At 36.1% G+C, this 57,724-nt stretch overlaps 1 protein-coding gene across 1 annotated transcript; it reads right to left on the bottom strand.

The window, feature by feature from the left end:
- Window positions 1-279: 279 nt before the first annotated feature.
- On the bottom strand, window positions 280-36,994 carry LOC145662802 (uncharacterized). Its single transcript, XM_081728691.1, has 5 exons — window positions 36,932-36,994; window positions 19,455-19,608; window positions 4,238-9,629; window positions 2,868-2,944; window positions 280-758 (listed from the first exon to the last, which is right to left on the bottom strand). Exons 2-5 carry the CDS (start codon window positions 19,589-19,591, stop codon window positions 665-667), a joined length of 5,700 nt encoding a protein of 1,899 aa, XP_081584817.1. The 5' UTR covers window positions 19,592-19,608; window positions 36,932-36,994; the 3' UTR covers window positions 280-664.
- Window positions 36,995-57,724: the final 20,730 nt, after the last annotated feature.

Below are 57,724 nucleotides of genomic sequence, written 5' to 3' on the forward strand. Positions count from 1 at the left end.
TAAGTTATAAAGAATTATGCATAGCGTGAAATCTTCCAGAAGTAAATTTTAGTGCTAAAAATTCATTTTAGAAAAATCACTTGAAAAAATTCTAATAGCATAAAGTAGTATTTTTTGTCGTATAGTTAATCTTCACAGTGGCATAGATATTTATTCAATATGTTTAAAAGATAAAGAAACTGGTACTTGCTTAATTACTTTAGTAATGAAGACTTTGTATATATATATATATATATATATATATATATATATATATATATATATATATATATATATATATATATATATATATATATATATATATATTGTATTCATTTGGCTTTAAATTATAACTGTCGTTTTTCTTCAATTTTTTATTTTGCTAATCAAGATACAGGGAAGTTTTTCATAGTTGAAAGACTTGTTGATCTATAAAAATATTTTCTTTCCTTTATCATAACAATGCTTTACAGATTTGTGTCCCTATACCATATTGTTGTTGAAATTACACAACAAAATAAGAACCATATTATACAATTGTTACTGTGATATGTAGTTCCTAACACAAAGATACAGTTCACTACGTATATTACAGCCAGAAGGAACAGTGCAACTATGTAAGCTTTATGATTTCTTAAGCATATCGCTTGGTTTACCAGTAGTTTACGTAAGTAATATTATTTCTTTAGTACACAGCTTGTTTCCTGTTGGACGAATACAGAAGAAACGTCACCATACCGCCGACACAAGTACTTGTCAGGAATTTGCTCATGGGTACCCTATTAAGAAAAAATAGTAATAATAATAATAATATATAACAGAAGTTATTAATTTGAACATTGATACTCAAAACTCTTGTGGTGATGACTTATCATTTTAGAAACATGTATTTATTGTTTTGTTTGGAATTACACATTGTAAACATTCTTGTTTTTTCTCAAATCTTGATTGAGCTTTCTACAGATTTCTGAGCAATCTTTTTAATCTTTCTGAACCAGTTTTTTTTTTTAAATTCAATCTACACGTTAAAGCTTATCTCTTTTGAAAGATAGGTGAATAATAATAAATGTTTGTGTGTGATTGTACAAATAAATTAACACCTGTAGGTATCAATGGTAACAAATGAGTTCCGTTTCACATTGTAAAACTACGGTATACTTCCAAACTATACAAATTCAACTGAAACAGGAAGTGCTATCAAATTTAAACCACTTCCGGTTTCCATAGAATGGTATGAGTGGTGATGGTATGTTCTCTTAAGACGTTGCATCAATTGCAAAATACGGCTTGTCCCTATCAATTACTGTTCTTTTCTATGGTGACCAATGTTGAAACCTTAAAAGGTTCATTTCTGCAGCTTCTGGTTTCAGTAGATGGTTAGCGAAGGAGATGGAATCTATTCTTGAGACGCTGAGTCAATTTAAAAAAAAAAATTCTTGAGATCTTTTGTCATTATTTGCCGTATTAAAATTAGTAGTGAGACCGGAAATACTAACAAATTTCAACCAGTTCTGGTTTCGGTAGTGTGTTGCTGGTGTTGATAATACATTCACTTGAGACGCTGGAACTTACAAAAAGCGCTTGTCCCTATCTTGTTACCATTTTTGTTCTATAGCAATAAACGAAACTGGAAATAGTTGATTTCTGCCACTTCTCGTTTGAATAAGTCAATGGAGAAAAAGGAACCGCTGAAATGATTGAAAAAAAAGTTTTTGCTTTCTTGATATCAGAATTGGAACCGGAAGTACTAGTAAATTCCAACCACTTCCGGTTTCGGTAGAGTGTTGCTGGTGATTATGATACATTTACTTGAGACGCTGAATCGATTGCAAAAGCCGCCTGTCGCTATATGTTACCGCTTTTTTCTATGACGATAAACGTTGAGACCGGAAAATGTTATTTCTACTACTTCCGGTTTGAATAATTAGCGGGGGAGATGGAACCTATTATTGGGAAGCTGAATCGATTGCAGAAAACTGCTTTTCGATATGTCTTACAGTTTATCCTCTGATACCTCTGGACAGACAGACTGACGGATATACCCATTTTATAACTCCCGAAAGATAGTTATATATAACATAGTTTGGAATTTAATAATTATGAAGTGTTTCTATACTGGATATTCGTATTTCCAGCGTTAAATGAAAATATTGTATTCTCGCATGTCTTTTTTAATTGTATGTGTGGGAACATACGCAGAAACAGTACGCTTCTCTGTCCATGATAGCGATCAGATTTTATCTATTTTCAAGTTAAGTAAAATAAAGGCTTTGATCGAACCAATTGGACTGTATATAGTCCACTTACACAAGTAAATCATATGGAATTGGTGATACTGTCAAGATCATTGGGTTTAGTTTGTGTTTCGTTTTTCAACGTCAGTTTCTTTTTTGTTTGTATAGTTTCGACACCTGGTGCACAAACTGGCAACATAGCATAGGTTACCTGAATTTTAAGGTTGAGTTCCATTGTGAGTTCAAATATGTAGAAGTGTTCGTTGTGCTTACATAATAGATTTTTCCTGTTCTTGGAGGAGTTGTTTCATTCTCCATATCTAAATTCATTTATGTTATTAATAGCGTGATTTAAGTAAGTAGTGTCATCAAGAAAATATGATGAAATGCTTTTAGACTATAAAACAATAATGTATTCTTTATATTGCAATTGAATTAATTAATATGTACGATTTACATTGTTTATTTTAAAAAAAATGCCTTCTATGTCTCTTATGACAATCATAGATGATCATAAAACAACGTATACCCTCTGAAAATTTTAGGACTACAGCACTGGTTAGTAGATTGGTAATTCTAAATTCTTGTGCATTTTTAGATGTTAAAACTGTTTACGTTACATAGTGGCATATACAGCTATATCCTAATACTCACCTGTGAGTTTGAATTTCAGGTAAATTAATGTTGTCGTATTTCAACGTGGACTCAGGTACAATAGCGCGTTGTGAATCCTGAAAGAAGAAAGAAAAACTTTATTTTGTGATCGTGCATACTTGAGTAAAATTGAGCAAATAAATTAAAATTAAGAGGTCTGAAATCTTCATGTTATGTTTCCCCACTGATCCTAATTTACTCTCTTTTTAGTTTATTCCGGGAGCAGTATACATTATATTAAAGTATTAAATAGTATCCAGTATTAGAGATAAATGCATCTAATTGGTGAAGGATGCATTGTCTGTTGTGAAAAAGTAAATGCTAGAATGAAAGAGAAAAATATGCTTGAATTATGAAAAGAATATTTTGTATATTTTAGTTATTGTTCGTCTAACAAAATTGTTTGGAGCTGTAATAAGACTATTGACTGAGAGTAGAAATATTTGTGTGACTGTCCTTGCTCCCATATACTATACAGATTGTTCGCAAATCGCATATAGGGAAAAGAGCATATTGTTTCTTGTTTAGTTTTATATACAATTCAACTAATTTTAAACCATATAAAATAGGAGATAAATGGTTAATATCTTTAATATATGCACTGGTGTCTTTATTTTTTAAAAAAGGACTGTGTATATTTAAGTTGGTAATTCCTAAATACAATATACATTTTTCCCTTTATGAGAGTTGCAAACATTTTTAACATCTGAAAAAGTTCTTAAACAAGCCATTGTGCATAATGGATGATGATTTACAGTCAGACTCAGGACTTGAAAAATAATGGCAACTAACTTTCGTGACGTTAGTGTTGTTAGTTTTTACCTGGCAGTAGTTCCGATTTTTATGTTCTTGATTGGACTAAGAACAAATTATAATAAGTTCTTTATAAAATTCAAAGCTTCCAACTTATCCGAACCTTTACGTCATTAGATGATTTTGATCCGTCCACTAAAGTGGACACTGGTATTTTAATGCTTAAACTTATACCGCCTTATGCAGAGTCGTTTTGACGAATGATTAGCGTCATACTAAAGGCCTGACTACTGCACGAAACATATGTTAGTCGAACTCTTTAGTACGATACTAATCACGCGTCAGAATGACTCTGCATAAGGCCCATATTGTCTTCAATTGCTGTTTGATTAACAAGCTGAAGACTAAGGTAAGTTTGTACCTTTTACACCAAGAACTATATAATTTAAGGCCAAAACAAGTAGACCTATATATAATATCAAATTTGATTTGTGTTATTGTTATTCTTGGTTTTCAGAACTAGTGCCTAGATCAGAAGAAACATTTTCGAGCCCTGAGCGTACTATTAACATTAGTTCTGTATTTCTTATTACCAATAGCAATTGAACAGTTCTTACCTTAGTGAGAATCTTCTCAGAAAATTTTACATTGCTGCCGTCTGCATTTAGGTTTGTGTTGAATGTCAAATATAAGAATATCATGTTGAAAAATGTCATGAGTGCTTCTCTACCAATTTCAATGTAAGATTTGATTGGAATATTTCTAAATATTTCTGATTTTATTGCTGCTAATTTTAATAATATACTGCTATCAGTTAATTCATTTTCTGGATATTTGACATTATCAAGTAAGAGACTATTGTCGTTTGTGTTTCGTAAAAGATCTTCATTCAATTCAATAACGATTTCATTGTCAGTGGTATTTGCACTTGTACTAGATTTTGAAAAAACATTGTTGATACTTGTTGCCAGCATCGAATCAAAATTATTATTATTTTCTGCAAATAGAGAATTAAGATGATTGCTATTGTAACTAGTTAATTTCGAAGACATACGGTAATTTCGAGCAATAGAACTATCAATTTGTGATCTGTAATTCTTCGAGCTGTGAGTTCTTTGGGCAACAGTTACTCTGAATTCATTGTTAAGTCTACTAAGGAATGAATGTGATCGTTCTTTCCTGTCAGTGATAATACTGGCTTTAGTTGTTCTAAATGCTTTTCTTTCGATGACAGTTCTATCAGTGAATCTCTTTGAGTTGACTGGGTGAATTTCCTGTTTATTTTGCCTGTGTGAAAATACTTTAGTGCTATCTCGATTATTTGTTAATCGTCGATTTTGATCGTGTTGTAAGGGTTGGACTGCATTCGATAAATAGGAAAATCGTCGTACAGAATGCACCCGTCCAAGTGATAATTGTCTGCTGTCGCTTCTACTAGGTATATGCCTTTCACTTATTCGCAAATCAGAAATTCGATAATTCGAAAGTCTTCTTTCGGTGCTAGATCTCTCTTCAGTACTTCGTCTTTCGAGATTAATTCGTTCAGAAAAGAATCGCCTAGAATTGCTTCTTACAAGACTATGCTTTTGTCGTGATTGAACTTCATTTAGTTGGCTCATCAAATGTCTTTCGGTATTAGATCTGTCATTTCCAGTTTGTCTTTCAAAGTGTGTCCTTTCAGAAGATAATTGCCTATTATAACTTCTTTCAAAATTACGCCTTTCACTTGATCGCATACTAGGAATTCGGCGACTAGAGAATTGTTTTCCGGTGTTAGATCTGTCAATGGTGCTTCGCCTTTCGAGAGACATTCGATCAAAGTACAATTGCTTAATATTATTTTTATCAACAGTACGTCTTTTATTTGATTGAGCTTCAGCTACATAGCGGGTTGAAAATCGTCTTTCGATACTAACTTTGTCATTTGCATTTCGTCTTTCAGAACGCACCCATTCCGGGGATAGTCGCCTAATATCGCTTCTTTCAAGACTATGCCTTTCACTTGATCGAATTTCTGGAACTCGGCGATTTGAAAGTCGTCTCTCAGTGTTTGCACTTCGAATTCGAGAAACTCTTTGTGGAGAGGATGATCCCATAATATTCCTTCCATATGATTGTACTTGAGCTAGTCGTCTTTCGGTGCCAGATGCATCATTTGCACTTCGTCTTTCGAGATATGTTCGTTCAGAAGATAATTGCCTAATATCGCTTCTATCAAGACTGCGTTTCTCTCTTGACCGCACTTCAGCGCCATTCGTGACCGACGTTCGTCGTTCTACACTGAATCTGTCACTCAAATTTCGTCTTGCAAAATGAATTCTTTCAGGAGATAATCGCCTGTTACCACTTCTTTCAGAACTACGCCTCTCAAGTGATCTAAATTCCATAATTCGTCGACTCGAAAATCGTCGTTCGGTGCTGGATATGTCATTTGCACTTTGTCTTTCGAGATGTAGTTGTACCGGAGAAAATCGCCTAGTAGCACTTCTATCAAGACTAAGTGTTTCTCTTGATCGAGAATGACCAACTTGGTTAATCGAAAGTCGTCCTTCAGTGTTAGACTTGTGATTTGCACTTCGTCTTTCAGAGTGCATTTGTTGAGGAGAGAACTGCCTGCTATTACTTCTTTCAAAACTATGCCCTTCATGTGATCGAGTTTCTGCAACTCGGCTATTCAAATGACGTCTTTCGGTGTTGAATCCATCACTTACACTTCGTCTTTCTGAATGCAGCCGTTGAGGGGATACTTGCCTAAGGCTTTTACTTGATCTAAGTTCAGCTACTCGTCGGTTCAAAAGTTGTCTTTCGGTGCTAGATCTATAATTTGCAATTTGCCTTTCGAGATATGCTCGTTCAGAATATAATCGCCTAGTATTGCTTCTATCAATACTACGTTTTTCTCTTGACCTAACTTCGGTAACTTGGCTGACAGGTACTCGTTGTTCTAGGCTGAATTTCTCTCTTAAACCTCGTCTCTCAGACTGCACTTGTTCAGAAGATAGTCGTCTAATATTTCTTCCTTCAAGACTACGTGTTTCACTTGATCGAGCTTCTGCTACTAGGCGACTCTTACGTCGTGTTTCAGTGTTGAATCTGCCATTTACACTTTGACTTTCGAGACGACGTCGTTCTGGAGACCTTCGCTTAGTTTCGCGTCTTTCAGCACTACGCCTTTCCCTTGATCGAAGCTCAGTGAATTGATTAATCGAAAATTGTCTTTCGGTGCTAGTTCTGTCATTTGTATTTTGGAAGTTCACCCTTTCGAGAGATAATCGTCTAATATCGCTTCGTTCAAGACTGCGCCTTTCACGTGATCGAACTTCAGCTACTCGCCTGCTTGAAAGTCGTCTAGAATGCTCTCGTTGAAGAGATGATCGCTTGGTATTACTTTCAAGATTATTTTCTCCACTTGATCGAATTTCTGCAATTCGACTGTTCAAAATTCGTCTTTCAGCACTCACACTCCGCCTTTGAGAATCCACCCGTTCGGAGGATAATCGCCTATTTTCATTCCTTTCAAGACTGCGTCTTTCTTTTGATCGAATTTCGGTAACCTGGCTGTTCGAAAGTCGTCTGTCGATGCTATATCTTTCATTTGCACTTCGCCTTGTAGAATGCATTCGTTGAGGAGATAATTGCCTGGTATTACTTCTCCCAAGACTACGATTTTCGCTTAATTGTATGTCAGCGACTCGGCGAGTCAAAAGTCGTGTTTCGATGTTCGATCTATCGTTAACGCTTCGTTTTCTAAGATTTGATCGTTCAGAAGATAATCGTCCAGTAGAGCTTCTTTCAAGACGGTGCATTTCACTTGATCGAACTTCAGTAATTCGATGATTCGAAAGTCGTCTTTCGGTGCTAGGTCCATCACTAGTGCTTCGTCTTTCGAGATTCGATCGTTCATAAGATGTTCGCTTAGTGAGATGAGAATCAGTTATTCTTGCATACGTTCGTCGACCTGTATCAGATAATTGTCTTGCAGGGCTAGAATCGAGACTAGTGGAAAGTCTTTCTTCAGAAGACAGTCTTCTTATTGCAGACCGTCTTTCTGAATCTCGGATTCCAGATGTTTTAACAGACATTCTACGGATCATATTATTTCTGCGTTGATTGTTGTGTCTATTATCAACTCCCATTTCCAATCTGATATTTTTCCTGTTTAGAGTCCTAGGCGTATTTCTTAAATCGAGTTGTTCCTTTGGTTTGAAATGTAGCTTGACATGAGTTTCTGCATTTTGTGTTCTGTCTCGTTGATTAGAAGCCTTTACATTACGCCGTTGCTTTGAAGCCACATTTGCTGTTGATTCAGATTTTAAAAGGCGACGTTCAGTATTGATTCTATCGTTGAAGCGTATTTCGTAGGTTTTATCTATTGATGTTACCTTCTTTCTTTCCTTATTAATACGTTCTCTTGAAGGAGATCGACTTAACTGAAAATTTTCAGTGCGTGTTAAATCTATGCGACGAAGTGTTGAAATTCTTAATTCAGAATTGTCTGAGAGGGATGATCTTTTACTTCGAGATGTTTTTTCAGAATTAATTCTTGGTTTATTTCTTATAGATCGTGTTTGATCTTGCTGCAGTCTTCCATCAGATGTTTGTCGTATAAGTCGTCGTTCTAAGGATAAGGTTTGTGATCTTCGAGTATTAACCCGAAAATTTAACCGTCCATCACTGTTACTTTTCTGAAGTAAGTTCAATCTTCGTTGTTCGCTACGAAAGTTGTTTCTCGCGGGACTACCAAATCGTTCTTGAGCCGATATCCTTTCAACCAATCGCCTTTCATCTTCTTTCAATTGTTTACTTTCTACAGTTGATTTTATGTTGTGATTAGTCTTATAATTTCGAATATTCAACGTTTCTGAAGAATGGTGGCTAGTTCTAGCGATTCCAATGGAAGCACTTCGTTTTGTTCTTCGCTGTTCGTTGTTCAATCGCTCGCTTAATATTCTGCCCTCCTGTGGACCACGTACTCTGTCAATATTTCCTTGGTCAAGCCTCCTGCCCTTGTTTATTCGGTCAGAATTTTGTTGTTTCTCTCTCCTATATGTCGTAGCTCTATGTTGATTAACATCTATTTGCTTTCGAGATAATTTTCTGTTAGAATTCAATTGTTCAGTGGTGCTAGCGGATCTATATTCTTTATTGTTTAATTTCCTTATAAATTGTCTCATCTCTGTAGTAGTACGTCGCTCATCTGCCATTTGTCTATTTGAAGATCTTTCGAAATTCAATCGCTGTTGTGTATTGACGGTATCAGGTTTCAATATTTCGCGTTCCGCATCAATACGCCTTTCATTGTTCACTCTTTTCTGAGATACTTGCCTTTCCCAAGTTAATTTTCTTGATAATTGCCTTTGTTCGAAAGCAGATTTTCTAGACATGTCAACATGTTTATTTGAGACTTGTCTTTCTAGTGATGATTTTCTGTTTATTTCACGACGTTCAGGAATGTCTTGCCTTCTTGATTCTGTGTGTAAAGAATATACAGTTCTCCTTGTAAGTTCTCTAATATTTGATCGCCTTTCGCTGTTCTGCCTACGGTATGAAGCCAGACGGGTTTGCACTATTCTTCGTTGAACTATTTGACTCCTTACTTTATGCGAGTCAGAAGGCAACCGTCTGTCAAGGTCTTGTCTTTCTGTATCGTATTTTTCAGCAGTTGTGACTCTGAAAGACAATTTCTTCTCTAAATCAATTTTTCTTGCCTGCATTTTCTCTGAAGAGAATCGAGTTTTTAGTTTTAGCCTTCTATTATTAGACAAAAGTTTGGTGGGGATAAATGTTTCGCTATTTGTGTTAACGTTGAAAGATTTGTCATATTCATTTTGTTCATTAGTGTTATCATGTTTTGATTTTAATGGTTTCTGCAATTCGAAAGGTGGTTTTAATTTTGATGTTGTGTTGCCATGCAGTAACGTTCCTTCAGCTACGCTCTCATGAGGGCAGTAACCTGGCGCTTTCGTTGTTGTCCAAAATTGTCCAGTAGGATGGAGGTTATCCTGAAATCTACAGAAATAATAGTAATTAGAAATTTGCAAGCTGAAATTAAATCATATTTGTAAAATGAAAACATTACAATGTACCATCTGAACATGGGCTTGCATACAACGTGGCAGGACTTGCTATTCGCAGCATAGGTTTGCCTTGTTTGCCCCGCCAGTAGATCAAATTGTCTACTGTTGATCGTGAATAGAGTTACTAAATTTGTTTAGAAGAAAAGGGAGAAGAGAAAGAATTTCTTTGCACAAAATCGGAGTTTTAGAAATGTTCAATTTGCCATATAAGAATGAACAAGACGCGACCAAGGTCAGTCAAATATTGGTAGTGGAGACACACAGGTTCCTTTCCATTTCATTTTTCCATTTCTAATGTTCTTAAATTCTCCACATTATATCTTTGCCAAGGACTTCGTCTATGAGGAGCGTACATGAAGAGTTAACCTGCTGCTTAAAACGATAATAAATAAAAGTTTCGGAAACATGCGGATTTTTTAAAAATAACTGTTTCTATTTTTAAAAATAAGCAGTCTGGCAATTATGAACAAGAAATGCAGATAACAAATGAAGTACTACACGTTAAACATATTGCATGATTATGAAGCCAAATTCTCTTTAACTTTTCCGTATGCCGCATTCTCTTAACCGCTTCGCACTTATATTAGTACTTGTTTATACCGTAGAATTGAGCGATTTCGAAAAAAGAAAGAAAGAAAGAAAGAAAAACGCCAACTCATCCATATAAGGCTACTTGGATTATATACGACCGACTTTCAGTGTACATATTCCATGAAAAGCAATGCGCCACCCCCATGTTTGCTCTATCAGACCATCAGCATTATATATTATCGCCTGATATCGCAATTTTTATTTCTGCTAAGTATGTTAGAACACAGTCAGGAATTTTACCCCATTCCTCCCCACAGGTTTCCCATAGACCAGTAAGGGTGATAAAAGCAGAAATCCAGTTTGCTGGCATCAGAGCTTTGGATAGGAATGTCATGAAAGAGAATAGCATGGGTTCCCGTTTTCTGCTCCATACCATGATAAAACGAGAAGGACAACTTGATGGTATAGCTGAACACTTTGTTCACGTGGATCTGCACGTAGTTCTTGTTGCCTCCATACAAAGAGGGATATCTTTCCAATAGATTGGTGTTATGGTGGATTCCTAGAAGTAAGCAGAATTCATGTTCACCTTCACGTTTCTGCCCATCTTACGTTCCTCCAACTTCAACTGCGACAACAATCATGATCTTCTGCGGAAAATTTTCTCTGCACTGCCTGTAAAATTGAATAGTCCCTTGCGAGAGGTGTCATGGTACGTACTTGCCTGAACGTTACCATTACACGTGAGATAAATGTAGGTCTTATCCAATGTGACAATTCTTTCTTATTTTGACTTCGCCAAGCGTCTTTCGTACAGTTTGCGGCAGTTTGTCTTATATTCAGCAATGTGGTGTCAATGGAGGAAATACTGCTAGCAGTATAGTTTTCGGACAACATAAATGTAGTGAAGAGTAGGTTACCCAGTGTGTCTGCAACTCCAGGATGACCCCAACAAACGCCTATTGCACAATTAAGTGCTTTCGACTGTGGCCATATACTGAGCCAACGAGGTGGAATGGTAGTTGCGTTCAATTATCGCTCGCGTGTTATGTTCTGTCAATGGCACATCGGTGGTGTATACGATGGAAACCAGAGTTTCCCCGACATATCCTCCTCAATACCTCCGTGACGTACTGAACTGTTCCTCGAAATAATGATCATTCGGGAAGCGCTAATTGGCAGAACATCAACGGCCAATGCATGATTCTCTGAACACTAAACACAATAAAAACCGATTGTTCAGGATTGATCTAGTATTCTGCGTTTCTTTCTTATGATTACTCCTGCCACGTGTTAATTCACCAAGAATGTTTTCGGTGCTATCGAGAGTAACTGCAGGGGCAAGGTGAATGGAGGGTGGTGGTATTTCTATATTAAACACAGTGACGGGCCTGTGCGTGTTTGTAAACTTGCTGGTAAATGGGAAAATCTAACGTTTTCTCATTCGGCATAATAAGACCCACACTTGAATTTCTGGTATTTGATAAGAAAAAGGGAAATAAGGTACATATCCCGCTCGTTTCTGACCTTCGTTCAAGGGAATATTATTAGTTCAGTGTGCATTCGTGGTGCTCTCAATTCTGTCCTCCGACATTATCTGGACATTTTCTGGGACCCCATCCTCCAACAGAATATTTCACCGCCATATCGCGAGTTGAGGGTGCGTCCCCAGCGTGTTCTATCCGATATATGCCTTCTACTCTACCTTGCTATGTCTCCGAATCCAAACTTTATCGTGCACGTATGAGGTATGCTGACACTGTGCCTGAGCATTAGCTGGCTCCAACTACCATCTCTCAGACAGATATGTCCACATCTGTCCTGCTACGCCGGTTGGGATAGTTACATTTTGTATTAAATCAAATAATGTATGTTTTGCAACAGGTTCAAGATGAGCCATGTTGAAAGTAGTACCACCTCCCATCGCTTTCGTATGAATCAACTTCGATCAAGATCCATAAATTTTACAGTTTGCGCCAACGTAGTGGAGTCAAGTCCTCATAAATTTTATAAGATCTTTTAGCTACTGAAATCATCACTTCACATTCATCAGTTCAACTTGTTTCCATACTTTTCTTTCCCCAGTTTTTCATAGGTTCTATAACCCCAGTGGCGGATCGAGCCGGGGGGCTAGACCCCCAGTTTTTTGAATGATGAAAATAATTAAAGCTTATAGTAGTTTATAGTAAACTGAAGTTTATAGTAAACTCATTATATACCCATCATAGTCTGACAAGCCGAAAATGATAGTTGCAGTGAAAGATGTGACCTATGCCAATTGAAAGAGCTGTAACAGAGACGTACATTCACCCCCCCCAAAAAAAAAATAGCTGCCCATAGCAATAGGTTCAAGAAATATAAGGGGTGGAAGTTGGGTAAACAGCAAGGTTGGACAAAGGGGGAAAAGTGCAAATTCCGCAAAAAAAAAAAAGGGGGGGCACGGCAAAATACAATGCTGACAAGTGATGTATAGAAAGAGACTTGCCACAACAGGGAACAAATGAAGGCCACCAGTGGGGTTTACAGTGTTGCCAACTGCAATGAAAAGTACATGTTTTGCAAAGAGCACTATATGAAGTGAGTGCAATATTCAGTGTCAATCTGTCATGTAGAACGTAAGATATGACGTGTATAATCAGTGGTACAATCTAACAAAAGAGAATAGAAATAAACAGAAGTACGAAAAATACGGAAAAGACGGAGTTGGCCATCTATATGATATATCCAGTGTCCCATCTAACTCTGCGACTGAAATAGTTTCAAAGCGAAAAAAATGTGACACATCCAGTTGTGCAGGAATGTACCCATGTTAGCGGGCGACAAACTCCTGTGAGACGCAAGTGCCCCCAAGTCCCCCATCAGAGGGTCCCAGGGGCCAACTTCAAAATTTCAAATAGCACCATCGGTCGAGTTATATTTCTTTCGATAAATCATGGAATATGCAACAACGCATATCAGAAATATTTACTATATGGGATTTCAAAATGGGCGCCAAAAATATCTGCACGGTGACAAGAACAACGTGCACTTTCGGCTGCCATTTTGAAACCCGTGCTTCATATAGCAAATGTTTCTTATAGGCGGTGTTGTATCTATCCAGAGAAATATCATCCGCCCCTTCTTCCCATTTGAAATGTTGCGGTTGACCCCTCGAGCCTTATGATGGGGGCCCTAGGAGACTTGCTTCTTACAAAATTTTCTTGGCCCTCGACATGAGTACATTCGTGTGCAATTGGATTTGCAACATCTCTTTTCGCTTTGCAGCAATTTGAGATCACAATGTTCGATGCCATGTTAAGACACAACATATATTTGTGGCGGCCATTTTGAAAAACATGCTTCATATAGCAAATATTTCCTATAGGTGTTGTTGCACATTCCATGATTTATCGAGAGAGGTACAACTCGGTCCCTGTTGCCATTTGAAAGTTTGAAGTTGGCTCCTGGGGCCCTATGATGGGGATCCTGGGGGCAGTTGCTTCTCACAGACTTTTATCACCCCCTGACATTGGTACATTCCTGCACAACTGGATCCGTCACATTCTTGTTCGTTTCTCAAATCTTTCAGGTCACAAAGTTTGTGGGACACCCTGTATATTCCCACATACGACCCAACCATGACATAATGTTCACTACTTCTATTATCGGTTGTTGGCTCAACCCAACCATTTCATGTTCCCCAACTTGACATTGCCTCAATCACTCTAGCATTGATGCATTCCGAGTGATTCCTGTTGCCGGAATTTTCCTTTTGTGAAGCGAGTGGCCTAACTATATTAGAATTGTCAGGATTTTCATGGCCAGTGCTGCCAACTTTGGAACTCGTTTTTCTTTTTGACTCTAAATACGTCGGTTTCCTGCATAGTCGGTACTTCTTGTTTTGTTCATTCTAATATGAACAGCTCGTGATCAAATGTGGCGCATTATGGCCAACTCTGTCTTTTTTGTATTTTTCGTACTTCTGTTTTTTTATATTTTGTTTTGTTAGATTGTACCACTGATTATACACCCCAGATCTTATGTTCTACATGACAGGTTGACACTGAATATTGCACCCACTTCATATGGTGTTCTTTGCAAAACATGTACTTTTCGTTGCAGTTGGCAACACTGTAAACCCCACTGGTGGCCTTCATTTGTTCCCTATTGTGGCAAGTCTCTTTCTATACATCACTTGTCACCATTGTATTTTGCCGTGCCCCACTTTTTTGCGGAATTTGCACTTTTCTCCCTTGTTCAACCTTGCTGTTTCCCCAACTTCCACCCCTTATATTTCTTGAACCTATTGCTATGGTCAGCTAATTTTTTGTGAATGAACGTCTCTGTTACAGCTCTTTCAATTGGCATAGGCCACATCTTTCACTGCAACTATCATTTTCGGAAGGTTCCCTTGTGAGCTCTGGCTGGCCCCCAGTTTTTACCTTCTAGATCTGCTACTGTGTAACCCATACTTTTTACACGGGATGTACTTGAACCTGAACCCACAAAGTGGGGGTGATGTATATATTCCCTGAAAGCTTGGGTCAAGGTAGGATCAAAGCCGATTACCAAAATTGGGGAGGTCTCAAGCATTTCCCTTGAGGGCAGCACGTTACTCATTTCCATTAACACCTTTAAGCGTGTCTTAAAGTCCGTTGCAACCCCGAAAAATCTGAAACGGTGAGACAGATATGAAAACAGAAAAACATGTCTTTCATCATTTCAAAAGTATAACGTATCAAAGTAAAATAAATTGCCCAGGTTCCCCCGCAGGGTTCAAGACGGGGTCCAACTCAAAATGTTTAAATGGAAAGGGGGATCAACTTGCACATCGTATGAAAGTTGGTGTTAAATAAAAGAAGATAAATCAAGTCGCGACTCTCTACGATAAGCCTGTGCAAAATAGCGGTGGGTCAAAATATCAACACAATCTTCATTGCAAAGTCTATGGCCACTCGTATGTATCTGAAACGGTGGAATAGGTGTAGAAACAGAAACACGGATATGTCATTATTTCAAAAGTATAATGATTTAAAGTTAAGAAAAAGTATCAGGGTCCCTGATGGGGTCAAAATGTTGAAATAGGAAGGGGTTGAAATTGAGTATCGTATGAAAGCTTATGTTAAGTGAAAGAAGAGGAAACAAGTCTCGACTCTTGCTGAAGAAGTCTATTGCCACTCCTGTTAATCTGAAACGGTAAGACGGTAAAAAAAAAAAAGAAAGAAAAAGAAAAAGAAAAGAAATGAAAAGAAAAAAAGAAAGAAAGAAAAGAAAAGAAGAGAAAACAAGGATGTATCAAAGGGAAAAAGAAATATCCCAGTTTCAACTGCAGGATCCCAGACGGGGTCCAACTCAAAAGTTTCAAGTGCCAAGGGGGTAAATAAGCACATCATGTGAAAGCTCGTGTTAAATGATACAGAATTGAACATTGGACAAGTCTCGACTGTCGATAAGCATTGCAAATTGGCAGGAATCATTTCCTTTCATACATTCTACCTGTAGTTTTTGTTTTGTTTTGTTTTGTTTTATATTTTGCACCTGTCTCACCGCTTCAGATTAATAGGAGTGGCAATAGACTTTTTCATCAAGAGTCGAGACTTGTTTTCTCTTCTTTCACTTAACATGAGCTTCTATACGATACTCAATTTGAACCCTTTCCTATTTCAACATTTTGAGTTGGGCCCATCTGGGACCCTGGAACAATTTATTTTACTTTGATACGTTATACTTTTGAAATGATGAAAGACATGTTTTTCTGTTTTCATATTTGTCCCACCGTTGCAGATTTTTCGGGGTTGCAATGGACTTTAAGATACGCTTAAAGGTGTTAATGAAAATGAGTAACGTGCTGCCCTCAAGCGGAATGCTTGAGACCTCCCCAATTTTGGTAACCGGTTTTCATCTTATCTTGACCCAAGCTTTCAGGAAATATATACGTCAGCCCCACTTACATATGTTTTTACGCCACCATCTTGAAACTCTGTCAGAAGTCTTATGACGACTCTCTTGTCATTTGATTACAAATTCCGAATATTTCTTTTCTATCTTTTCCTCTTGTAATCTTTTAAGAAACGCAATAAGTATACGCTATTTTTTTATTCTTTACTTCTATTCTTACTATGCGGGCCGCTTGGGTGCCAAATGGCCTACGCCCAACATTGAAATTTTCTAAGAGAGAAATTTGAACACCTCATGAAAAATTCATATTTCTGTTATGTTGACACAAAAAACCGTACCGTAGCTATGCAGCTTATAGTCCAATAATTTGTTGTGTAGAAAAATCTATAAAGATACACATGTGTAGAAGTTAATGGTGATATTACTGTAGTACATTTTCCCACCATATTAGTTCATTACTTGTTACTAATCGAGAAGTTTCCATCACAAAGGTCATTAGGTAACTTAGGTAAGCTATTTGTCTTGACATAGTAATTATATGCTTTAATAATATCTATTAATTATAGTCTTTCTCTACCTCCCTTGTTTTAGCTTACTTCCGTCATAACAAAGCACTCAAAAGACAATTTCATATAAATAGATGCATAGTATAATACTATTACTGCTTAACAGCAGATATAACATTATTTTGTCCTTCGTGTTTACTAAAAGTACTTCTTCCATATAAGTACTTTCAGTCTTCATCCATTTTCTTTCCTACACAAAATTTTGGGTAGACGTGTCCCACTGTCCCTTCCCCGCTAGAGACGACCAGGACACCACGCAGTGATGCCAGCCTGAAACTTACAAATCCCATATTGAGAGGTAGAAATTTCCATTTCACTCTTGAATTTCCCACATTACACTGTAAAAATTGAAGAAGTTATAAAGTATGAACAATGAAGCTCTACTCTATGACACTAATTTTCTTCAATATATGAGTTATTTTTCCATAAACTTCGATCTTCTACATTTAGGAATAAGAATTTTCCTTACTTGAAAGAAAGAATTGAAAATGTTGACGAAAACAAGTTAATTTTTGTTGTCAGAATTTAGTGTTGCGATCATGTCTCTGAGCCATCATCCTCTACTCAACGTAATTATAACATAACTTTATTCTCCAATGAAGAATCTCCAGTTATTTCATGTGGAACGTTTCCGAAGTTGGTTATTTCTTGTTTGCTTTCTTTACTTTCTTCCGTTAATTATTTTCTTTTTTTCTTTCCTAAATACTAGAGCACAATTTACGTTCCTTGGTGATTTTATTATTATTATTATTATTATTATTATTATTATTATTATTATTATTATTATTATTATTATTATTATTATTATTATTATTATTATTATTATTATTATACCATATCACTATACAAAATCACTTTCGTATCAGCGTACATTTTTTCGGCAACAAAATTTGGCAATTAAGACTGGTTTCAAGTTTGTTGAAGACTCAGTTTACTGATCGACCACAGAGAATTTTGCTGGCGTTGGCAAAGTATGAAAAATCTCACATGCTGCCAATTTCGAGGAAAATTCCCATTATCTCTTTTTGAGAAATTAACGTCAAAATCCCACAAAATGGGATTTTCCCACAAATTGGTATCACTGACACGACGCTATATCGCTGAGTAAAAGACCAGGAACAAAAGGCTGTACGAGCGCCATCTGACTGACGACCATTCGAAATTCCATTGTGAGAATGGAAAAAGCATAGATCTAAGTGATTGTAAAAGACTTCAGGTCACTATCTATGTTCATGAAAAAGACCGATACATCTTTGTGCGAAAGGTTTTATGGTTCTTACTATATTTTGCTTCAGAGGAATTTTCGAGATTCGTAAGATCGAAAAAATGTCGAATTCAACCCCAGTTTAAACACAACAAAGGTTATTTCTTTCGGTGATATTGCCATTAAAAATGCAGATGTTAGTCCTGTAGATTGCTGTGAATTTGGATTTCTCAAACGACGCCTTTCATCACAACGATTTCGTACGGTTTGTAAATGGCATTTGGAAAGCCGCTGCAACCAGACCTGCTACAGCTGCAATGGAATCTACTGCTGCGGGAACTGCGATCTCCATACCAGTGGTCATCACACTGACGATGATGTATGGTATGTGTCCCCGGATGGAAACGGATCAGCCTCTGTATTACTACTACTTACGAAAGTTATTGAAGCCTTCCCCCTTCACCTAGACAATCCACTTTACACTGTTGAGTCTCACTACTCGTATCACTCGTATTACTCGTATTATGGTTGTAAAAGCATATGACCATTGTGTCACTGACTTATTTCCAACAGCAAATTGTTAATAATAAAAGCTCGTACATACGTACACGTATTATTATTACCTTATGCAAAAATTCACCACAAAAAAAAAACTCATTAGTTCCAAGACCTTCTTACAGGCAGAATACTTGTAATAATAATAATAATAATAATAATAATAATAATAATAATAATAATAATAATAATAATAATAATAATAATAATAATAATAATAATAAACAATAATAATAATAATAAGCATAAAGTAAGTAATTAAGTACATATTTAGTCAATTATTTTAAATTAAATTATTCTAATGATATTAGTATGCTAAACATAAGGACTGGAAACTCATGAGTTGTGTAAGCGCCAGTATTTCATGTGTAGTACCTTTCTCCGTGTTACCCTGTCCCCGTAGTTACAGGTCAGTAGGTCCGTATCCCTACCCTGATCAACCACTTGCATTATGCCAGTGCTTCCAGACGTCCCAGTTTAGCAAAGACAGTCGTGGTTTTACATGTCTCCCAAAATTGTTCGAAACTTTAATCCCGGTTTCCCTCCAAAACATTAATTAATGTCATTCGTGCATATACTGTCACTAATTTTTGCTAACTATTGACCTTTGATATTTCATCAAGAAGCCAGTGCATAACAATGAATATTGTAAATTTTCATAAAGTGTCCCGTTTTAGGCTCTAAATCTGGGAGCCCTATATCTAATAGTAGTGTAATATATTTGAAGAGTCTTGACCAAAACGAAGTTTTCGTCATATAGTGTTTGCTAAAAGTGTTACAAAATGACACTGGTGATAGTTGTTATCTTTTAACTGATACATAATTACACTCGTTTGAAAGTATGCGTCCGTTATACATTTTCCTTTCTTAAATTCCTTTGAGCAGATTCAGTATTTAAAACCAATTCTGTGACTTCAGAAAAGTAACATCATAGTAGTTTTTGATCTTGTTTGAACTGCCTATGCCTTTCTTGCATTTCAGTGTTAGCCAAACAATTAATTCTTAAGAATTAGAAAACATTTACCTTGCATGATTTGTTAGAGATTGACCATTGCATGAGTAGTCCAACGGAGTATCAGCTGTTATTGGAGTCGTAATCAGTAGAAACCTCAGAAGAATTAGACCTATTGCTGGGATGTTCTTGAAGCGAGACCGCCCCATAGTTGCACTTATTATTCCTGAAACAATATTTATCACAAATAAATGAGTAATAAGGATATAGGATCCAGGATGTTAATTCACTATATGAACAAACTGTAAGAGGTGATTCCTCACATCAAAACGGAAGAAAAAAATCATATAGATCTGTGGGAGAAAGTGTACAGTTTCAGCGAGCTATGAGCTATGGTTGTCCAAAAGCGTGGAATAGGATAATTTCAACACACACTGTTTCAAATTTGAGAAACAGTGGAATGGTGGTCTACATGAGACTAAATGAAGTCATACATACGCAACCCAAAAATACATATTTCATTAATGTGCAATGGGTGTGCAAACGATTCTCTACAGGGTGTAATTCCCACATATTCCCAACAAAATTTTCAGATGTGCACAGATTTCAATGTGATCACTGTAAGTAAAAGATAAACCTCGACAACAGTGGACACGGAATACTTATGGAAGAAGTAGGAAGTATTAGTAACCGTCAACTCCACAGTTCTCCGCGTTCCGAATAAGGGGTACTGTGATGTATTTTGTCACGGTATATTTCACGTTTTTTTCACGTGTAAGCGTGAAACAAAATATCGCTGCACGTGTTATTCCGAACACGAGGAACTGTAGAGCTGGCGGTCCCTAACATTTCCAACTTCCTGCCCAAGTATTTCCTGTTTACTAATGTCAAGGCTTACCTTTTGCCTACTTTGGAGCCATTTTAAAGTCAGAGCATATCTGAGAATTCTGTTAAGAACATGTTTGGGAATTATGTACTGTAGATAATCCTTTGCATACCCATTGAACATTGGTGAAATATGCAGTTGTGGATTCTGTACGTATTGACTTCCTTTATGCTTATATGGACCTCCCCTCCACACTTTCTCGAATTCAAAATAGCGCATTTTAAAATTTAGTTTTTACGCTTTTGGACACGCTCTAAAACTACACACTTTTCTCCACAGGTCTATACACGTGTATGAACATCTCCTTTTATTTTGATGTGAAGAATAACGTATTCCAGTTTGTCGATATAGTTCATGTTTTCCTCTATATTTTCGAAACTTATCGAAAGGAAAAGATATTCGCTTAAAAAAAAAAAAAAACTTTTTCTGCGCCTTATGATTCTATGCTGTGTAGAGGATAATCTTGTACAGTTAGCGACAAAAGTTCTTTCCGTTTGGTAAAATGTATTTTAGGAATAACGCCGGTATGGGTGGAACACACAACGGTGGTATATCTAGTATGTACAAAAAATTATATTCTTTTAATTTACTGAAAACTGTACTCAAATTGTCTTTCCATTCTAAGGTTATCTACGAAACTAATTTCATCAAACGGAAAGAACTTTTGTCGTTGACTGTATGTATTTTTCTTGCTGTGTAAACTATTCTTTACGAAAGACAAGCACTATAGATAGACACATAGATAAATTTAAGATGTTAACGTGCATGGTTAACAATGCTCGGGAAGTGAATCTAATCATAGATAGAAGCAAAAATTCCAGTAAACGTCGAAATCACTTAGTGTTAAGAGTTACAGGCTGTTCAAAGCATGATAAAATGGACTTTGCAGATTACTATCTCAAAAACTACTAGATATTGAGCAGAAGCGGCATGTTATCGTCTTAAATTGGGATCTGTTCTATCCAAAAATGCATGATTCAGAATGTTTTAGTGGCGGCGTAAGGGATTCCTAGATATTCCGTTAGGATAAGTCCTATTCGTGACGTATGGAATGACGTCCCAGCAAGTAACAAAAATGTGTTGACAAAACGCCGACATCTTGATCAGAATCAAGTTGGTGAAAGGTTTTAGATGTGTTGTGCGTGGTTTATAATTACAAAAGGGAAGGATTGCCGTTGGTAAAATGAAATTAAATAAAATCTTCAGTTTAATGTCTTATGATCATACCCTGTGAGCTAAAGAAAGCAGATATTTATGATATTTAATGACTTGGAAGGAATTAACGCAATGCTGATGTGCGAGAAAATGGGATTATCCCTCGAAACAAAACAAAGGGAAGATATTCTCCCATCACAAACTCACAGAACGTGGAATCGAAAGTGGGACTCCTTGCAGTAGAGGTGAATGCTCCAGCAATGACTCACCATGCACACTTTCTTCCCCTACACTGTTGCGGAGAAAAGATTGTTGACAGTGCATGATGAAACATTAACCAATGAAACTATAACGAAAAGTTGATAGGAAAGAATGTACTAAGGAGATAGACATCTCGAAAAGCGTAGGAAAATTAACTTTCTAAACGGACAATGTCAAAGACAATACTACAGAAGTGCAGTTTGAAGTTACAGGTATGCAGTATATATATATATATATATATATATATATATATATATATATATATATATATATATATATAAGCGTCGATTACCCCCTTCGCTGGGTTGAAATAAGAAAAACTAGTAATAGGTTTCGTTGGTCAATCATTTTTTACTATTACTGAAGCGCTCTCTGATAAATGATGTTTTTGTATTGCATTTTCAACTAGAACATATAAATTTCCAACTCGAGACATTGGCACATAAAGTTGGGCATGTGAGAAGCGAGGGGTTCTCAGATCTAGTCCTAGTGTCGTGATCATTATGTCTCTCTCCCTCCCCCTTCCCCAAATTACTGGGCTAAATTTGGATTTAAACGACAGGAAGTGTCACTGTTCATTTCGTAAATCACGGATTCGGCACTGATATTGGTCATTATCGATCATTTTTAAATATCTTCCCCCTCCCCTAAGTTGCATTGTCCAAGTGAAATGTGTGATTTCGATCAACAATAGAACGCAAAAAATCGCACGGAACACCTTTGGCGTCTACTCTCGACAAGTCCAAGATACGGACAAAAAATTTAAAACATTGACTATAGTCGACATTCACTTGTTAGAGAAATTTTCTTTCCCTCGGCAAAAGTCGACTAACGCAGTGAAAGGGTTAAATCTTTCTTGTATTATTGTTATTTTACTGAAATAGATTAAATTAGAATGCAATACAGTATATTCAGAAAATGTTATTCTTTGTAGGCTGTACACCCGCTCACGTCAAGATTACTTTAAATAAAAAGTTAAATTTAAAGTAGTGTATTGTAACTTCAATTTAAAAATTACATCTCAATTTCTGATTATATTCAACATCAAAAAGATTCCCTGGAGGCTGGGCATTTCGTGACATATTTCTTGATGCAGTAAACTTTTGTTTAGCTTCCATTGCCATCTTCCAATATTCTGATCCTACATTGTATATACTGGCAGATTTGAAATCTTGTTATATATGGAATTGGTTTCCTCGGTCATTATCTAATGTTTACTACATGATGGAATAGATAATTCAAGAACAAAATCTTCAGAATTATTTTCTTTTATATAAAAGAAAACTGAATGTTTTCACTAATTACACTATGTTGAAAAAATACTTGAAGATTCTGGAATCTGTATAGTTGAACTGGTAAGTGGAAGAGCAGCAATTGTGCAAAATAAGCCATTATACTTACGTCAAAAATAATAGTTGAATGCATGGAATATGCATTCCTATGGTTAGTATAACAATTTTGAAGTCATTAGATAATTCAAAATGAACTTCACGTGTAATTGTGTAGAATAACATAATATAAAGGGGTCGCGGTGTCTCAGTGCTAGAGCGTTCACCTCTGGTGCTTGGGGTCTCGGGTTTGATCCCAGCTCCCGCCAAGTAAACTTTGTGGTAGACAAACACCTTGTTTGTGGGTTTCCTTGGGGTTTTCCCGTTTCCTCCCACTTTCTTCATTCAACATTTCATTCATTACTCATCATCACTGTCTCCTTTAACCTAACCGGCATAACCGTGGGACGTAAAATTCAAAGATTTCATTTTACAACATAATATAAGTTTCTTATTGAAATATTTATGAAATGCGATTCTGGACTTGTACTGGTTCCAGGGCCGTGCTGGGATACTAATGAGGGCGGTGGACAAGTCTACTAAAAGGGCGTCATACAAAGAGGAATAGAGAGAGAGAGAGAGAGAGAGAGAGAGAGAGAGAGGGAGGGAGAGAGAGAGAGAGACTTTGAAAGAAAGTATGGGTGCCATTTAATATCAAAATCACCACCAAATTTGTTTTAGTATTAACGTAAATAGTTAATCTCGAATCGAAATCTTCTTTACTACAGAAAAAATTTTTAGTTCCTGTAATAATATTTCTGTCAAATAAAAAGAAGCTAAATGTATCAACAACTTAATATAGCACGCCAATGAACGCAGGAGGTTCATTGCCGCGTTTACAAAAGCTCTCCATTGATTTCTGTCAGCCAACTGAACCCAGTTTCTACTTTATATTTCAATCTCTGCGAGAACCATTTTAATATTATCCTCCCATCTGCGCCTCGATCTTCCTAACGGTCATTTTCCTATTTGGATTTCCAGTTACAACTTCGAAAGCGTTTCTAATTTCTTCCAATCTGGCTAAATAACCTGACCATTTGAGCCTCCTAAACTTGATGACCCTAACAATGTTTGGTAAACGGTATAAAATTATGCAGTTCCTCCTTATGAAGTTTCCGCCTTTCCCCAATCCCGTTCCTTTTGGAGTTCGAATATTGGTTTAAGAATCTTGTTTTCAAATACTTTCAGTCTGCGATTTTCCCTCAGAGTCAGTGACCATGTTTTGCAACCATACAGCACAGCAGCCATGATTATCGTTTTATATCTTGAGCTACAAACTCCTCACCAGAATTAGCGACAACAAAAGATTTTTAACTGAATAATAGCACCAAAACCCCGCTTTCAGTTGACATCAATTTTTTTAGTGATTATGGTTTTGGTCTGTTAATAATGATCCTAAATATTTGAAAGTATCCACTTTGTCGCAAGAAAATATAAGTTGGTATTTTAACGCATCCATAAAATGATGAATTACGATCCCGCCAAACTTCCGTTAATTTAGTTTTCTCAGCATTGACTTTTAAGCCTATAGGCCTATCCCTGCAAGCGTTAATTAAGATTTCTGCATTCCTTTCTATTATTCTATCATTCCCTATTAAATTTACATCATCAGCATACGCCATAACCTGGCAAATACAATTCAGCTCTAGAACCTGATTGCTATCTTTGATTTTCCTTATAGTGTTCTCCAGAACAAAGTTAAATAATAATAACGACAACGCATCTCCTTGTTTCAGGCCATTCTCAACGTGAAAGCTCGTGAACAAGAATTTCCCTACTCGAACCTTACTTTGGGATTCATTTAAACATATCTCAATTAATCTACCTTTTTCGGTATTGCAAATTCTGTAAGCATGTTGTACAATGTTTCCCTCCTACCAGATTCTAAAGTCAATAATTGATGTGTCAGGATGTTGTATTCTCTCACTTCTTTTCAAGTATTAGTCGAATAGTAAATATCTGTTCGATAGTTGATCAATTTTACCTAAATCCGGGCTGATAATCTCCAATAATTTCATCTGCGTATGGAGTCAATCTTGCTAATACAATGTTTAGGAGGATTTATTGGATGTTGACAAGAGAAATGCCTCAATAATTATTAAATCTGTTTTGCTGCTTTTCTTCTGAACTGGAACAATGATTGATTCTCTTCACTCTTGTGGTAATTCCTCATTGTTCCAGATAAGGAGAATTAGTTTGTGTATCTTGCTCTACATTTTTCCCCTCCAGCTAAAATTAAGTCAACCAGAATTTCGTCTACACCCGGAGATGTGTGTTTAATTTTCTTAAATAGCGATTTCTATTTCTGTCTGGTTAGGTTCTGGAATATACGGTTATGCTGCATGCATTTCACTTTCTCCACGCCCATTAGTTTTTGGCTATGTGTTAAGCAAATCGTCAAAGAAATCTGTCCATCTATTTAAGATGCTATCTGTATCAGTGCGAACTGCTCCTTTAGGTTTCTTTAATATATAAGCATGAAGTTGATAGCCTTTCTTAAGTTCGTTGATGCATTTATACATGTCCCGAATGTTTTTGTTTTCACTATTATCTTCAAGTTAATTAATTTTAACTTTCAAAAGTCGCGTTTCTTTGTTCTAAAAGTTTTAGAAGTTTTCTGCCAGATGACAATGAAATTTTATGTAGTTATTTCATTCGGATTTTGTAACCAACGCTGTTTCTTCTGTTTTCTCTTCTCTGCTACTTTAGTACATTCCTGGTTGAACCATGCTTTGTTCCTACGTATTTCTGCGTGACCCAATATTTCTTTTGCTGAAATTTTAATGTTATCTCTAATTTCAACCAAGTATCTTGAACACTGGTGCACTCCGAACCTTCTAAAAACAAGAATCTATTCCATACTTCAATCTGGCTCCCCTCTCACCTGACTCTCCTCTATTAAAAAAAATAAAATAAAATAAACCGCTCCGTTTTCAGATATTGAATATTTCCTTTATTCAACGATAGTCTCCCTCTTACTATCACAATCAACTCCTCTGAACGACCGAACATCAGTTGTGCTAGACTGTTCTTTTCTGCCTACTAAAACATGATCAGTTTCAATATGTGTTTTTCCATCTAATGAAGTCCAAGTATATTTATGAATTTCGCGATGTTGGAATTTTGTAATCTTCACGATAAGGTTTCTGGATATTGCACAGTTCACGAGTCTAACGCCGTTGTCTTGTCACAACCTTCCTTATGCAAACATTTATTCCCTATAATCGGTTTGAAAATACCCTCTCGTCCTACCTTCGCATTGAAACCGCCTAACAGAATTTTCATATGATATTGCAGGAGATGATCAAATACCCGTTCTATTCTTTCGTAAAAACTGTATTTTTTAAATCGCCATCCTTATTTCTGTTGGGGCATGTGAATTTAAAACAATAATATTACACCACCGACCCTTAAGGGAAGTGAAAGAAAATCTATCATTAACAAATTCAACCTATGTAATTGTCTATTGTGAACGGAAAGCCCTGTTTCTAGTTGGTAATTTTTAATTTGTTCCCCGTAAAAGCACGTAAAATTTCCCGACTTGACTCCTCCATTTCCTTCTCATCTAACTTCTTGATATCTCACTATGTCCAACCTCTATTTCTAAACTCATTTTTTGCAAATTTTAACTCGCCTGTCCTATAGGAACTTCTTATATTTCATGTTCCAGATCTCATGTCGATTTTACTTTGCTGAGTTCGTGCCAAGTTATCAGTTCTGATCAGAGGATTCTGCGAACTTATCTGAACAATCCTTTTTTTACAGGGTGAGTTTGTTAGCCTCATACTAAATTCTCAAGCTGGGTTATCACCCCTTGTCTGTCCGCGACTGCTTACTCAGTATATTCGCAGCTAACCTCTATATCCCAGAGGCCTTCTCCTCGATCCACAACCTGAGGACGCGCCGTGCCGTGGTGACAGGAAGACCACATTTTATGGAAATTAATACAGCTATATTTCAGAAATACAAAAGGTACTGATTATCTGAACACTGCTTTAAAACACACAGAAACAATCAATATGCTCGGATATATGGATGAATATTAAGACTGTGAAAGCTTCGATGCCGTAAAAATCGTAAATTAGAGACTAGTGTCAGTGTAGTATTACATAAATGCATCGTACGTTTGACTATCCGAACTATTCTTGATGTATCACATTGTTTCGTTTCATAGATATATAACTTTATAATATTTTTGTAAGCGATTATACTCTTTATCTGTTCTCTGCCAACAGCAACTGTATGAATTCATAATACAAAACTGAAATACAGAAGAATAAAATAAAAAACAATAATGTGATATTTCGCAGGGCATCTTATGTAAAGGGCGCTTGTATTCTTCACAGGTTCTGTACTACCAGTCAGAATTTGAATTTATTATACAAAGCTCGTATACAAGATAACTAAAACCACTTATTTATAATGTGATGTTTCGTAGGGCGCCTTATGTAAAGGGCGCACTGTACCTTTCACGGGTTCTTCGCAAACAGTAATTGTGTGTATTCATTGTACAGAACTGTGCTATACAGAAGAGTAAATAAAATCGTTCATCTTTGATGTGGTCTCGGAAGGGCGCCTAATATAAAGGACGCACTGCACCTTTCACGGGTCCTTTACCAATAAAACTGTAAGAATTTATTACTAAAAACTTGTACCTTTATTTATACTGTGATATTTCGGAGGGCGCGTCCAAAGATATTTTGCTTGATATTTCAAGATTTCGTGAAAAAATTACAGTGAAAGTGGTACAAGTCCTTTTATTTTATATTATTTAAAACAAGGAAAGCATTCTAATGCGATTTTATAGATGTCAGTATATTTACTTACTATTCTACTGTCAATGAATATAAATTCTTATTTTAAAAGTGGTTTGTTTCTGGAGACAATGAAACATTACTGAAATTTTAACCCACTCAACTTTTTTTTAAAACGCTTACGCGCTGTCAATTTGCTCTACTTCGCTGACATTTTTGATTACAGTGACACATTAATGTTATTAAACACTCAAGATATTCAGTGAAATAGTGTTCATTGACGCTTAGTAAAATTTTCATTTTATGTTCAATTTTCATTTGTTACGCTCTTTTCAGTATCGCACTGTGATTATGTTCGTAACTTCAGAATCTCTTTGCGTATTTCAAAGTTTTAGAATACATCTAAAGCAGCAAAACTGTGTGTTTTGGAAGCCTGTTCACTGGTCTTAGTTAAGATATAAACTATACGCCTTAAGAGCTGATCTTGTTGTTTAAATTTGTAAGTAATCTTTAAATGTGGGGGAATGAAAATGCTGGAAATAAACTTTTTTTAAAACTCATAGTTTATTCAACACAATTAATACTTGGAAACTAATTAAAATGACACACAATTTTGGTCATCTACAGAAATACTTGTTTAAAGAAGCTTCCGTCAAACAAAACAAAAGCAAACTTAAGAAAGAAGAAAGTACATCTAGAAATTAAACACGATATCATATGTGAATGCATTTGAAGAAGGAAACTTATTTCACACGCTGTAGTCAGTCAAATTTAAATATTTCCGACTTGTAGTGAGTTTATGCATTACATTTCTTGAGTCATACGCTATCTCAATTTTACTCCGTATGGATCTTTTGGTTATTATTCGTTACGATATACCGAGGTGGAATTACAGGGACAAATCTGTATTGATTTCCTGCTATAACAATATAAAGTTCCTGCCATAAACGCATAATATATTACGTAATTCCATACAATGAGTTGCTTATTAAACCGATAAAATTATTTATCTAATACCGAGATGTACAAGAATACTTCAGTTCAACATTGTTATTTTCAAACAATATAACACTTGAAGGAATGCAATGACGTGACGTTGTTGTTAGTAGAAATCCTGTATATAAAAAGTAAATAGAAAAAAGAAGTTTGTGAGGAATGTTTATGCATGGAATATTATTATTATACCTTTTCAAACATCTACAGTTCACTTGAATATTATATAATTTATAGTGAACTTGAGTGAAATAACCTCTGAGTTTATCCGGTATACAAATCCACAGTGTTAGCTTCGTATACTTTCAAGTAACTATCGAAAAGACCAAAATCTGGAAGAGACTAAAGAGTATTTACAATTATTTGGTGTATATTCTAATGGTGGCAGAGGTTAAAAGAGGAAGGGGCGGTTTAAAATGTATGTCAAATATAGAATATTTCACGAGCCCATGTGCTAGGTTGATGAAACTCGAAATGGAAACTCATTTTTTAAAACAAGTGAATATACACACATATGAGTTACAATCTAAAAAAAAATGTGCGGGTAAGACACTTCTAACACCAATAGAGATGTGAAGAGGAGGTATGTAAAAGTAATTGAAAACAGGTGATAGTGTCGAATCAATAGTTTTCCGAGTCGCTCAGATGAGTAGTGACACTATGGATGTCGTTTAAGTTCAAGTTCAGTCCCCTTCACATCAGAGTAAGAAAGACTAAAAAATAAAATATTCAAAATAACTAAAATTAATGTTGAGTTCATAGTTTCAAAGGTCATTTATTCAAGAATATTATGTCATCTGTCTCGGGAATTAACAAACGAAACGCCGATGACGTTGCTTATCATTATTTCTTCCACTCAGTTATTTTCAAATATTACACATAAACATAATTCTTCCCGTGGGAAGTCGGATGCTTCTGCTAGATTCTCTAAGTATCAATATGTAATATTCACAACACAGCTATTGCCGCAAAGATGATACTCATGTCAGCAGAAGTGCTCAGTTTATGCTTGAAGAATTTTTTATTATTGTTATTATTTATTAAAAGAAAATCATCCAGATATTCCAACCATTGCTAAATAAATACACATTCTTTCTCTACATCTCTTCCTCTTCCCCTTCCAATATTTTGACAGTAGAAAGCGTCGGTTAAAACGAAAAGTGTTCGCTAGGCTGCTTTCAAGATGATTCTAATAAAATTTCCTGATACATAAATGTTACTGGCTCGAAAGAAGGCGTAACATGAACACCACCCAATCTTTGTAGGAATGAAATCCCTTTTGAGGAAATAGTTTTTCTCGAAACTCATGCATTAACTGAAACAAACATTATTATTATTATTATTATTATTATTATTATTATTATTATTATTATTATTATTATTATTATTAATAATAATAATAATAATAATAATAATAATAATAATAATAATAATAATAATAATAATAATAATAATAATGAAGTAATAGCAATATAGAAAACGAATAATTAAAAATGCAAATCAAAGTTACTGTATAACAATGAAGAAGGAAATCAAGAACAAAAATTCTGCTAAAGACAGTAACGAAATGAAATGAAGTTTTACATCCCACGATCATGCCGTGTAGGCTAAAGGAGATAATTAATAGAAGGGTGGAATGAAGAAATTGGGAGGAAAGGTGAGAACCTCGAGAAAACCCATGCATACTGTGTTTGTCCATTATAGCTAAAAGAGAAACTCTTCGAAACCTACATTTATGAATGAATAGGCTTACGTTTGTAATAAAGAATAACGACATCAAGATATTTTTGTCTAGCTGTCATGCAACCTGTAACTTAAATGTTTTGAGGTTTGCATATTAGCGTTACTCGAAACGTACACTCATGTCCAAAATTATTGTCGCATGTGTATAAATATGTTGCTCTAGAAATATAATTTGATAACGAATTCGCCCGGTACTTCTTGTAATGTTAGTATGTGTATAATCGGCAAAGACATGTATGTGGCAAATTTCATGTCAAAAGCGCAGTAAATAAGAACAACAAAACGAAAATGAAACTTTCTTGTCCATTTAACAACATTTGGTTTACTCATTCTAATTTTTGTATTTATAATTCTTTTCCTATGAAATTTATCACAAACATACATTTCCCGATTATACACATAGCATCAGTATTAAAAGTACCCTGCAAAATCATTATCAAATTATATTCTTACAAAAAGACAGTTATAGATACGCGACAATCATTTTGGACATGAGTGTACATTTATAAATGAACTACCTAAAATCCTCGTTTTTAGCATAGGGAGAATACGTTTATGAAAAGCATTTCAACTCCTACTTTTTTCTTTAGGAGGCGGCACGGTGGCTCAATGGTAGAGCGCTTATCTTTGATAAGTAGGGTTCCTTGTTCGATCCCCGGCCAAGTAAGTTTGTGGTGGATAGTATTGTGTCCGTGGGTTTCCCCGGGGTACTCAAATTTCCTCTCACATTCTCTTTCCACCATCATTCACTTGCCTTAATCATCGTCTCCCTTAACCTAAAGGCATATTCGTGGAAGGTTAAACTGAAATATTTCATTTCATTCCATTCTATTCTCTCTTTAGGATACGCATGCCAATGAAAGTGTAACGATAAAAATCAGTATTTCCATCCCTTATCACTTCCCACGTCGATAGAGGCTGAACCTGGAATTAAACGACATCGGTGTACTATTCATCTCAGTGAGCCCGAAAACTATGGATTGTGCTCTAATACAGGTTGTTTTCGATTAGTTTTAAATGTAACTCCATTCCTACACACCTCACCCCTACCAATGGGGATTAATTTGGACTTAAACATCAGAAGTGTCACTATTCACCTCAGCGACCCCAGAGACTATTAATTAAACACTAATATCTGTATTTTTAAAAATTATTTTTACATGTTACCCCTTGTTACCCACTCCTCATCCCTTCTCATCTCCCATGCCCCAAAAATGCTAGGAATCTAAGTTAAGCTAAAGTCCACTTATATACCAGAAACTATCAAAATCGGTGCAGCAGTCTAAGAGGAGTAGTCGTCAAATTTCATTACATTCATTTTTATTAATGTAGATAGAATATGGATAGCTACCGTTAAAAAGTCACCGTTAGTCATGAAGATGTTAACGGATTGACTCCATTAATGAACTCGTTCGAAATAATTGCTCTATCTATCTATTGAAAAGAACAAGTTCAAAAAGTAGCTTTTTCGTGCAAGAATTATTATGTGGAGTAACGGACGGATGGACGTAAAAGTTACATTAGCGGCGGAAAATGGGAAATACATATTATTACTGATTGTAGTCCCTGATGAACTTTGGTCGTTGCAACAAATTAAAACTAAATATTATTAAATTTGGCAGTAGCGCGGTCAGGAGAGGTCTCCCTGTTCAAGCCTTCTCCTCCAATAGTAGCCTAAAGTGATGCTGAAAATGGATTGTGATTTCATGTAGTATGTTCACCTTGTGATCCAGATGTTATAACTTTACTTTAACAATTTACTACAGTAAAAGAAATAAGTATTGTGCCTAGGTATAGTCGTTTTAAAAAAATTACTTCCCAGAAGCTCTATATTTAACTCTACATAAGATGTCAGCAAATTACTTATAAGACTATGTTCTTCGTCTTGTCGTGCTCTTTCTCTGTAGCATAAGTTTATTTATCAAAATTTACCAACTGTAGTTGCGAATAGAGAGCATTAGCTCTATCTGTTTTTCTATTCAGTCCGTTTATTTGAAAACTCGGAACCAGTTTAGTTTTTATTGAGATTTTGCACGAGAATATTATGTCATGCAAACCTTATGGTTTGCCTAAGATTTATGGTTTCCAAATCCCTATTTAGTGAATAACAGTTTTCAGTTCTTAGAAAATTGTTTGTTTGCATGTAAGCAAGATACCTTAGACATCAGGATTCGATTTTTCTGTCTTTAATGAGTTTGTTTTTATGTCTGGGTTGCGAACAAACGTCACGTATTCAAACTTGGAGCGAACTTAAGTTTGTTAAAATTTTTGAAGAATGAAAGGTTTTCTAAATTCCCGAATAATTCTTACAGTGAATCCAAGATTTCTGTTTACTTCATTTACTATGCTTTCAATGTGAGTTTCAAATATAAATTTCGTATCATATATTGTTCCTAAATCAATTATACAACTTACAACGGGTAGTGCGTTTTCATTTACTGTATAATATTGAAGCTGCACCGGTTTTTTTTTAACGTTTTATTAATTGATTTAATACATGTAAAAAGTTTAAGGTCATCGGGATATAACCAGTGGTCAAAGTGAGACGGTATTCGGTGGTATGCTATACCGCCTCTGGTTTTTCAGTGACGAAGACATACCGTCTCTGGTTTTTCAGTGATCAAGACATACCGTCACTGGAAAGTGAATGCTAATATACCTATAATAAATCCATATGTATACAAAGTGATTGACGAATAGCTTTGCACGTCAAAAATTTTATTTATTATATAGAAATAATTTCTAAGTTTTCAATATCAACATTTTTTCCTACTTTTTGCTAAATTTACGCCTTACTCCTACACAAGGACTCGTATTGGTTGTGTTTGTTTCTGCATGCAACTGCTACCCAAGAATCTGTATATGAAGAAACCATGTGTAGGGTTTTTAGAACATGGCCTTTTACAGACTTGCCTTCTTTAGTCCGGGTGCCAAGACCGAAAACTTTTTTTGTGGTATGGCAAAGGTTTTATGATTGAATTTGATAGTTTAGTATGTGTAGATTCCGAAACCGCTTGATTCCACTTTGTCACACTTGGGCAAACTTAAATATTCAAGATGGCGTCCAATATGGCGGATTAAATATGCATATTGTAAATGTAAAGCGATTTCTGTAAATAAGGTGTCATTTTCTATGTTTCTCGGGTCAATAAATTCAGAAATGAAGTCCAGTTCTTAAACAAAGTTACATATATCTAAATATTCAAGATGGCGTCCAATATGGCGGATCAAATATGCATATTGTAAATGTAAAGCGATTTCAGTAATTAAGGTGTCATTTTATCATCATAATATCCTTTACAGCAATTTAATATTTCAAATTGTTCCTAACATATGAAAATTTTTAAAGTTCGCAACACTGCTTTAAGTTATATAATTGGAAGAACTTGTAATTACAACTATCAAAAGCTATTGCTAATGCTATAAAAAAGAGACGGAAGGGACGTTTCTTAAAACAATTTCCCACAATCACGTCATTTGAAGTAGCATAGAGATCTCTACTATGTTTTGGTATCTTTAATAAGGGTTGATATTTCAAATTAATCTAAAAGGTACTATGATCCTTTCATTTATTCGAAACCGTACATGTAATTGAGTGTAATACTTATATAAACACTTTTTCGAAACAAAACCTTTTGAAAAAATGTCAAATCCTCAATTCCTTGTAACTTTGTTCCTACTTGTTAGAAATGTGTTATATTATGGTCATAGTATTCGAAACTAAGGTACTTCCGATGTGACTGACATATCCTTTTTACTAGTGTTATTGCTGTCCTAGAGGCCTCCAAAATGTGGATGTTCACGAAGTGTATACTGTAGTGTCTATAGTTTGTAATACTGAATAATACATGTGGTTTTGTAAGTTTTCGTTTAACATGTAGAGAAAATGTAACTGTATGTTGAGTTGGCAACGCTGTTAATCTATTGATATTGTAAAGTATATCAATCAATAATCTCTGTCGATATTTGCATCGAACAAAATTTCAGCAATTTTTATTAATTAGTTTAAAAGTTTCAGGAACTCTAAAGATAAATGGTCGACGTACATGTAAATAAAAAAAAAAGGACAATACAAGATGTTACAATTGTGTTATTTCTTGCAGTTGGAATTAGATTTTAAAAAATAGATAATGGAATAGTGAAGAGAGGAAGAAAACTTCAGTATTATGTTATTCATAATGCTCCATAACCACTCATAAAGCTCGTCCCTGGAAGTCAATTGAAGGGGGGGAATCTTTTGAAACGCAGTATCGATTATAGATTTCCAACTTACAAAACGAAGCAATACTACAGTATATGAAATTAATTATGAAACAATACGGGAAATATTAAATATAGCTAATTTCACCAACATAATGTTCAGGAAATGCATGTGAATTACTAGCCCATATTAACGATACTACCACAGTCTCATCTACTATACAGGTTTTAATCCATTGATTTAACCTAATATAGATACAGCTAAGAATGGAGGTTAGGAAGTACAGTTCAGAAGTGTGTGGTTTCTAGGGATTCTTCATTCACATGGAATTGACCTCCATTATCTCTGGTATACTAACTCAAGTGGTTAAATTCAGCCCCTTATCCTTGATCGATTTCAGTACAAAACAATAGAAATATATTCTTAAGTTTAAAAAAGATCTTCTCCTCAAAATTGAATAATTTTACGAAAATTATAGTGAGAGTTTGTTTTCTACACTACCTATTCAACAAATTTCCAAGTTAGATTTAATTTAATCCTTTTAAACCCTTTTATCCTTGAATGATTTCAACTTTATGAAATAAGCTAGGTTGGAAAGCCCTAAAGAAACTGCCAAATGTAATCAAAATGGAACAATTTTAAGAAACGTATCTGAAATGCACTCACACACAAATCACTGTTGTGTTGGTTTAATGTCGCAACCCAAGAACTAAATAATATAAAATTAAATTTATTCTTATTCATTATGTTACTGTATAGATTTTAAACAGCATGCAATGCGTTCATGATTTCTTTACGATAAAACAAGTTTTATATTTTAATCACACAAAAGGTTAGCGAAATTGATATAGAATATAAATTTCACCTTTAATGCATAACAACTGTATGTAATTAGCAGTGGCGTATTTAAGGGGGCATAAGGGCTTAAGACCACCCGAAATTTTACTTACTATAGTAAAGTAAATGAAATATCTTGCAGAATTTTCACATTTCCAGGCAAAGTTCCCCCGCGAAAGTTAGTAAAGCTCCCCGAAACAAAATTGTAGATACGCCACTGGTAATTAGAAATATTTTGAAGAGCATTAATACTTCACTGCGACTTTTTCTTTCTACTTTAAAACCCCTGCAATCGCTCATGCTTACTGATGTTTGATTTATACACAAAAACAAGGTCATGAAATAAAGTTTCAAATCTCTGATATGCATTCCGTGACACCTTGCACCCGTAATTAACAATAGCGTACATGATAAGTGTAATATACAAAATTACACTATTCCTTACTATTAAATGTTTCACTATTGTATTCTTCCACGCAGTAGCGTAGCCAGGATGTGTGTTTGGGGGGGGAAGGGGGCAAGTGCTGTTATAGGTACATATAGAAAAAATACAAACAAGAAATATATAAACATAATAATATATAAACATAAAAATATATAAAAAATACAAACATCAAAGTACCAAAGTACATTGTCGGACCTCTTTGAAGGGGGAAGCGGTTCCTCTGGGCCCCCCTTCCCTACGTCACTGCTTCCACGGAACACTTGATTATGTGTATGTCATATGACCATATATTATCCTACTATAATTGACCGACATATACGAACACCCCCATATAAACACAAACACCTCATATAAATATATGAGGGCTGTGTGAGTGGATGTGTTTTACACTCAACGGCTATTTCCTATTGGCTAAAAGTGACAGATGATTAGCGAAAGAGAATGAATGAAAGAATTGATGGAATGAAACTGTGGCAGGAAACGGAAGAAACCACAGACATCATATCGTTCACCACAGAATTCCATGGCCTGGGATTGAACCAAGTATCCCAGTTACTACAAGTGAGTGATCTACTATTGAGTCGTCGTACCCCATGTACTTATGTTATAGTACGAAATACTATATTGTAGTGTTAAATAGATCATTTACTATAATATTAATTTGCTTTTCAGTTTTACGTCCCACGATTGTGTCTTTATAGTGAAGAAGACTACGGGAGATGAATCATAATAGTAAATGGCAACCTATATAGTTAGTGGAATTCGAACTCGGACCAGACAGATCGTCAGCGTAAATACTTTAGGCTGCTCGATCGTGACAGCCGATATATTTACTGTAATAGCTTAGGAACAATACACAGGATTCAAAATTTTAAGATATTACATGTAAGTACTACTATAGAACGTGATATTACTCTAGATTGGTTTCTGTAAATATGTTACGTACCTTCTGACTTGAATGAAGCTGGACTAGAGGTTGAAGCAAAATATGTGATTACTACAAGTTCTGTAGTCCTACTGGCAACAGTTTAGCCAATTTTAGCTCTTTTATACGCAGCAACGCAGATTCAATACGAGTTTAAAGTTTCAAATTTTCGCCGCTTTGTAATAAAAATCACCAAGTTTTTTTTAAAGAAAACATTGTTTCTAATAAACAGAAGAAATATATCATAATCTGTACTAATATTCCTTATTTAATATTATACCAAAATAACCAAATCAGTCAAGTAGAATTTATTTTGTAGTATGTGTTATGTTAAAATTTACTTCCAGTAAAATTCAGATTCTGGAACGAAGAACTTTAGCCACCCAATAAACTAATTCCATTGAAGCGCACTTAACAGTCAGGTGGGCGCGAGCATTTTCCAATTCCCGCGTTTAATGAATTTCAAATGGGCAATGGATTTAATAAAAAAGAGAGAAGATTGGATGATAGTGGAGGGTGAGAAACTTCCCCCTTCGCTCTTATTGGGTGTTTCGAAGCTCACTGGTAACCGAGTTACGTTATCTTCTAGCCACAGTGAAGCACATGTGATGGACGTGCATATACAACCGATGAATCAGTAAATTCTCCATTTTGCAGTCTATACATAAATCAGGAGAAAATAAAATAGTATCAACCACATGCCGAAGACAGGGTTTGGTGTCTCCCAGATAGTCAATGACGTTCAAAGAAGTTCAAAGTCGTTCTCGCGGGAAGATGTTCTGAATGGGATACTTAGATTACGCTTGATGTGATTAATGTGGCGAGAATATTTCTGCAGTAACTTTCACGAAAATGTATCAGGTGCTGCCTTCATTCTTCTTCTCACAGCGTCTTAGATCCTTGTGGTCCACTGAGATAACGCCTAGTGACGTCAATGTGTCAATACAGAGATTTTCTGCATATTGCACTGACGTATTGATTGAAAGTATTGTTAGCCTCATACGTGTGTCCATATGTCACTTACTGATACCATACAGCCATTGTAAAGAAATAAAAGAGAGTAGTTCATCTAAATAGATGAAATAGATTATTTTTTTCACTTTTACGAATCTATTGGTCGTTACAGTTATATTTCACATGGCTTTAAGTTTTATATTTTGTGTCAATGCAGAAAACTTTATCTATAGAAATTATCATTACGATACCCTCATGTAAACAATCCATACTATTTGTATGTTCCAGTTATTGTTAAACTATTCAAATATTTATAGTTCCCACAAATTATTATTTTTTGGGGGGGTATCATTTCTTTTAATTCTAACAGTACTACAAGTACTCTTAAAATGCCATCGTTTCCACTGAAAGATCGATTTAATTTTCCTCACTTCAATTTGGATTTGCAAGCACAGGCGGATCCAGGAGGAGTACAATTGTACGAGGGGCTGTAGGGGCTCTGGAGCGACATGAAGGCAGAATATAAGCGGAAAACTTAATATGTGCAGAAGCTTGTGCAGAAATGTTAATAATTATGATTGCATTGATATATTCAAATCGTACGGCTTTCGTAGCCTTTTGTAAACTCAGTTGGTAAACTTGTATCTTTAAAATGAAAATGAAATGAAATGAAATCTTTGAGTTTTACGTCCCACGGTTATGCCGGTTAGGCTAAAGGAGACGGTGATGATGAGTAATGAGTGAAATGAAGAAAGTGGGTGGAAACGGGAGAACCCCGAGAAAACCCACGCACACGGTGTTTGTCCACCACAAAGTTCACTTGGCAGGGGCTGGAATCGAACCCAGGACCCCAAGCATCAGTGGTATCTTTAAAATGAATGACGGGTGCGGGGTCCGTACGAGAAGGGAGTGTGAGGGGCGTATGCCTTACTGAAAGGAATATATAACTTTTTTATGTTATTTAAAGAAGTCGATAAAGCAAAACATGTTTGTTAATATAAAGACGAATAATAATCTACTCTCAGTTTATTGTTTCTACAAACTAACTAATATTCTCAAGTTAACAGAGGGTAATATTTTGCGCCCCCTCCGAATCTTCCATCCTTTTGCGCAAGAATGATGAAATATTATTAACTCCGTGGCTATGCGACGAATGGAGAAGTGGTTGCATGCCACTTCAAGGCAAAATAGTTTTATAGACAAAATCTCGTCCCCTCAAAAACCTTGCCGGCTAAAATCTCATCTAACTAAGATTTCGAAGGCCAAAACCTCTTGCTTGGACCAAAATCTCAGATAGCCGAAGCTTCACCAACAAAATCACGCAGGCCAAACTCTCGCCTAGCCAAATTCTCGCGGACCAAATCTCACTGGGGTAAAACTCACAGGCCGAAATCTCGAAAGCACAAAACTTTGCTAAGAGTTTCTGATGTCTGATGGGTCCCGCGACCCCATCACGGGAAAATATAACTCTTTTGTGTTACATCAACGAGATGGGATGACTAAATTATTTTTGTGTTAATAAATTAGACTCTGCTCTTAGCCTATCGTTAATACAAACTAGTTAATATTCCCAATTGTTACAGTGGGTAATATTTTGCCCTTTCTCTAAACCTACCATCCTTTGTGCAATAATTGAAGCAGTGATACATTCTGAACGAATCCCTGGGGGTCCGTTTGGGGTGAGCGGTGAAAGATTCTTAGTTTTCTCTTTATTTCTCTTCGTGTATTTTATTTGATTGTTCGACTGATGAAATCTTAACTTTCTGTAAGAAGTCTTATGACGACTGCCTTGTCAGTTGTTATAAATTCCGAATATTTTCCCTTTCTTCTCCTATATTCAAAAACAAACGCAATAGGTACACTATCTTTTCACTATTCGTTACGAAGTGGGGCGCGGTGGCTCAGTGGTAGAGCGTTCACCTCCGGTGCTTGGGGTCCCTGGTTCGATCCCAGCTCGCGCCGTGTGAACTTTGTGGTGGACAAACACCGTGCTCGTGGATTTTCTCGCGGTTCTCCCACTTTCTTCATTCCACCATTTCACTCATCTCTCATCATCACCGTCTCTTTAGCCTAACCTGCATAATCGTGGGACGTAAAACAAATATTTCATTTCATTTTTTTCATTTTGTTACGAGGGGCTGTTGAAATGTTCGTAGCCAATCCAGAAGGAGTGCACGCGGAATGATGAAACTTTACAGTTGTTCTTATATACTTCCCCCGAAGTTTACTATACTTGCTTGTAGAGTGCTGTAATTTTTGCAGACCAGTTTTTAAAAATTCTATAGCCTGTTCCTTCCTTTACTGTTCCATAACAATAGTCATCTCTTTATCAGATCTAAAATGGTGTCTTTTCAAGTATTGTTTGAGTTTGGTTAATGAATAATACTCTGGCAAAGCTAGCTCTAGGAATAAGGTAATTCTAAATTACTATTACCTACATTCTTAAAAAAATGATAGAACGATTATTTTTATAAGAAAAGAAAGAGTACATAATGAGGCGTAAAATAAAATATTGAGCCTACATCAATCATTTCTCTGTTAAACAAGTATAGTTCGTTAAGAAAGTCTACAAATGTTAGTCAAGTTTCGAAATTTTTGGGAGGTCCGGACCCGGTGTACCCCCTCGTGGCTGCGTCCCTGAACATTGTTAACTAACCTCAAATTCAATGTGATTTCTCATCATACAGTTTTATGTGGAAAGTGATCAAATGTATATATTGACTTATTAATATTTAGTTCACAAATTACTACACAAGAAGCCTTCATTATCTATGTAAGCTAAGAATTAACTTGTAAATGCGCGTTTACTTTCATTTGTTTTCTGCTCTACTACATATTTTCTTTCTTACTTTGTAATTCTGCAATCACTTTTTTTAATTGTCATTATATTGGTTCGCTTCAGTATAGAGCCGTAATTTAAAAATATAGATGCATAAAAATAAATTCCATTTGTTAATTGGCAGTGAAATAAAATCCAGAAACCTTATTTAGTGCGAAAAACCTTCTCGTTCACTGGAAACCGTGCCGTGTTGCAGAAGCAATGCAACGACCAGAACCTTTAACTTTTGAGATAAGGGAAAGGAGACTTAACATTCGCTCCAATTGCCGCGCTGTAGAAATCTGGTCGTCGTATGCTTGCTGCAACGCAATATAAATTAGGGATTCTGTGAAGGATTGTTTTTCAATTTTTAAAACGGATTAACGGAACGAACAGTTATAGAAGTAAAAAAAATATGTTATTTAAACTCTCTATGGGAGTATTAGAAGGTAACGTGTTATTTTACGTACTACTACTGCTAATAGTATATTTTCTTGTAATACTTTGGTCGTTGCGCAACGCTGCAACACTTACATTAACAGTGAATTTATTAAGAAATCGCTACTGGGTATCCAGCCACAATGGGGCCCTTGACACACAGCAAAATTCAAAAACACAGATTTTTTAAGGTGCATTTTTGTATAATGTTCACTTTTGATATAATGACATACAACAGAACGTTTTTGTCAGAATTATGCTCATCGTTTCATTTCCGATCGCCGTCAATACAGGAGCGGACATTTTACATTATGGCTCAAGATGGTACTTTAAGATAAAACAGTACTGTGCTATCATAATTAAGTATTTTCCTTCATTTATTTATTTATTTTTATATCCATATTCTAAAGTTGGACATAGACAGGACAAGGACAAAGAAACGCGACTGGTACTAACCATACAATACCTAGGTACAAGAGGATACAAAAGGTTAGGTTATGTTAGGATACAGAATGCAAAAGACATAAGAGGATACAAGACACAAACTACTCAACAAGGAAAAAGGAATACGTAAACTTGGTTAAATATTTTCCTAACGAAATCATTTTATGTGTATATGTATTGAGTTTTTTGTTTTCGTATCTACTACTGCATAGATTCAAAGTGCACAGCGCTTCCATTAAATGTAAAAATCCTCTATTTGCTCTAGATTTTTTTAACTTTTTCACACGAAAAAATTTAAAATATTATTTATTTATTTTTTTTTTAATTTTGCGCTCTAGGCACGGGCCTAGTGGAAAATGCGACACTGTTTCCACTTCTGCTCTAATGTTTACACTTTAAATCTCTTTCACATCGTTTGGTTTCTTCCCTTAACCCATTTGGGACCAAATTATTATTTTTCTGACTTCTTTCACTTTATGAAGTTAATTTAGTTTATTATTGCGTAAGTATCATGAAAATATAACATGTTGATTTTTCCTGCGCATCAGATGTGACTTACACAGATGTGTGTGATGGGACAGATAAATAGGACACTCGTCCGTTCTCCTAAAGAGGACATATTTTTAACTAATTGCATTCTATTGTTTTATTGAAGCAATTCAAATTTTTACCGCTAAGTGCCTCAAGGCATTGAGTGATCCCGGCCGGTGTATCGAAGCACGAAGTCTTCCTGATTTTGTATATATATCATGTGTGTGTGTGTTTGTGTTTTCAATTAACGTTTATTTACGAAAATTATACGAAATATGATATATGGCTCACAACTAAACAGAACATACAAATACCAGTATTTAGAACATTCAACAGTTACGTTTAAAGCACAGGTAATTGCTATTTTGTAATTTCGATCTACCTGTGCTAGTTTGTTACACGTGTTTGACTTTGATTCAAGTTTATTTTTCTTTACCTTCGTGGTATTTCACGAAACGCTTTTAAACATAATGTGACATAATTTTCAAAGTATGATAATGGTTTGGTAGTGCATTCATTATCATGACATATTTACGTCTTCTTTTCGATAATGAAGAAACCCCTTCCAGCGAGGCGTACATCATTGATGATCACCAAGTTTGATATAATTTGACAGAACATCCATATTGGACTGAGTTGGTTTCGTAGACATAATCATAAGTTTACGATCTTCATGTTAATAATTCGTGTAAATATCACCCATTGCCTGTTATATCAATATGTAGCAAATTGAGATGGTTGATACCTCTCACCTGGTTGTTATAACGTGAGGAAGCTCAATTCTAATATGTTCATGATGTAGTCGGCTCCACCTCTTCGTTCGCGAAACAGGATGTATGCTTTCAAAATTTGTGCCAATTACAACACGTCGATTGTCATGCCATTTGGCAATATGAACTTATCTCCTAGTCGAATCTGTATTCATGTGAAGTCCGTGTATATTTACTCAACTCTTTTGAATCAGTCAGTGGATGTTGAGACGCGCAATTGCTTTGCAGAGTAACGGTTGCTCTGAATCCCAATTCACGAAGTTGAATTAGTAGATCTCTACTTGCGAAATAATACTTAAAATATAGCACCAGATTTTTCGAATCGTCTACAATGTGTGGTATATTGAGAACCACTCTGGAATCTAAAGAAAAATTTTCTCTATCATTATGTATATTGTCACGAGCACTCTCCTTTTATCTTCATATCATTTCCATAGCAGAGATCAAATTTTTATAACAAATTGTATAACCGCACAACAGAAAATGATGATCGTTCTTTATCTCCACACCATAAAGAACTGTCTCCCTCATTATAGCTGTATTGCATTGTGTCTCTATTGAAAATATAATAGAATATGTCTGTGATTTGTTTACAACATTTCTCTTTCAGTTCGCTCAAGTTTCTGTCAGTTTGTACACGAAATTGGGGAAGCTTTGTGTATGATGCGTCCATTTCGCTCCAAATTTGAACATTATTATAGAGCAATTTTCTTTTTCAACCGCTTATTTCTCTTTTGTAGCTATACTAAAGCTTAGATATAAATTGCATTCAATTGAGAAAAGCAAAAAATTGATGTTTTCAGGTGTTGAACAATGAATGATAAGCGTAAGAACGCGAAAAAATAAAGGGCGTTGGTCTATCTATATATTCGCTTTTATTAGTTGGTAATATATTGCTTTGGACCAGCGTCCTATTTATATGACACTAATGTGTCAACATCTATAGCACTGAAAGTTATAACAAAACCAAAATAACTTTCCTACAGTCTGATTGCCGCATACCTATTGCTACCTGACACATATAAATCAAATGCATTGTTTGCATTAAAAACAAAAAAATAACGTTTCCCGAACCATACCTAAATAAAGTAACTCACACAGGTAAATTTAAACGTCCATCTTTTACAGAGGGCTAGGAAAAAATGTATCAAAAAATTACAGTGAATTAGGACATGTCTCCAATTGCTCCCTGTAATTAGCAGAACTCGAAAACTTTATTCTTCTTTGTTATAAAAAATAAAATAGGAAGTGTCCTAAAAATAGGACGCTGGCTCCAAATGGGTCTGTATTAAAGCATTTTAGGGTATTTGTTAATGGTTATACTCCACCACTTTGTTCACTTTAAAGCTGAACCTGTTTCACACTGTTTGGCTCTCACTTGCTTTAAAGCGTGTTATCCCACTTGTTATTAGTTACATCCTTGCTATTATTTTCACACTCTATATCTGAATGTGTTCTGCTTTGTTTGATTTCTTACATCTTTAGAATATAATTGAGTAAGTTTAGTTACCATAGGTTTGGCGGAGCAATTAATATCACTAGTAGTCTTAACACTTGTCACGGCAATTGATACATGATCTACTATCACTGAATAAAGGGCACTGACTGATAACACATCGCAACAGAGACCTATATGATATAAATATGTTGATTTTTAATATGACAGCTTATTCAAGTCTGAAAAAGCTTCTTCACAGACTCCATCTTTTTATAGATACGACCACCAGGACTGCTCTCCCGGCTATCCTTTTGCTTCAAGAACTCCGCTACAGCCGGTCTTGGATCATAGTTTGCAGTACTTGTTCCATTTAGCAATATCATAAATCGACATTAATCGTGTTTTCACTCATCGACAAACGATAAATACTTCGAAGCTGGTTATAGTGTGAAATGGCTCGTTCAACTGAGACGCTCGCTGTAAGTCGATATTTCAAGTAAGGCAACAAGAAGTTTCTGCAGCATTCCAGAGAAGACTGGTAATTGTCTCCTCAGTCTCACAGAATATTTCATTCCTGCATCAGCACTATCCACTAGCAATGATAATTCTTCAATTACTGGCCAGCTGTCGTATACATTGAGGAAAAAGTCCGTATTCTTCTTTTCCAAATATTGCTTCTACTATGGACGAGCAGCATTTATCATCTACTTGCTGAAGATGCGAACAAAGTAGTCTGAATGGAGCTGAAAATGCCGTCATCTTCTATGTTCAGTCGAACACCAAGGAAGCTTACGCAAAATAGCACTATTTCTCTTCGAACAGCTTCCCAGTTTCTATTCCGACGAGTCACATGCATATTATGAGTTGTACTGCACTGTCGCTTTTGTTCATCGTCATCCGCGTTGTTGCTAACTACGCAGTCGTCCTTTTCACCGGAAAAGGGATTCTCCAACATTAAATTCAGTTTCCTTAATGTTGCATCCCTTGCTGTAAAACCATTAGGCAGTAGAAAATCAGACCGTTGAAGAATTTTCTACATCTACTGGAAGATACTGGTGATGTCATACACAAGAACTGTTAGCTTGAGTTCATCCTTGTTCCGCTCTAGTTTATTCCTATTTACCATAGTCTCCTCTTCAATAGACAGCTTAGCTTAGCCTCAAATATGTTCTAACACGTGGGCCTACTTTATAGATGAAAGACGGCAATCCTGACTTGACTTCGCGTAGCTACATTCATCATTCGGCGTGAGGGATTTTCTCTTAAAAAACCATCGGAGTCAGCAGCTTCTTCTTGCTCTACATCTCACCGTTTTCGATTTAAGGTTGCCAGGTCAGAAACACAACTGGCTATCGTCGCAACGCAAAGTGTTCTCCAAAAGTGTCAAAGTTCTATTCACAATATTTTATCAGGATAACGAGTCTTAATTGTAACGAACCAAAACAGCATTGTAAGCTAAAGACAAGTAAACATTCCATTTTGAAATAATTAAAAATCCAAATAGTAAGTTGTTTCCTTCTGTTATTTTCTCTCAGAGACTATTCAAAAGGTATATAAACCAAACGTAATTTGGACCGTTACATGTGAGAGTTCGGCTTCAACCTTTCTATCTCTTTAGTCGGTCTATTAACTCTCTCTGTATTAGAGTAGAATGAAAATGACATCTCGAGGTAGACAAATGAGTACGCGAAACGAAGGAAAGAGGAATATCTGAAATTTCAAGAATGAAGTTCTCCAATTTTATACCTATCCACAGAATACAAGCTAATACATATAGTCACAAAATCAAAGTATATTGAAGTAATTTTAACTTTACAGTAATTCAAATAATTTATTGTTCAAGTGCTCTTACAGTAATTTAAAGATTTATGAAGTGCACTGGGTCCAAACTGCTGGGCCTGGGTATCCATTTGGATACAAAAAGGTGGCTTAAAAATGCCCTGTACAATAGCCACCGCTGGATGACAGGCACTCTTAATGAGTAATTTAGTTGCCAGTTATTGAAATATTAGTGTAAAGAACCTTAATGGTTATCTGTAGTTCTTTGTAAGTTTAAGGAAGAAGCTAAACAAAACAAAATGTGATCAGAATCTGGTAGATCCGTCGCAGACTACGCGACTTCGTGTGTCGAAGACGCGCGACAGGCTGTGTAGTCGCATTGCTGATATTCGACACAAGTGTCGCGGGATTGTGACACATTTTTAGCCAGAAAAAGGGGACAATGCACTTTATATAGTTTGTATGCAATTGCCGTAATACTAAACAATCTGTTATATCTTAAACGACAAATTGCAATCCCACATCAATAAGGAGTACTATGTTGCCTGGAGTTCGCGGTCCCTCTTGACCCGCGGACTAAATCTGGGGCCTGTTCAGTATATTGCTAAATCCGCCACTGACTACATGAAGTATTATCTTCAAGACTCGCGGCCTCTCCTTATAAATTTCGTTATGGAGTGCAACGAGGCATCAGCGTTATGCCTAAGTGCTTATAAAACATTATTTTCGTACAGTATACATATTAAACACACAGAACATAAAAAATAACGAAATGTTATAAAATTACATCGGCTGGGGATCGCAGTTTGTGTAAAATATATTTGGGAATATCTGGCCATTTGTGCTATTTTTTAATGTCTAATTTGAAATAATAAACTGAAGCGATAAACAATGTAGTTTTATGTTGCAATTTTCACCAAACAGATCATTGGCTTGGTACCGAATTTTGGAAAATGTAAGAAAGAACAACATGGCAACATCAAGTGTATTACTGATACGATTCTTTTCTTTCGATGGCATATCCATGACCCCACTATGGAATGCAAAACACACTTTTTCCCATGCTTTCGTCTTTTCAATTCGGAATCACTGCTGAAGTTCTGTATACCAGGTTGTGCCTGAATTTCTGCAATGAAAGTGTCTGTATCGAAAGCTTCTATTAAGCTAATCTTTCACATTGAGTACCTGATTGCTGAGAAAATAAATTGTCGCGTAGTATGCGAAGGCCTTAGCTTGTTGCAGGTGGCGGGTTCCCGACAAGCCTGCGACAGAACAAAAAAATTGTCACGCGTCTTCGAAACACGAAGTCGCATAGTCTGCGAAGGCCCTTACTGTTGACGGATAAGTGAGCAAGCGGGGCTGTTGCCCCGGGCGCTGATACCAAGGGGGCGCCGAGCGAGTAAGAAGAAAGAAAAAATGTTGGAAAAGTGCAAACGACGTGGCGCTTCGTGAGTATTAGCGCCCTACTAAATAAATGTTATTGGTTTGCAAAGAAATAAATTTGTGAAATTTTTTCTTGCTCCGCTCGCAAATCGCACCTTTCAATAAAAGTCATACCAAGTTTTTACTTAATAGCTGATAACAAGGGGGCGCTGAACGAGTAAGAAGAAAGAAAAGGTGTTGGAAAAGCGCAAACGACTCGGAGCCCCGAATAAGTATTTTCTAGAGATGGCCAGAACCGGTTCCTCGCGGAACCGGTTTTCGGCTCTGAACGGATCCGGTTCTAGAAGATCCGATTCCTGAAGTTAGTATTATGTCAATTTTAAAGTGAATGGCTTTTGTAGTTAAAGCATAAAAGTTAATGAAAACATGGTTTTGAATTATTGAAATCGAACGCTAATATTGCTTATTTTGAACTGACAACAACATAGTAATAGCATAGAATATACAAATAACGATACAATATTAAATTCCAAGATTAAAAAAAAATTCTTACAGAAAGCTGGAGAGAGTTCCAGTTTAATAATCCTAGACGGTGTTTTACATTACCGGTAATTTTGAAGTTCAGTACTCTATCGAGAGTTCCTCAAGGATCTAATCTAGGTCCCCGTTTGTTTTTTTCTTGTTATGAATGATATTCGTCTGTGTATTAACACTTCTTGTATTAAGTTCCTGTATTAACTCTGTGTATTAAGTTATCTTTTTCGACAGCCTCAAATTATACTCGAAAGTAAGTTCATTCAATTGATGACTGCGAAAAACTTCAATAGGATCTAGAAAGAGTTCAAATATGGTGTAATAAGAGCAAATTAGTCCTTAATGCATTCAAATGTAAATGTGTATCTTTCACGAGGAAAGAAAATCCAGTTTATTTTACCTATGAAATAAGTGGCACTTTATTGTCTACCCCAAATACTATCAAAAATCTAGGAGTTTTATTTGATTGCAAATTAACCTTTGCTCAACACGTTAACGAAATAACGAGTAGTGTATATAGAAACATAGATTTACATTATAGGATAGGGTAGGATTTCTACAAAGAATCATCAATTATAAGATTATATTTTTCGTATGTGAGGTCAAAATTAAAAGACTGTTGTATTGTTTGGATACAAAATACTTTGATGCAAAATATATAGTTTATTATTATTTTTTTTTAATGCTTGCATACAAGAAAACCGATTTCTACCTAAAGAATATTCCCTCTGAAGACTTACGAGGAAACGGTCTTAAGTGTAAACAATCGATTTGGCTGAGGTCCGGATATGTGTTACAGGAGACTAAAGTAGGAGACACGAAATTTGGCGTTTGGGCCCATACGCAGAAATTTCAGAAATACAGGACCCCAAAGTGGCCCTATATGCTATAACTAGGAAGCGAATGACGTTACTTCTACACAACCGATTTGGCTGGGTTTAATAATTTATGTAACAACAACAAATCAAAAACCCATCTCCTTTTTAATAATGTTTGAAAACTGAAATTCGTTATTAACGAGGAAACGGTCCCAAGTGTAAACAACCGATTTGGCTAGGCGTATTTTGGCGTTTGGGCTCATACGCAGAAATTTCCGAAATACGGGGCCCCAAAGTGGCCCTACATGCTATAACTAGGAAGCGAATGACGTTACTTGTACACAACCGATTTGGCTGGGGTCCGGATATTTGTTACGGGAGACCAAAGTAGGAGACTCGTATTTTGGCGTTTGGGCCCATAAGCAGAAATTTCCGAAATCGGGGCCCCAAAGTGGCCCTACATGCTATAACTAGGAAGCGAATGACGTTACTTGTACACAACCGATTTGGCTGGGGTTCGGATATGGCTATTTTAAGCCCAAGTTGAAGAGATGTAGTTTTTCTTCCGACAAAACCTGATAGCCCGGCAAACTTTACTTCCGCCACTCTGTCCGGTTTCCTGACAATACACGCCGTATCAATTAAATATTAATGTTCACTCTCTTGCATAAAAGTTTTCTGCCCAGTTTCCACACATCCTAGCCATAAAAATACAAGCGAAAAACGCAAACGTTCTTTTGCTCCGTTGACACCCTCGTGGTCAGCAGATCCCCCCTCGGCGGCTCGTGCCAGTTGAACATCTCTTCAGAATTGCATGGGTACCACATACGCCAAGTTCATGGCCTTATGGATAATCTAGCAATATGGGACCCTGTATATTCGACATTCCTTTTTGTGGGACCTAACAACAAACACAAGTCTCATACTTTTGGATATATTGCAACATATTCCAACCCAAGCCAATGTTCTATACCAGTAACGTCATTCGCTTCCTAGTTATGGCATGTAGGATCACTTTGGGGCCCCGTATTACGGAAATTTCTGCGTATGAGCCCAAACGCCAAAATACGTGTCTCCTACTTTGGTCTCCCGTAACACATATCCGGATCCCAGCCAAATTGGTTGTGTACAAGTAACGTCATTTGCTTCCTAGTTATAGCATGTAGGGCCAATTTGGAGAACCCGTATTTCGGAAAAATCTGTATATGAGCCCAAACGACAAAATACGTGTTTCCTACTTTGGTCTCCTGTAACATATCCGGACCCCAGCCAAATCGGTTGTGTACAAGTAACGTCATTCACTTCCTAGTTATAGCATGTAGGGCTACTTTGGGGGCCCGTATTTCGGAAATTTCTCCGTATGGGCCCAAACTCCAAAATACGTGTCTCCTACTTTGGTCTCCCGTAACACATATCCAGACCTCAGCCAAATCGTTATTTTACAATTGGGACCGTTTCCTCGTTAGTAACGAATTTCAGTTTTCAAACATTATTAAAAAGGAGATGGGTTTTTGATTTGTTGTTCTTACATAAATTATTAAACGGTAAAATTGACTGTCCAGAATTAGATTCGGAAGTATTATTACGTGTTCCAACCAGAGATGTGCGTCTACGCGTAAAAAACGATAGTTTACGTTTACGTGTAAACTATGCGTAGACAATGTAAACAACGTAGACTATGTAGAATATGTCAACAACACGTAATTTAATATGGCATCGTGGACAATAAAGGAGCTTTATTTTGTCGTTACCTTGCGAAATTGCGTACAAAATAAAATGCCTAGTCCAGCGAATAGTAACTTTCGAATACTTAGTTTCGTCTTGATGAAGGAAAATGAAAAATATTACGCATTTTGTAAAATATGCAAGAAAAAATTGGCAAATACAGCAGATTCAAGACTGAAAGCCCACAGGTGAGAATTGGTTTTGCAAATTTCATTATAAAAGCAGTGCTCGAAGTGGAAAATCTAAGGAAGTGGTATGTGCAAAGCAGAGTAAACATACCGATTAGACAATTCCCTCTACTTTTTATATGTTAGTCGTTTCCCTAATCTTTCGCTGCACCGAAGCAAAACAACTGAGTGAGGAAATATGAACAAACGAGCAACGAAATTCTTCCTTACATCTGATAGTGGTTGTCTACATAGTCTACACGGGAAAAAGTGTAATGTAGATTACGTATAGATTACAGTAGACAATCGCGTAGACGTAAAATTATAGTTTACGGCACATCACTGGTTCCAACAGGTAAGAGTACAACAGCAAACACTGGGACATTATATTGTAGAAAAGCAAGAACTAACATATTACGTAAGTCTCTGTGGAGAATGTGTGCTTCATATAACGACATGATTATATTTCACGTGGTAGATGTATTTAGTATGTCCGAAAACAAGTTCAAAACAATTGTCAGGTAATAACTTCTGCATAATTAAATGACATTTATTTGTGTTTGTATAATAGTGTATGATTGTCTTTATATATTAAATAAATAAGTTTTACTTACCCCTGGCCTGATCATTATTAAAATATCTGATTTAACATTATTTTTTTAAAAAAAAAATCATTTACCAACATAATTTGAATTCCTTGAATTTTGTTGATTTGTTGTCCCGTCTCCGCCTCTATTCACGGATCGCCCCTGTCGTCCCGCTCACACGCAATCCGCAGCTAAAAACCTGCAATATGAGCATGTACTTTTATTGTGAAACTACGCCTAACAGGCCAGGGAATCAACATAACGTCTAAGTGGCACGAATCACACCAGAAGAAACATCGGCGTCCTCCCCTTCACACTAATTTTGGAGTAAAAGAATTCGTCGTTTTGTCAATAAACTTAATGCTTATTTGCAGGTTTTTTGCTGCAAACTGTACAAGGTGCTGAGTAATGACATAAGTGTAGCAGAAGCGGTTTCAAAATCGGAAACGGTTAAAGTCTAAAATACGTGTTCGGCGTTGTGATGGTGATAAGTTTGCTTAGTTAATCACGCTTTTCTAGAAGCTTAGCTCACGAATCTCTGCCGCAATTAACGGCAACGAAGAATTATAATCGCGGCAGAGATTCGTGAACTAAGCTCTACCCAATCGGACGACGGTGAGAACGAAGGTATGAAAATGAGAGAAGTTAAGACACACACAAAGTTGCTGTTTGCGCGGGAATATTAAAAATGAACGTAAACATGGGTAATAATAACATTTTCGAACTTGTAGAATAGGGGATTAATTGGTCAGATCTTAATCCAACGAATTTTGTCTTTCTCAAAGACTGATAACTACGAGTGATCTATCTTTATTCCAGGGTCCACGGTGGCTCAGTGGTAGAGCGTTCACCTCTGGTGCTTGGGGTCCGGGTTCGATCCCAGCCCCCGCCAAGTGAACTTTGTGGTGGACAAACACCGTGTGCGTGGTTTTCTCGGTGTTCTCCCGTTTCCTCCCACTTTCTTCATTCCATCATTTCCTTCATTACTCATTATCACCGTCTCCTTTAGCTTAACCGGCATAAGCGTGGACGTAAAAATTAAAGATTTCATTTCATTTTTATCTTTATTCCATTGACACGAAATGCTTCCAATTTGAAAGAATTTATTGGGGACATTTCTCCATCAAGTATCGCCAGGATATTTTTTCTATGCATACGCATCTAGTTGTGTTTCGTTTTTGTTTTATCTGTCTACATACAAGATATATATATATATATATATATATATATATATATATATATATATATATATATATATGTGTGTGTGTGTGTGTTAGGGAACTGTTATGTATATGTTAATTAATAATAACTAATTCAGAACTTTTATTCATTAAGAAATTACGTAATTACCATAATTTCAAACGTATGTAGCAGCCAAACTGTATTTTGGATTTTAAATACAAATATTAAACATATTCTTCACCTCCATCGAGATTCACAAAGAAGGCTCCTTCTGAATTCCTATTATACTTCACAATTTATTTCGTAAAGGAACTAACTAACTCTATGGCCTATAGAACCCGGAAGTTCAATGCCGCGTTCATAAAGCCCCTACAATGACTTCTATCCTTACCCAACTGGATCCAGTTTCTACTTTATATTACTATTTTCGTGAGATCCATCTTAATATTGTCCTTTTATCTGGGCCTAGGCTTTCCTAATGGACGTTTTCCTATTGGATTTCCAGTCACCCATTCTGGCTTCATGACCTGCCTATCTGAGCCTCCTACGTAGATTTGATGACTCTAACAATGTTTGGTAAAGGGTATAAATAATGCAATTTCTCGTTAGGAAGTTTCCGCAATTGCCCATTCCCGTTCCTTTTGGGTTCGAATATTTGTCTCAGGATTTTATTATCAAATACTCTCAGTCTGCATTCTTCCCTTAAAGTAAGTGACCATCTTTAACAACCATACAGAGCAACAAGCATGACTATTTTAAGCTTCAAATTCCTCAACAAAAGATTTTGAACTGAATAATATCACGAATTCCCTGTTTTCAGTCGACATTTAATTTCTTCGTGGACATGATTTTGATCCTAGATACTTGAAAATATCCACTTTATCAAAAGTATTATTTGATATTTTAACGCATTTATAATTTGCAGTATTACGATTCCATCGAACTTCCATATATTTAGTTTCCTCTGCATTTACTTCTAAACCTGCAAGCGTTTAATAAGGTCTCTGGATTTCTTTCCATTTTCTCCTATCATCTGCTATGAGATTTACATCATCAGCATACGCCATAAGCTAGTGAATACTATTTAGCTCTAGGCCCTTTTTGCTATCTTTGAATTTTCTTATAGCATACTCCAGAATAAAGTTGCATAATAATGGCGACGACGCATCTCCTTGTTTCAGGCCATTCTCGACGTGGAAGCTCGTGGACAAGAGTTTTCTTACTCGAACTTTACTTTGGGATTCATTTAAACATATCTTAATTAATCTAACTAGCTTTTTCGGTATTCCAAATTCTGCAAAAATGTTGTACAATGTTTCTACCCTAACAGATTCGTAAGCCTTTCTAAAAATCAATAGATAATTGAGTATCAGGGTATTGTATTCCAATTTCCTTACGAGTATTTGTTAAATGATAGATATCTGATCGATAGTTGATTGATTTCTTTTAAAATTCACACTCATAATCTCAAATAATTTTACCTGCGTAATGTAATCAATCTTACTAACATTATGTTTGAATAGATTTTATAGAATGTCGACACAAGAGAAATGCCTCGATAATTAGTAAGTTTTGTCGCCTTTCTTGTGAATTGGAGCAATGATTCATTCTTTCCACTCTTGTGATAATTCCTCCTTATTGAAGATAAGGAGAAGCCATCTCTCTTTAAATTATGCGCCCCTTTTCCTTTCTGAACTTTGATGATGCTCTTATACATTTCTCGATTTATTTTACTATTATCTTCAAAAAATCACATGTTTATGTTTTATACATTTTGGAAGTTTCCCATCTGGTGTCAACAAAATTTTGTATAGGCCTAGTTATATCGTTCGAATTTTGTACACAATGCAGTTTCGCCTGTTTTCCCTTCTTTGCTAGTTTAATGCATTCCTGGCATAGTTTATTCTTTTTCTCTTGCTGAAATTTTACTGCTATTCCTAATTTGAACCCAGTATCCTCAACACTATTGCACTCTAAACTTTCTAAAATCGAGAATCTATTCAACACTTCAATCTAGTATTCTCCTCCCGCCTAGCTCTCCTCTAATTTCTTCAAATTAAACCTCTCTGTTTTCGGATGTTGGATCTTTCTTTTATTCAACGATAATCTTTCTCTCTCTTATTATAGTTGCTCCCAAATAGTGATCAGTGTCGTAGTCAGGTCCTCTGAATGATCGAAGATCAATTATGTTAGATTGTCTTTTTTCTATCTACTAAAACGTGATCAATTTGTTTGTTTTTTTCGTCTGGTGAGGTCCAGGTGTATTTATGAACATCGCGATGTAGGAATTTTGTATTCTTCACGATAACGTTTTTGGATGTTGCTAAGGTCACGATTCTAATGTCATTACTTTCCTTATGCAGACTTTCTTTCGCTTTCGCATTAAAATCTCCTAATAGAATTTTCATATCTTATCGCGGGAGTTGGACAAATACCCGTTCTACTACTTCTTCGTAAACACTGCCTTTATATCGTCATCCATATCTTCTGTTGGGGCATGCACATTTAAAACAATAATATCACACCACCAACACTTAAGACATCCAATGTGCGGAATCAGAAATGGCTACCATGATGCCCACACATCCATTCAATGCAGTTGTTACACAAACACTTACTTGTAACATTTGCTTTTCCTCTGTTAGTCTTTCTGTTACTGGCCTGTCCCGATACTTTTGTCTACTATGTACAAATGTCAAACGTAGCACACTCTATCTCGTAAATGAATGGTGATAGATCAAAAATGAGTTCATATGCTTGTTTGTGGGAAGATTCTATCTTAAATTGATGTTAAACATACTCCTTTCATTTGTTAAAAAAAAATGTATGATATCCAAATGGCAAAATTTAAGATATCTTCATCAAGATTCACATCTTCATACAATGCAGTTCTTCGTACTAACTTGTAACATTTGCTTTTCCTTCGCCTGTTTGTGAATATTTCTGGACTGTCGCAATATTTTTAACTAAACTTGTACACAAATCCACATGTACAAAGTCTGTGCAGAAAGTAATATCGACATCTTATTATGAAGCAACTGTACATTGTAGCGTGCTCTATCTGCTGAGATCGATGGTAGTGTAAGTGAAGTATTGACAGAATGCTTGCTCAGTTGTCTCCAAGCTCTCGGAGGTAAAGGACGGTTCGTCTTCTGTACTAGTCACAATGCAGCGCTCACTGGAACAACATTACGTGATCAAATTGTGTGAAACTCTGCAAGCCTGCAGCGGAAACTTTTCCAATTGTTTAACATATTTTTTAGAATGAATATTATTCAGAAAGGCAAGTCCACAGATGGCACAGGAGGTCTTTGGAAGGCCGTGAAAGGTCAGGAAACTATCGCCCACGAGATTGTGACAAAGGATTTGCACATAAGAAAAGTGTGCGTGAAGTTTGTTCCAAGAATTTTGACTGGCATCCAAAATTCTCGCCGAGTGGAATTTATCAATACGCTTTGGAAATGTGTAAAAATAATCTTCATTTTTTAAACAATGTTATCATAGGTTATGGATATTCCAGTACAAACCCGAAATGAAGGGGCAAAGTACCAAATAGCACACCTCGGCGTCCCCTCATCTCAAGATGGCTCTAATAAGCAAATCAAAGATCAAGACCATGCTCGTGGTTTCTGACATCAGAGGTACGTCTACCGGACAATCGTTAAAACTAAATTTCACGTAAAAGTCCTTAAGAGGCTGAGAGAAAGGATCCGTCACGTCAGACCGGACATGAGCAGCGATTAGAAACTATCTTGACAACGCGCCAGCGCACACTGCCTTCGTCGTGACTAGCTACTTAAACAAATCTAACGTGACAACGCTACGCCAGCCACCTTATTGTCCCGATTTCGCTCCCGCAGAATTCTGTTTGTTTCCCCGTTCGAAATGCCCCCTGAAATAACATTGTTACAGAACAATTGACGACGCGAAAGCAGCTTGTTGATTGTCTTTAAACACACTTCCTGCACAGGCCTTCCAGAATGCTTTACAGATAGGATATCGCGCTGGCAAAGATGTATCGACGCAGAAGGACACTATTTTGAAGAATTTTAATGTACAGGTATTATTATTATTATTATTATTATTATTATTATTATTATTATTATTATTATTATTATCATGTAAATAAATGATTTTTTTATTTGTACAGTTGGTAACATTACTTTCCGGACTGACTTCGTATGTTCTCTGAACCAAAATAAAACAGGTACTGTTCATAGAATATTTTTCATATAGAATATTTTTATATTTTGATCTTATGCTCTGGGGCTCTTTTCGATCTGGATCATTTTGACCGCGGCCCTTCTGATGCGGGACCGTTGTGACTCGAGCTCCTTTGACGCGGGGCCCTTTTGACTCGCTTCTTTTGTGGTGTGGCCCTTTTGATGCAACGACCATTTGTTACGGCTCTAGCCAAGGAAGAGGAAGGAAGGAAGCGGGCTGGAATATGATTGTTAGACACCATCTCGGCATTTGCTTGGTGTGAATGAGGAAAACCCAGGAGAAACTTAACTTGGCATGCTCTTCTTAAAGAAGTTGTTATATTTTCCACATCGATAATTGCATCCAGGACCATTCGTACCAAAAAGGCGAGAACGTTAGTGGCTACCCTATTCGGGGCAACAAAGTTATTTTAGCAAAAGAAAGGGTAATTATAAAAATATAACAAGTTTAAAGCTAATTAACTCACAATATATTTGGAGCATATACAGGGGTTGGACAAAAAAATCTAAAACGTTTGCAAAAGTGTGAAAATCATACCTAGTATGGTGTGGGGACTCCTTTTGCGTCCAAAACAGCTTGGATCCGACGTGGAATGGATGTAATCATGGTGTGTGGAATTTTGTACTATTATTTCTTCAAAACGTGCTTCAGTTCCTTAAGGGATGCTGGTGGAGGGTAATGAGACCGAACATGCCTTTCTAACTCAGACCACAATGGTTCAATGATGTTCAGATCTGGTGATTGGTGGACTCAGGGGAGGTGTGATAGCTCGTGGTCACGCTCCTCAAACCATGAGTTCACCGTTTTTGCAGCGTGAAGGGTGCCAAATCATCTTGGTAGATGCCATCACCATCAGGGAACAATATTTGGGCCATGGGCAGAACCTGGTCCCCCAAAATGGCCTCATACGCCTTAACATTCATCCTTCCATGTAGCGCTGTGATGGAACCTGCAGAAAGTCACGATATCACTGCCCATACTGTAACAGAACCACCTCCATGCTTTACAGTTGGGGGCAGACA

Source organism: Thermobia domestica, chromosome 10, assembly GCF_964235325.1.
Source record: "Thermobia domestica chromosome 10, izTheDome1.hap1.1, whole genome shotgun sequence".
NCBI classification, from domain to species: Eukaryota; Metazoa; Arthropoda; class Insecta; order Zygentoma; family Lepismatidae; genus Thermobia; species Thermobia domestica.

Bases quoted from the DNA above. Each gene is read 5' to 3' on its own strand.
- LOC145662802 (XM_081728691.1), bottom strand. From the start codon at position 19,591: ATGGGGCGGTCTCGCTTCAAGAACATCCCAGCAATAGGTCTAATTCTT. The intron at 9,630-19,454 runs GTAAATGTTTTC...TTATTTCTGTAG, and splicing joins TCTCTAACAAATCATGCAAG to ATTTCAGGATAACCTCCATC. The intron at 759-2,867 runs GTGAGTATTAGG...TTTTCTTAATAG, and splicing joins CCTGAAATTCAAACTCACAG to GGTACCCATGAGCAAATTCC.